This window comes from Pyxicephalus adspersus, chromosome W, assembly GCF_032062135.1.
Source record: "Pyxicephalus adspersus chromosome W, UCB_Pads_2.0, whole genome shotgun sequence".
Lineage (NCBI taxonomy): Eukaryota > Metazoa > Chordata > Amphibia > Anura > Pyxicephalidae > Pyxicephalus > Pyxicephalus adspersus.
The window spans coordinates 13637004-13705935 of NC_092870.1; the positions used below are offsets into that span (position 1 = coordinate 13637004).

The following is a 68932-nucleotide window of genomic DNA, read 5'->3' on the forward strand; positions in this document are numbered from 1 at the left end:
CCTTTATTGTCTTTTGTTCCAAGGAAATCTTCCTTGGTGTCTGAGAAATGGCCGCACTGTGCTGGGCCGGAGCTGCCCCTTCATCACCTCTCTGTGGGGTGGACTGACTGACCCCGAGTCACCCTCTGAACCCCCTGTGGGGTGGGCAAAGCTTTCTGTGCTACCCCAACACTCCTCTGACCCGACTGCACTGACTGCCCCATTACTGGGCTTTCCTGGACACAACTTCCCATCTGCTGTACAGGTTTATCCAATACATGTTCATGCTTCATACTGCTCTTCACATGACAAACATCTTTATCAGACATTTCACAGCTTTCATTCTTATCAGTACCTGGAGAATTTTTTATATGGAATCCATCAGAGTCTGCATCATGGTTAGGCCGAGAAGCCTGGGGCTTTCCTGGGGAACTTCCCCACCCAGGGCAGCCCAACCCTGGGCTAGAGCCAGACATCAGAGAGAGAGAGGAGCACAGACCAGCCTGCAGCTGCTTCCTCAGAAGCCACACCCACAATGACAGAGTCTGGAGGAGGCGGAAGCATTAGTAGGCCACAGAGTGGCACAATGACAGAGTCTGGAGGTGGCGACAGCATCAGTAGGCCACAGAGTGGCACAGTGGCACAGCAGCAGCATCAGGCGGAGACCACAGAGTGGCACAATGACAGAGTCTGGAGTTGGCGACAGCATCAAGAGGCCACCTCCAGGGGGCGTGGCCTGGCTGGCTAGCAAGATGGCCGTGTAGTTTGTGTGCTCTCTGGACGCTGATCGCAATCTACTGAATCCCAGGCTAATACTCACCCATCCATGGGCAAGCAGCGGAAGGCAAGAGTGGGGAGACTCCCCCCTACCCCTACCCCTACCCCCTACATTAGGGATCCCTCGCCGGCGTCCCCCGGGGCCTCTGGGATGGCGCCTTCTCCTTCCCCGCACATGCGGCAGCAGGGAGAACGCGAACGGGCTCCTGATCCGGATGACGGATATCTGCGCTCCACTACCCGCCCTACACCAGGCAGCACTGAGGGATCAGCCTCCCCTTGCAATCCGGGGACGCCTGCTTCAGAACCGGTGAGTCCTATAGACCATGAGGGGGGCCAATACTCACCCACGGCCTCTCCATGCGGTGACGCCATCAGGCCTGCAGATTTCCCTGACTCATCCCCAAGCAGGGACATCCCTGCAGCGTTTCTGCAACAGGATACCCCTTCTTCACGGGGCTTGTCATCAGGGGGAGCCAGGATGCCTTTGGCTAATAGACCCCCGGCAGACACTATGGAGACCTCCTTTTCAGATATGCCCTCCGCTTCCTTTGGGGATCCTGGGATGGAATATGGCACCTGGGGGCCCGGGGTCAGGACGGGCCAAAGCCAACACAATCTGAAGATGAAACATAAGCAGGTGGACTCACCTAATACCCCCTGGCATCAGTACCTCCAATCCCTACCCACCAAGGAAGACTTCCAGAAATTAGTAATGGACGTACAGGCAATCTGTCGCACTGAGATTGGGGTCCTGCGAGCTGACTTACATACTTTAGCAGGCAGAGTAGATGATTTGGATACAAATATACAACAGGCCAATGAAGATATTACGACGCTTACACACAAAACTGGGGAGCATGATCAGAAAATATGGGAACTCCAACGTCTGATAGAGGATTTAGATAATAAATCCCGTAGGAATAATATCAGAGTAAGAGGTCTACCTGAAGCCACTCGAGACTCTGACCTTAAACCAGTGTTGCAAGCTTTCTTTGCTCGGGTATTGGGACGCGCCACCCCCCGGGATGTACAAATTTACAGAGCCTTTAGAGCCTCCAAACAGCCGGGGACTGCAACCAGACCCAGGGATGTTATTTGTCAACTGATGGATGCAGACCTGAAAGATGCAATTATGTCCACTGCCAGGAACATGCGTAACCTTGAGTTTGATGGGGCTCCACTTCAACTCTACCAGGACTTATCTTGGCACACACTACAACATCGCCGCCTGCTCCAACCACTATTGACTGTCCTTAGAGACTGCCGCATTCCATACAGATGGGGTTTTCCGTTTAGCCTATCGGCACGTCATGAATGAAAATCAGCCATATTAAGATCTCCGGAAGATCTGCGGTCCTTCTGCAGAGAATTGGGGATAACCTGCCCAAAACTCCCAGGCTGGGAACGTGAGGATTCTCTGAGACCTCGCTCACCTCCGTGGCAGACTGTGGGCCCTAGGAGGAGATCCAAGAACAACCGCGGGGAATTTGTACCCCCGGGTGACCTGCCTTCTGCTCACCCATAATGCTGTAGAGGCTAGCTGTCTGAGGAAGAGCCCTTATTGTACTACAGCCTATATTTGCTATGCTGAAGTTACTTTAATTGATTTGCTTAACAGCTAAATTCACTGTGATTGCATGTTTTCTCACTCCATTATCTACTCCACAGTTGCTAACGCTGTTGACTCATTTGCCTTGTCTTGTAATTTTGCTGTACTTGCATATATGCCTTATTGTTACATTGCCTGGATATATTGCGATCCTGGGGGGGGCCCCGGATGGTCCCCAACTGTTATTGGGGCGGTCCGGGTCTCACCCTAGTGGTCTGACGCTGATTGCGGTCGGCGTTGACCGGCACCAATTTATTCTAAATGTGGTTTTTTGTTACATGTCCACTGGTCCGTTGGGATCATGGCCCCTACGGGAGGAACCGCTCATCTGCCAGGCGAATTTGTTCCCTCCCCCAATCCTCTGGGGGACAGGGACCGGCGGATGCTGATTCCTCCCTGTTCGTCGCTGGGCGAACATTAACCTATTGGCTTAATTTTCCCCTTTGCTTTTTGGTTTCGTTGGTTTTTGTTTTGGAGGTGTTTTGTACCCCCTCCCCCCTTTCCCCTATGTTGATGGTGACATGTGGTGCTCTATCTGGCTCTGGATGCTTTCCTACAGGCCCACTGGAGGATGTTTTCTTGGACAGGCAGTTATAGCTGAGACACATAGGTCTCCCCTCATTCCTAATGGCTACTAGAATATTGTCTTTTAATGTTAGGGGTTTAAATTCTAACACAAAGCGGAAACTGGCGCTGAGAGAGTTTAAGCGCTTAGCTCCAGACATAATATTCTTGCAGGAAACTCATTTTGACAATTCGGGCTCATTCAATTTTGCCTCCAGACTCTACCCTCAGGTGTACCTTGCTAATTCACCTTGCAAAAAGAAAGCCGGAGTTGCGGTTCTGCTGAAAGACTCTCTCAAATTTACGCTCTCCCGCTCTATTATTGACACTGATGGCAGATACATAATCTTGCATGGCGCAATACAGGGTGTGCCCACTACCTTGTGTAATTTATATGCTCCCAACACCAATCAGACCCACTTTCTCACTAAGGTGTTATCCCGCCTTCGAGATTTTAGTCATACCTACCTGATAGTGGGAGGTGATTTTAACTTAACCTTCTCTCCCAATAGAGACAGGCACACCTTGTTCAGCTCCCAGTCTTCGCCCCAGGTGCTCAAACAGTCTAGAATGTTTCGCCAGCTGATCAGGAAATACCAACTCTATGATAATTGGCGAATTCACCACCCCTCTGGGAGACAGTACTCCTTCTACTCTCCCCCTCATTGTACACACACCCGTATTGACTACCTTTTCACCAATCTTCCTCTCCTGAGGAACAGCATCACTGGGGAGATCCACCCAATTACTTGGTCGGATCATGCTCCCATTACACTGGACGTCACCCTTGCCCCCAGCTCGGTGAGAATCTGCCATTGGCGCCTAAATGAATAGATACTAAAACACCTGGACACTAAACTGTCACTATCTACAACTTTAAAATCCTTTTTCAGTGAAAATGAGGGTACGGTGGCACACACCTCCACACTTTGGGAGGCCCATAAAACTGTATTCAGGGGACACTGTATAGCACTGGGTTCCCGCCTTAAGAGGGACTCTAATCTACAACGCTCCCTAGTGACACAGGCCTTAAGGTCTGTAGAGGCAAAATACACGGCGAAACTGTCAATGAGCCTTCTGAGGGAACTAACCACCCTTAGATCTAAATTGCGGGCACTGGAATTGAGGAAGGTTAGCTGGTGGATGCAGCGTACCCGTCAACAGTACTATTATAAGGGAAACAAGGCAGACACACTACTAGCCCGTAAATTGCGGGATATGCAACTCCATGCCTCTCCGGGGGCAGTCAGGGATGAGAGCGGGAGGGTACGATATGACCCCTCCCACATTGCTTCTTGTTTCGAGACCTATTACTCGAAACTATACCAAACGGTTCATTGCGCCCAGACCTCTTTGGGTAGTTCTTTGAAGTCCAAAATAGACTCGTATTTGGAACAGGTGGCCCTTCCTAGACTCAAGTCGGATCACATGGAACAACTTAATAAACCCATCACAGAAGAGGAAATCACGAAAATTATTGCCCAATTACCATCCTCTAAAGCTCCTGGTCCGGATGGCTTGCCATATCTCTATTACAAAACATTTCTACCAGAGCTCTCCCCATTTTTACTGAATCTTTTCAATGATTTCTTGAAAGGCAAACCGATCCCCCCCTCCATGTTGGTCTCACACATAACGGTGATACCGAAACCAGGCAAGGACCCATTGGATTGCTCGAGCTATAGACCAATAGCTCTCCTGAACTCGGACCTAAACATTTTTACAAAAATTCTAGCCTCTAGGCTGTCCCGGTTCCTTCCCGCTCTCATCCACGGGGACCAGACGGGCTTTATCCCATATAGACATGCGAGTGACAACACCAGAAGAGTCATTAATGTCGTTGATATTATAAATAAGCGAAGTACCCCCTCTCTGATACTTAGTTTGGATGCTGAAAAAGCCTTTGATCGCCTCAGCTGGCCCTTTATGTTAGCCACATTGAATAAAATGGGCTTTGCTGGTCCCTTTGTTAAAGTGATCAAATCTTTATACGCGGCTCCATCCGCTTTGGTTAAACTGCCTCACGCTTCCTCTGCCAGGTTTACCATTAAAAATGGGACGAGACAGGGGTGCCCATTGTCCCCTCTGCTTTTTGCGTTGTGCATAGAGCCCTTGGCAGCCAGTATCCGCTCCAATCCTAGTATTTTTGGGGTGTCAGTAAAAAAGAGAACATACAAACTTTCTCTATACGCAGATGACATTCTTTTGACCTTGTCCCAGCCGTTAACCTCCCTTCCCAATTTGTGGAGAGAATTACAGGAATATGGTGAGGTTTCGGGATTTAAAATTAATTTTTCTAAAACGGAGGCGCTACCTCTTCATATCCCTCCATTGGAACTGCAGGCCTTACGGGAATCCTTTTCCTTTGCTTGGCAGGAATGTTCCCTCCGATATCTGGGGACTCACATCACTTCCACATATTCCCAATTGTACTCTCACAACTTTCCTCCGTTATTTAGAGAGATTAACAACTTTTTGAGTAAATGGAGGGGTCACCCCTTGTCGTTACTGGGTAGGATCGCCTCAATTAAGATGATGCTCCTCCCCAAACTGTTGTATCTGTTTGAGACACTACCTGTTAGGGTGCCCTCTCAGGCATTGAAAAGAGTTCAAGCAGACTTTATGCGCTTTATCTGGGCTTATAGAAGACATAGGGTGGCTAAGCATATTGTTTGTACTCCCAGAGAGGGGGGAGGCATGGGAGCACCAGATATACTTAAATACTATCTGGCGGCCCATTTGCGACATCTTCAACAATGGACATCCCCCTGCCCTCCCAGTGTTGGTGTGGAACTAGAAGAGGAGTGGATAGCCCCTATACGTCCCAATGTTATGTTGTGGAGCTCCTCCTTACTTCTTGTAAATATGGTCTAGCATCTCCAGCCTCAAGGTTGACCTCTATAATTTTCAATCCGCAAATCCCTGATAGCTTGTCTGGATCCATGTCTGGCCCTTGGAAAGACAGAGGCTTATGTCAAATCAGACATATCTTGCACCCAATTGAGCGGAGGTTGCTCTCCTTTGCTGAACTAAATGACAGAATGGAACTACCACGCTCCTCCTTTTATGCTTATCTCCAGATAAGACACTATATTTTGTCGCTCCAACCCACAGCCACCTTTCAGGCTCTTACTGCATTTGAAAAACTATGCATGGAAGGCCCCCACCCTAAAGGCACGGTTTCTACTATCTATAAACTCCTACACACTTCCACACAGGAGAACCTTATTAAGTTTAGCTATATGCTTAAATGGGAGGAGGTTTTGGGTCGGACCCTATCTACGGAAGATTGGTTGGCCATCTGGGAAGCAGCACACAAAAGTTCCATATGTACATTATACAAGGAAAATTTATATAAAATTTTACTCAGGTGGTACCATACACCGACGGTCCTCCACCGCCTGTTTCCCAATGTAGACCCCATGTGCTGGAGGTGCAGAAGCCATAGAGGCACGATTGAACACATATTCTGGTTCTGTCCCCTTATTCAGGGGTATTGGTCAAGGGTTAATGACCTAACATCGGTTGTTGTTCAGCTACCAGTACCATTAGATCCTCTATCTCATCTCTTGGGTCAGCCCATCCCAATACTACCACATGTTTCTAGAAAATTGGCAACTCATATGTTAGTTGCAGCACGCACACTGATCCCCTCCAGATGGAAGACGACCCTGCCTCCTTCCATGGAAAATCTCTACGCACGGATCCAAGAGATTCGTCTAATGGAGTATCTTACAGCACTCCTTAGAAATACAGTGGCTAAATTTGAAATGGTTTGGGAGGCATGGGATCACTACTATGCTGATCTACCCAGTTAGTGCTCCCAGCTTCTCTCTGATTTACTAATGTCACCTTACCCTCTCTTTGTTCTTTTTGCCTCCACCTTTTAAGATGTTCTCATTATATGCTATGTCTAGTAAACTGATTACTGCACTTTTGAAATTCAATAATGACTTGTTACGATGGAAAATGTTATCTCCCTTTTGTGTATCACCTTTTTTCTTTTTGTACCCCGTTAAAATCTTTCAATAAAAATACAATTTCAAAAAAAAAAAAAAGAGGCCACCTCCAGATTTTATACCTTTGAATAAAGTTCTTCATACCGCTTCTCACCAAAAGGGTGAAACAGACACAAGTCTTTATTGGGATAATTAAAAAAACAGCTTCTTTTCAGCAACCCAGGAGGTATAAACAAAACAGAAAATGGCTTACTTTAGCCTAGTTGTGTAATTGTCCATAGTCATTTAGAACGTCCCCATGATAAGGTTGAGTCCAAGACAAGTATCTCGTGAAGGTCCAATCCCCAGCCTGAGGTTCCCACAGTTCATAAAACAAACAAAATCAAATTAGCATCAGCAGCTTCCCATGTAACAGCAACACTACTTCTTAGCTTGATTTCCCACAAGCTTGTTTGCAGTCTACTTCCTGCGATTCTACTACCCCCTCCCTCTGGTACAGCTGACCCCTTATGGGATTCCCACCTTCCTGCTGGCCAGATGCAACTCCTGGTGTGTACTGAGATGGACTGAAGAGGCCCACCTAATCCTTCCCTGTAAGTCCAGAGTCCAGGTCCTGTGAAAACTAGCAAAAATACAGCAACATAGTTGCCTAGCATAAAAATATTCTCGGACTCCTTTCCCAACACACCAGTTTGGGACCAGCGCCCATATATAGGGGGAATGTACTTTCTGTAAAAAGATCCCACCCTGTGATCCTGTACAATATATACAAAATATATAGCCAGGAAGCGGGCGATGAGGCCAGCCCATTTATCTTGGGGCCACCCTTCCAGTCCTCTCAAATGTTAATAGAAAGGTTTCAACATCAACTGTGGGTGTGAATTTTTAGAGGAAACATGGCCTGGTTGCTAGAAGCAACCCTCATGGTTTCTTGCCCCCTGTTAGCTGCTGTACAGTCTCAGCCAACATCCTTGATTGTTCCTCAGTGGAATCCCATAGGGCCGCAACTTGGGCTGCTGTTGCTTCCCTAAGCACTACCATCTGTGCCTCTGTGGCTTCCTGCTGGGTAGCGAGCATGCCTGCTGGGTAGCCAGCAGACCACAGAGCGGCAAGGTGACATAGTGTGGAGATGGCAGCAGCAGCATAAGCCAACACAGGTGCTTCTGTAAGCCTTTTCATGAGCTGTAAAAAAGATTCCTCATTAGAAGATGTCCATTTGTCATTGAAAGGAGTTTTGCCAGATTTGTCAGAAACAGAGGAGTCTTTCAGTAGGTCATTAAGAGGGCGTGCTATCTTGGAATAACCTCCAATAAAGCGGCGGTAGTAGCCACAAAACCCCAGAAAGGATCTCAATTCAGTCAGAATTGTGGGAAGAGGCCAAGTCACCAACGCTTCCACTTTAGCAGGGTCAGTTGCCATCCCTTGTGCAGATACAATGCCTCTGATTCATCAAAGAAATCCGCGCTCGCTGGAAGCGCGAATGTACGCGCGACCAGCGAGCGCGGTTTCCCGCGGTATCCCGTGGTCTGGAGTCGAGTGCGCTCGTACACCTGCCTTGATAATAATAAGCAATAGGGGTCGCGAATCTGCCAATTAACACTGAAAGACAAACTTAGGAAAGCAACTGGAGGGACATTCCATAAGTGGGACCAATACCTACCAGTCGTACTAGCTGAAATAAGAATGACACCCATCCTGGTTAATAAGCTATCACCTTTTGAAATTCTAATGGGAAGACCTTTTCCCACCCCCTGGGCTAAAGACCCTTTAATTTTAATACTCGGGGATCTCCAACAAATCTAAGACCAATGTGTAGCTAAACTTATTGAAAATTGAACAGCAACTACGGAGATATCTCTTTCTTTTCCTCTCCCTACAGATCAACCGACGCACCCATTCAAGCCCGGAGACGTAGTGTTGGTCAAAGCTCTGCACAAGCACAAATCCTTGGATCCGTCCTTTGGACCTCCAGTCACCGTGCAAGCCATCACTAGAACAGCCGTGCTGACCAGTGGAGGACCCACTTGGATACACGCCACCGATCCAGCGCCAGGATGATGCTTCTTGATCCACAAGTACCAACCCGGATGCTTGTCTGCAGTTTTGGAGCCCTGATGATCAAATTCTGTCTTGTATGGGTCACAACAATTTGCCACTGTCACCCTCAAGACTTGCCCTTTGTTTGTCCCCAAACAAGCCATAACCTAAAGAATTACTCTACCCAGTCTATGCACCAGTGATTACTTAAGCATAATAATTAGACTGATTTCCAGGGTAACATATGGGAACGTATTGCCAAAGAAATATATAATGGTTCTAGTTTTTGCCTATCTGATATGCATAGTACTCAAGATATGTTAACTTCTTGTTTGATTGCTGTCTCTACTCCAATCAGCATGCTGCTTAGAGTCTTTAGCAATATCTATAATGACACTGAGGTTATTGAAAGTGATATGCGTTTATCTCATGACCCCTTTAACTTTTGTAATAACTGTCAAACCTATGACTCCCTGAAATTGTTATTATCAATATGCAAATCTAGAATCATTCAGCTTCCTCGAGTTATGTATGCTGAAGAACCTGAGACTGTTTATTTGCATGTAAAGGAACAAAGGTATGAAGTCAGGTAGCTATCGTTTGTTTAAGGATAAAAGGAAGGGAACTGAAAGAAATATAATTTTGCTGAGTTTTGAATTTAACTTGTTTTTGTGTTTTTGCTATATTTTGCAGATAATTGAGTTGTGTCTATAACTAGTTATATTCTCCTTATCAGTAGGTCAATATTTGCTCCATCCTTACCTTGAAGCTTCTTACCTTGAAACATCTTGCTCAGCAAAGTTGTTAATTAAGTTTCTTGTTACTGACTAACTACTAAGTGTCTTCCACCTTGTTGTCTGACTATATAAACTGCGATGTGATAATAAAGTTTTGAGACAGTATATAACTATATATGCTTAAGTTGCGTGTTGTGGTAATCACTGCTCCCAACGCGTTGAAAACAGAGGTCAGAATAGAGAGGGAAATATTGGTCTGGGATCAATAGGAAATCACCTTAACAGGTATATTTAAAAATACTGTTTCTTGCCTAGTTCCCTGACTTGTTAGGGACCTTTCTGCAGTTGACTGCCCCCCTTGTTGGTGCCTTGCACTTTTGTTTTCTCCTGAGCCATATTTGAAAGAACCATTCCAGTTTGCTTGTGACATTTAGTGGGTATTTTGTGTAAGTAACGCAGACATATTTTTAATATTATTGAAGTTTGGGAAAACTTTTTCTTTATACATTTTGGAATCTATATAAATTGTTGGGGAATTACATGTAATTTTAGGTCTCACTTATTTCTAAAGAAGCGGGCAATCGTCTGCAAAACACGTCTAATGCTCTTCAACTGAGACCTTTATCAAAACTGTAACTTTATGTATAAGTTTGATGTTTTTAAAGGTTGTCTTGCAATATGATTGTTTAATAAACATATGTTTTGTGGATCACTTGTATTATAAAAAGGATGTCTTAAAGTCCCCCTCCATTTTCTATTTGGTATTTGCAAAATATATTGGGACGTGGCATCAATTTTGACTGTGTATACCTGCTGTTGTAAATCTTTGCTCGAGAGCGCGCTCGGCCCCTCCCTCTCACGGTCGCGCGCTCTCGGTTCTGCAAGGTTTTGTCAGCACAGCTCGGGGGATTCAGCGCCATCATGAGCTCGACTGGCGGAGGAGAATTCGGGAACCCTCTGAGGAAGTTTAAGCTGGTGTTCTTGGGGGAGCAGAGCGGTGAGAGAGAAGAGAGGCCTCACCACATACAGGGCCTGACGGGGCCATTTTCATCACCCAGGAAGGGGGACAGGTTGGAGGTTGCCTCCAGTTGCATGTTACGGAGAGAGGGCAGTGAGGGGGGGATTCCAGGGTATTTTATTTTTTGCTTGGGGATGCAGAATACAGGGGGCTTTGAAAGGTAACCGGGCCGTGTGACCCCAGATGTTGGGGGTTGTAGTTCTACTGAAGATCCTAGATTTGAGGCTGCAGAATACAGGGGTAGTTAGGAGGCTAATGTGGCAGGCTGGGTTGCAGAATACAGAGGGAACTGTGAGGAGGGGGCAGAGCATCCTGGGATTTGTAGTTCTTGCTTAGGATTGCAGAATACAGGGAATGTGAGGAGAGTAACAGCACGTGCTGGAGGTTGTAGTTTTGTCCTGAAGATCCTTGATTACCCAGGCTGCATGGTACAGTGGTTTGTGAGGAAGGGTTCAGGTCAGTCTGGAAGTTGTATTTCTCTTCTGGATGGATCCCCCAGGTTTTAGTATGTAGGTGGGGGTGTTACTCTACTGGCCTGCCAGCAGTACAGTAACCAGTCTGCTCTGTACCAACCGTCTCCAGTATTCTTGTGGGTCTGATTTATTAAAGTTCTCCACGTCTTGAGAGAATACACTTTAATCAGTGAATTTGGGTTATCCAGCAAACCTGGAATGGATCTGGTCCAGGAGTAAAAACATTTACTAACAAATAGCTAATGACTTAGGAAACCCATTACAGGTTTGGTAGATCACCCAGCTTCACTGATGAGTGTATCCTCTCCAGCCTTGGAGAACTTTATTAAATCAGACCCAATTTGTTGTACACATCTGACATGTAAATACAATACGTGCTGTATATAATAGGGTCAGTCTGTGATGTCATGTAATATTGCAACCCGGCAAAAGACAACTCATAATACCTCTCCACTTGGTGTCCTCCCTGCACTGTGTGGTGGGGGGCTTCAGCCTATGGCAGAATCCAACACTTCAGGTGTATTGTTTGTCGGCATGCCCTCTGCCTAAGTTCTTGGCTCTACCCACCAGCTCCTTAATAGGATAGTGATATGGGGATGGCAGCAGGAAATACTACACACAGCAGGGGGGTGCAGATATCTAACACTCTCATTAGATGCAAAGCTTCCCTGTCTTTGCCTTTTTTATTCCTTGGCTCTCAGCTCTTTTAATTACAAAGACATGGCATCATATTGTGGGCATTATTATTACACAGTATTTATATAGCACCAACATATTATGCAGTGCTTTACAAAGTCAATAGTCACGTAATTAGCTGTCCCTCAATGTCTAATGTCCCTACCATAGTCATATGTCTTTAATACAGTCTAAGATCAATTTTGGGAGGAAGCCAATTAACCCAACTGCGTGGTGTTGGAATGTGGGAAGAAATCGGAGTAACCCGGAGGAAACCCACACAAACACAGGGAGAACCTGCAAACTCCATGCAGAAAGTGCCCTGGCCATGATTCAAACCTGGGATCTAGTGCTGCAAAGGCCACAGTTTTTTTTTTCCTGCAGGCTATTCACAGCACTTTTTTTGGTCCCTCTAGCCAATCACAATCTGCCTGCATTGCATGGAGAAGCAGAGAGACCCAGTGATTGTCACTGGCTGTGAAATGCAGCATATAATAAAAACAAGTTTCATTAGAATAAAATTAATTAGTTCAGCATTGTTTAGTACAAAGTTTTGGGCTATAAATACAGTATTCTCCTCAGAAATTTTTTAAGCTGGGTGGGAGAATTTGTAGGTGGATGACAGTCCCTGTATTGTGATCCAACTTTTCAGTAACTACCCAAAAACAGCCAGCCTGAAAAGTGCTGGGTGGTGCGCCTGGCTAAAAAGGGCTGGGGAGATGTAGCATGTGCTCTGTTTGGGGTGAAAGTTTCTACAAGTTTTCTCACATATTCTGCCTGTACTACTTCTAGATCCCCTTTTTCTATCACAGGGGCCTTTGGACCCCAAGGAGTGGGGAAGGGTCTTCCCATATTGTCATAGTAGGAACAATCAGCTATCCATTGGCGGCAGTAACCAATCATGCCAAGAAAGGTTAACATATCATTCTTGGTTTGTGGGCCGGGCAGACCCAGTACAGCAGTAATTCTGGCATGGCTGATTTTCCTCTCACCTTTACTGAGGACAAAGCCCAAATAATCAACACTTTCCGTACACCATTGTAATTTTGACACCTTGTGTCCACATTCACAGTCTGCCTGGCCACATATTGTCCACATATTGTAGAAGGACAGAACCATGAGGGGCAGTCCAAGGGCGCAGCCTAACTTGGAGGACAATGGAGTAGACTACCTGGGAGCTCAATAATCAGCTCATGGACAGCATTGCAGGTTGCCGGGTCAGTTGAGTTTGGGGGGCGCCTGAAAGGATCTGCTTCTAGTTCCTCGAATGCACCCCGACTTCACCAGAGAGACAGACATCAGGAGAGATACCCCAATAACACACACACACTGTATGGTCTTAGGAATATACTCTAGTCTTTATTTGACGAGATGGTCTTTTTATACAGCGGGATTGTCAGGGGGTTGTCATTATTCACATACAGCTGTTTAAGTTTTGGCCATATATAGTGTTATTTGATACATTGTAAGGCAAGGCATACATTCAAGCATACATTCAAGGAATTTAGATTTTTCGCCATCTGGTTACAATTAAACTGAGTAGACAGAAGAAATACAGTTCTTTACAGGAATATATATGGCTCAAATTAGCTTAGCTATTTTAACCCTTCAGCGCCCACTCATCTTCAACGATGAAATGCCCAGTCTTGAAACGAGATATCCAGGTTCTGACAGTGTTGTAGGAAGGACACTTCTCCCCCAGTGTTTGTGACATCTCAGTGTGAATGTCCTTGCTGATTTTCCCTGGAGAAACAAAAACTTCATGACGTCTCGTAACTCCAACAACGTGAAACTTGCTTGTGCCTCTGCCATCACAGCTTCTCACTAAAAGAAAAAACAGTTTTAAGAATCGCAAAGACCTGATATTTGTACAGTTACATACTAAGATATTAGGCTGTCATATACCCCCACACTCATTTTTCTATTTCACCTGGAAGAGGGCAAAGCTAGGAACTTTTCAGCACCTCCTCATGTAGCACAGGTTGATGATCGGAATATCAATGCCAATTTGATTTATCACTGGGTAAAAATTCAGCAGCAATCTGCTGCCGTCTTTATGTTGCTGCTTCGGTATCATTCTCTTCTGGGTTCCTGGACAGACTGAAATCTGTGGAATCTGACTGACCCATCGAGACGCCAGAGCGCCCATGCTGTTTTCTTCTGGAGGCAGATACACTGGTACTGACAGCCGAACATCAACAAAAACGCTTTGTGAAATTTTAACCAACCTGGTCAGATAACATTCTGCACACTGGAGCCCCCAGCAAAGATTTACTACATCTTCCATGCAGAACATGTCCTGCTGTGTTTGTAAGATGACGTTTTTGCATTCCTAGCAGCAGCATCCGCATGGCATGATATCGCTCTTCTTCCTCTTCCTTTCATCATTGCCACCAGTGACAACTTGCCAATCTGGGTTAGTGATGATCGTTCTGGGTTTGAATAGCTGAGGGACCTACCAAACATTGGAACGTTGGGCACGCCACAATTGTAATATTGTAGTATCATGGGGCACTTAAGTGTTTTCATCTTTACTTGTCCTTTACAAGCGTCAGACTTCAAGTTTTGCTGTCAGCTGATTCAGCAGAAATGAATTGCTGATTGGTTGTTGTTGGCGGCAACCACATATTGGGATGAAAGAAGGTGTTAAGGCAATCTCCTGCTGGTCCCAGACCAGTTATCCCTCTCTGGTGGCTTCTGTTTTCAGCGGCGCTGGGAGAGCAAGTAACAACACAACACAATTCAAGCATGTAGTTAAATCACTCTCAAAGCCTTATTATCACATCACAGTTTAAATAGTCAAACAGTGGGGGTGGAAGGCACTTAGTAGTTGGTCAATAACAACAAATACAATTAACAACTTCGCTGAGCATAGAATGTTTCAAGATAAGGGAGAGGGGAGTTTCAAGGTTAGGGGGGATACAGATGTTAGTTTTACTGATGAGTACAGCTAGTTTTGACACAACTCAATTATCTACAAAATATAGCAAAAACACAAGTACTTTACCTTTAGGCTTTAGAAAAATTGCACTCCTTACAGAAGGAAATACTTGTCTGTAATTATTCATCAATATAGTATTCATGTGATAGGTAAGTAGCCCAAATGGTAACTAGCTGTATTCTTTTTTTTTTTTTTTTTATAATCACACCAGCAGAGGAATTTTTATATTTTTCACAATGCAGAAATTTATAGGCTTATACATACATACATACGTGGTAAACCTTTGCAAATTCTACCACGCTGGGGGAAGGAGAGGAGCTTGTCTGGTTATTTACTTCTGCTTGTTGGGCTGTGCTTGAAATAAAGCAACTGATTTTGACAAGTGAGTGATCAGGCAGGTAAATATGTTTTATTGCAAAAGGGACATTGTCTGTCCCTTTCTCTAATAAAGCTCTGCCTGAACGCAAAATACTTCAGTTCTGCTTCAAAAATGTTGGTGTTGCTTTTTTTTGAACTCCTTAATGTTAAACCAGCTGTGGAATCTGTGCTACATACTACTGCCATTCCACAATTATTTTATCCCCCCCACTGTAGATCTCACCTTTTTCAATTAAATCCTCAACATGGAGTCCATTAGAACCCTTGAAATGCGTTGTCCTAAAAAAATGGACAGTGTGAACTGCTATGTGTGGGTTTATCACAGTCTTGGCTGTCTTCTTCACATTTCACATTTTTTTTTACAGAGTGCAGTGTATGGTATGGATTGGTAATTGTTGTAGTGTTGCAGCTGGCCCTAAATATTTTTGGAAACAAATGATTCATAAATAGGAGGAACAGGGAAAGAGGGTTTTTTTTGACAGCTTATATACAAGATACTTCGGTCCATACAGGCACCGGAACGTTGCAGAGGTACTGCGGGCTGTTCCCCGCGTGAAGTGCCGGTTTTGTATAAGAATATCCCGGAGGTGAATGGGAGCCGGCAGTGTGTGTGCAGCTATTCCATGAGGTGCCGAAGCCGGAAGTCCCCTTATCCTACATTTTAACCTCCCTAGCGGTCTAATTCCGTTCAAATTTCCATTCAAAAAAGCGGTACAATTTTTTGCATGGAAATGTATTTTTCATTGTAGGCTATAATTCTTAAGCATAAATCACCAATATTTAATACATTTATTAATAAACTTTAAATAACAAAACACAAAAATCTGTTAAAAAAATATTTAAACATATAATGTAAGTGTACAGTAGCATGTATAATTTATAATATATATTTGACAATTTCTTTGTATTGGACTCGATACAGCTATTTTGTATTGAATCCAATACCAAATGATTTGAATTTCCCGCCGATCTTCCCGCCGGCACTGACGCGTCACCGGATCATTGCTGCATTCGCCGGCTGGTGATCGAGGAGGAAGGACGTGTCCCCAGAATGACAGGGAACGACAGCGACAACTTTTTTTTTTTTTTTTTTAGTTTAAAGCTACCTCGAGTGTGACTCGGGATTACCGCTATTTGCAGGTAAAATCCACCCTGAGTCACACTCGGGAATATCGCTAGTGGGGGGTTAATATACCTACAGCTCCCCTTTCAGGAGAAATTTGAGTTCATAGAACATAGGCCAACATGTATATGTAAATTTTAGTGGGGGTGGGGCACAAGAGTTCCCCACCTATCCTACTTTTCACTACTCTTAAAGAAAAGTTGGGGTTAACAGAAGGTAAGTGGCCAGCTATGTGTGACGGGAGCACGGTATGAAAGGTAAAGTTTTTATATCTTGTGATGGTGCCATAGTGATGTAAGTTTAGGAGGTTACAGTTAAATTTTTCTTTTCTTAAAGAGAAAATGGTGTTCAAAGAGAATAAGGGGATAGCTGTTTGACATGGTAGCATGATATAATGGGTGTTACGGTTCTGCAAGGCAGGATGGTGGACCCTCCTTGTCACCAGCTCAGTTAGCAGAGGCGTGTGCGTGCCACAGAGTCTACGCTGCTGCCTGGTCTTCACCAGAGCCTCTAGTGGTGAGGATGACAAGTAGGAATCAGGCGAGTTGCAGGAACTTGAGACAGAGAGTAGTCGGACAAGCCAATGGTCAGGGCAGGCAGTGATCAGGAATAGTCCAGATCAAGCCAGGTCGGTACACGAAGGAACAGGAGACTGGAACTGGAACACCTGGAAGCAGAGCCAAAGGAACTCCCTGTTCAGGCAACTTCCTGTTGCCAGTCACTTCCTTTTAAAGGGAAGGTCAGGTGATAGATGGAAGCCATGTGGCCTGCTAGCATCCTATCCTATCACCAGAGGCTGTGCTGTAGACGAGAGGTCACATGACCTGGATCAGGAAGGGTGCTGAAGAGGTGATCCCTGAGCAGAGCTGGTGCTGGCAGCAGGGCAGTGCAAGGTGGGTATCACTAAATGGGGCACAGATGCCCTGGTCCTGCGAGGGTCTGTGACAATGGTTATAACATTTTAATGAGGGGGGGGGGGGGGGCAAAAGGGGTTCCCTACTGTCTCCTACATTTCCAGTTGCCAATATCCCTCTGTTCCAGAGAAATTAGGGTTCACAAGCAGGAGGTAAGTGGACAGCAATACTTTGTATTTAAAAATGTATACCTATGTATTTATACATGATGGTAATGACAGCTGTGGACACAGCTCTCCTGCTGCTGGGATCACCTCACAGTACAAGGTGGGCGGGGAGCACCCACAGCTGCTTGCTAGGTCTATAGTACACGCCCACTCCCAGTGAGCTAACACTGCTGGCATGCTCCCTCTGCACGAGCATGCTTCCTCTGCTGGTAGCATGATCTCATGATAAGATACATAGAGGATGTGCGTGCCCCACCCCCTGCAAGACAATGAGCAGAGGGCCAGTTTTAGAAGCTCTGTAGGTTAGGCACCCTTGATCTAGAGAAATGCTTCTAATATAGAAAGAGAAAGATGGATCCTGGTAGGTCATATAGACAGACCGGATCTGTGTTGTATTGTGAAGTCCTTAACCACCTGAGCGTTACACTGATTTCTAGATTTCTGTTCCAAAAGCGTCACAGGTTTTCATGAATTTTTTTTTTTTAAATTGTAGACCTGTAACTTACAGAAATATGTCCGAATAGGGTTCTAGTAGATATCATTAGCACAGCGGGACCAGGTAAGTGGGGATTTTAGTGTAGGCGAAAAAATACGGGCTTAACCAAAAGAGCAAAAATATTTAGTGCGAGAAATTACGGGCTTAGCGGTTAGGGGGTTAAAGTCTCTTGCACACTATTTTGCTTTGTTTATGATGTATTTTGAATATAAGCAGCCAAAAAAACCCTCTTTCTCTGTTCCTCTTTTTATGAATTATTTGTTTTCCTGTCTTCTTCCCATGTTTCTTCTCAGGAGCCAAACAGTTGCCCTCTGCCATTTCAAGTTCTGCATTATTCACCATCCAAAGATACTCTGGATAGAAAGTTCAAATGCCCTGATGATCTGGCACTCCAGTAATAATTTCTACTTTTAGGCCCGATTTCATATTGTTGTGCTGAGGCACTGTGTGGTAATGTGTTCAAATAACCTTGGTGCCAGCATGAATGGCACCACAACACATGGTAGGAGGCCCAGTTATTTGAGCATACAAATACCTTACCGTAAAGTTGCACTTGTGCAAGTGTATAGCCGTGAACCCAGCCTAAGAATTTATTCAGCTTTTCCCTGTAGGACGGTAAGCAGGAGTGCACCTATGATTGTCTGCTGATGCCCCATTTAGCTTCAAAATGGTGTCTGTTTTTTAGAAAATTAATTTCTTTGTGCATTGCACAGACTGTTCTCCAAAGTGGTAATTAGAATTTGAGTTGTTGTCAAATCCCAAAGGTTTTCAAGTAAGCTAATTATTTCATGATCTTTTTCAGCAAGGCCAGAAGGTCAAAGGGTGAGTAAGGTGAGCAGTCATCTAGCTGTACAGGGATGAAATAACATTTCCTTCCAGTATGGAAGGGACTGGCGAATCCCACAACCTGACGTGTACTATTTACTGACTGTAAAGGGCACCTGTCATTATGGAGGGCTGTCCTGTTGCTGAGTCACTGACCCAGAACAAATCGGCATATCACCTAACTCTTGTGTGTCCCTCAGCCTTAAAGGGACTTAAAGAAGTGAAGCCAGCAGGATGAGAATATTTTGACAGAAGTCTGCAATGGTTTCCTGGAACTACAATGGTTTGGGCTCACTTTTAATTTTGTCCTTAATGTAATTTGATGCAGAGCATCCCATCCCCCTGCAAAATCCTGCAGCTCTGATCTGCTTATTGGGGTGAGCTTGCACAAGAGTAGAGTCCATCCATGTTCCCATGTAAGACCATTGTGCAAACCTGTGTGGCTCATATTTCATGGATTTCAGTGAAAGCTCATTCAGCCCATTGATGGTTGGAGTGCAGGATTAGGATGATTTTGAGAGCATGGTATTAGGCTATACAGCAAATATCTTTTTGTTACTGTATTACATGCTCAACACATTGATTGCGGTGGTGGGGCTTTGGGCTTAGTAGTTGTTAATCTATCTAAAACCCATCTGCAGTAATTTTTCATTTTTGGAATGTGTTGTATTGCTGTTTCTCTCCAAATTGGGAGTGATTTCCTCACTTTGTGTGGTCACCAGGGCAGAGGTAATGTAAAATATTCCCAAAGGGGACACTGAGGCAGTAAGGGCACAGAAGAGGTTATAACCCTTTCCCACTCTTACCAAACCACAGTTAATGTCCCGTTTAAATATTTAAGGGTTTAAATAAACTATATGGCCAATGGTCTGTGGACGTATGACTTGTATACCTATGTGAGCTTGGTTGTACATGCTTAAACTTGAATATATATATATATATATATATTTTTTTTTTTTTTGCTCTATGCAGTTGGCAAAACTTCTCTCATCACCCGTTTCATGTATGACAGCTTTGACAACACCTACCAGGTGAGCATCTAAAACTTGAACTTTTAATATCCTTAATGCTCCTTTATTGTTTAATCTCCTAGGCAGTTCATTTCTGTCCGGATTTATGTAAAAAAGCAGTACATTGTTTTTCATGAAAATTCATTTTAGAGTATAATATAATAGTATAAGTATAATGAAGTTTAAAACACAAAATCATGTCAAAACAATAAATTAAAAAAAAAAAATTTAATAAAATTTGACAGGATTTTGTGTTTCAAACTTTATTATACTCATACTATTATATTATACTTTAAAATACATTTTCATGAAAGACAATATACTGCTTTTAGACATATAAATCCGGTGTATTGCATTCAATACAGTTATTTTGAATTGAATGCAATACAAAATATTTTGAGTTTCCCGCCGCGCTGACGTCACCGGTAACTCCCAGGGAACGTCAGCGCACTTGCTGGGGAACAGATCGAAGAAGAGGACACGGCCAGAGGATGGCAGGACCCTGGAGGACGCCAATGGCACCAGGTAAGTGTTTTTACTTTAACTACCTCGTGTGGCTCTGTGTTACCGCTTTCAGCAGGTTTTTTTTACCCCGAGTCAAACTCGGGCTTACCGCTGAGGAGGTTAAAGAAATTACTGTATTGTGAGGATTAGATGAAAAATGATGTTCTTCGTCAGTACTTTATTCAGCTACCCATGACCGCATGTTCTGCTTTTCTTTAGGCTACGATTGGCATTGATTTCCTTTCGAAGACTATGTACCTGGAGGATCGCACAGTGAGTCTACAAATTTTGTGTTTTGTGAAATTTGTTTGGCCTGATTTAAATAAATTAGCCTATGTTTTTGTGAAAAGGGGATTATTTTGGTATTCTATGGTTGATTACATCCAAGAATGGTAATTCATTTCAGCTGTGAATAGTGTCATTCAGTGAAGCAGCAATGACTGTTTATAATCAGGATACAATTTTCAAGCCACTTATGTTTGACACACCACTTCTCACTTTGTTATAATTACTTGCTTGTGGAGGAAGCGTTAAGTGTTAGGTGTAGAACAAAAGAATACTTGCCTCAATCCTGGCACATCTGCTCTTGCACATAAAGTGTTTTTTTTTTATGCAATGCAGAGGGTAGTCGCATGACCAACAACCAACCAAGCTGAGCAGCTTTATGGTGTACCGGTCATATGACAGGGATGTAGCCTGCAAGAATGAGAAATCACTATTTCTTTGCTTAAAACCTTCCCTATAATAATAATAATACAGTGTTTATATAGTACCAACATATTACACAGCGCTGTACATTAAACAGGGATTGCAAATGACAGACAGATACAGACAGCGACACAGGAGAAGGAGAGGACCCTGCCCTGAAGAGCTTACAATCTAAAGCTGCGTACACACTTCCAATTTTTATCGTTGGTAGACGAACGATCCTGCACTACATCTGCGAACGATCGTATGGCACCGATCCTGTACCTACAGATAACGACACGATCGTTCAAAGATATTGTACACATGTTAGATGCGATCGTTTGAACGATACAGGAAGTGACGTGCACCACAGGAAGTGAGCGAACGTTCGTTCACCGCGCATGCTCAGACCATGGGGGGGAAGTATCACATAATAGGAGGGGGGGGGGGTATATGGAATGGTGAGTGAGTCATGAGGGTTTAAGAGACTGAAGCTTGACCAGATGCAGATAAGTTTGAAAAGATGGTTTTTGAGTCCTCTTTGAAATGTGTAGAAAGTAGGAGCAAGCTGAATAGGATGAGGAAGACCATTCCAGAGAGTCGGGGCAGCTCTAGAAAAGTGTTGTGTGTCTTGCTAGCCTAAACAATGCAGTTTGTGGAGGTTACCTTATCTATTTCTCTATAGTGTTTTGAAATTGTATATTTTTGGCCACCCCTTGGATTATAATATAACACAAGTTTGTAAGAGGTAATAATTATGTATTCATTAAAATTATTCATACATAATTACAAATAGTCAATTGATGCATCCCAGGCCCATTGTAGTGTCATGGGATTAGGATGTCCATACTATACATTAACAACTATTTTTATATGTATTTATAATATATTTGTAACTGTCAGTCTTTTTTTACCCGACGCGTTTTGCCTGTATTAGCTTCTTCAGGGGTATCCTTTGGACTTAAATGGTTCTGAGTAAATTAATTAGGTACATTTTAGTGGAGGGGGGGTGGTTTCCCAAGAAAGGTTCCTAGTTCAAATAGTGTTAATTAATGCCAAGCCTTATTAGGTATGATTTAAAGAGCAGGATGAGAAAGTGAGCAGGCTTTCACTGGCAATGTTTTTAGAGAATTTATTAACACAAGGATTGGGTCCTATTTCCAACATCGGCCAACTGTGCTACTATAAACTTCAGAAAGGCTTAAAAGTATACAGGTGAGAACTATAACAAAGAAATGTGATAAATTTCAGTCAGAATCTCAAGTTGTTTATGCGTTTCGCCCATAGTGCTTCCTTAGGGGGGGGGGGGGGATAGATGAGATAATAGTCTAAATTAGTGAACAAAAGGAATATATATCATACACTATTACAAAACATATGTATAAGAAAGGTAATCTTTACAATTTTTGACAATAAGTATATAACATGAATGGATAAAGATAATATTTACTTATTTATTATTTATTATTTTATTATTTATTACTTATTATTTATGAGCACAAAAAAAATGTACTTACACTCAATACAAGTAAAGACCGCTCCAAGAGGATAAAAGCATCTGTGTAGCCTGGCAATGCCTATCCGCCATTGCCAGGGGAAGTAGATGCCAGGCATCGCTGAAGGGCGCAGGACTCCCTGGCAATTCCACCCCTTGTGTGGCTCGGGGTTACCACTTTTAGCACTGAAAATTAACCCTGAGCCACACTCGGGAATACCGCCAGGGAGGTTAAGTGATATAGTACAATGGTCATATATGCACATAGTAATACATTAATCCATCTGCTATTATTAAACAATCTATGTGTCAATGAAGATAACCAAATATTAAAGCGTTATATGTCATTCCATCAATACAACAGTCGTGGTTGAAGTTATTGTTACATCTGGTTCGAGTTACTTCTTCAACAAAAAGTACAACCTTGTATATATGAGAATGTAGGTAGGAAAATATATAATTTACTTACTTTGATTTAGTTTTTATTTAGCATTAAGGAAAGCAAGGTTCGCAGGACACTATGGCTAAACTGTGCCTAATCAGGAGCAAAAAATATATGAATGATTTCAGTGTGTATTTTAAGGAGCTTTCTTCTGAGGTATAAAACAAGAAAAGTTGTATACGTCACTTACATGCGTAGGTGGTGTACGAAAAGGTGGCTATAATAGTTTTTTTTCATATATTTCTACCAATCGATATAGGTAATCGTCCCAAATAGGATAATTTTCCATCAGGTACCAAATATCCTTTAGGGTTCACATGTAAAGGAAAATGTATGTGTTCCATTTATCACTTCTTGTGATCACTTATAATGAGAGCGGGAAAGATGGTATATTTTTTAATTATATAGTTTCCGACACTAGGAGTATTTCAGGAGGTGATTGAAATCTGTTTAAATTAATTCTTACTCGGGAAATGAGGCGTTGAAGTAGTTATATGCAAAAGGGGCTCCTGTCTAAGTGAGAGAACCCGCCAAATATAGTAGAGTAGGACCGCGTCTGAAAGTCCATATATACACGTGGGGACCCAGGAGAGCTGTACGTGCATCTATCCTGGAACCGAATGAATGGGACTTCCCGTGGCGTAAGAGGGGCTGCCTACTGCACTTGGGGAGAGCTGGCAGGCAGCCAGTGCCTCAGAGTACGAGTGGGGATACGCTAAACAAATCGTAGTATACGGGGAAGAAATAAGGGTAGTGCAGAGGGCACTAATGAATGTGCCTCCCGCTGGCAGCCGTGGCGACAGTTTGTCCCCCGCAAATCGTGCTGATGGCAGGAGGACATCCTAAAGGACTGATGTGCTAAAGGATTCATAAGTGGAGTCTACCCTTGGAATAAAATCGCTGTTTGTAGGACTTTAGTAGAATAAAGGGAGTTATCACCCATATGATCTGAAAAGTGTTCTAGGGTAGGAGTTAACATTAGAATATGCATATAGTGGTATCAGTAAAAGGTGATAATTGAGAACGTGGAACAGTCTGTTAATATTATATTTACATAGTCTACAATGTAGCATATTACGTAAAACAATGTCATATGATATATATGTATATAAAATGTATATTTGTGAAAAACATTCTCATAATACATGATAGTAATAAATATAAACATTGTACTCCTTTGTTGGATTGTAGAAACTAATAAATAGGTATTAATATCTCTCCGGTCAATATTAATACTGTTTACACAAACAATAGATCTCCTCCTGCGTCCCACATAAACAAGGTCACTTCTATCAAAAATAGGGATATATTCCAATGGGTTTCATAAATCTAAAATAATCCAATAGAATTGGCCAATATTTTGTAAATATTTCCATAATTTCCTTTTGTTCTTTTGGGAATTTTATCATTCTAATATCTGATATACTTTTTTCTGACCGAAGAGCTTTACAGGCTCATTCATGCCTACTATTTCAAGCCTGCTGTAGTATCTGCACTTAACCACCGGTTGACGCAGATGAAGGGAAATGCTTCCCTGGAAGGAATAGGCTGGAACGCAAGGAAGTAGGCATTGTTAGCGTCCCACATGTTTCCGCTTTCTTGACCGAAAACTGTCATCAAGCAGCGCTCCACATCGGACGCAGGAGGAGATTTATAATGAAAGGCATGTAAGAGATCCCAGTGTACTCCCAGCAACATACTGTGATTGTATGAGAAAATTATCCTGTTGGTCACTTCTTGAAGGTAGAAAGAATTGATATTATTTTTTATATATCTTATGGAATTTGTGAAGTATCATGAGACCAATCTTGGTGCCTTTTGGTTGGGGGAAATACATTGTAGTCTTCATGAAGGGAAAATAAGTTAAGTGGGGTAGATTGAAAGTGGATGTTTGGATTTTGCAATAAGGACTGATAAGTGTAGTAGATTAATATTAGGAATTTTGGAATGAGTGAGACGTGGTTAGAATGTGAAGTAGCCTCCCTAGCGGTCTAATTCAGTCTAAATTTCCACGCAAAAAGCAGTATAATTTTTTTTGCATGGAAATTTATTTTTCATTTTAGGCTATATAATTTATAATTCTTAGACATAACTCACCAATATTTAATAAATGTAAGAATAAACTTTAAATAACAAAACAAAAAAATCTGTTAAAAAAACAATAAAAAAAGATTTAAACATATATAATAAACCTATAAAGTGTACAGTAGCATATATATATATATATATATATATATATATATATATATATATATGTGTTCTATAAATATTTCTTTGTATTGGACTATTGAATACAGCTATTTTTTGCTCACTGTTTGGCTTGTGAAACAAGTGGATATTTATTAAAAGTGGAGTTGGAAAAAACAGGCGTTAAATCCATATAGTAACCACAAACTGTAAGTAAACGTTTAAACTCCTTGTAAAATAAAATTGTAATTGGGAAAATGAGTGGTAGCAAGGTGGAAAGTTTGGTTCCGTGCCTGTCTGTAACATGTATGCACAAATAGAGTAACAGCTCCTAGGTGAATACCGCTGTGACAAATGTGAGCAAGTTGCCTTTCTGGTATCTCGTATTGGAGAGCTGGAGAAGCGCATTGCAACACTGAAATCACTGGATCATCCTGAGAGGGGTCTCCTGCTCCATGAGCGGGCAGGTAATGGCTTAGAAGTGGGGGGTGAAGAGGTTAGTCAGGATGAACATGTGGGCATTTGGGTTAATGTAACTAGAGGGAGTGGTAGGGGCCCCCAGAAAAGAAAGGCCAGCCCTGGGTTTGAGCACCCCAACATGTTTGCAAAGTTATGTGAAGATGTGCAGGTGGCAGACCCAGTGATGGTAACTCTAGATGTTACTGCTACCCCCAACAGCCAGGAGAGCAGCACATCTAGTAGTGGTGGAGAGGGAAACGCAGGAAGGAAAAGACAATTGGTAGTCATAGGGGATTCTATGATCAGAAGAACGGATAGAATAGCTTGTCGCCGGGATCCCTTCAACCGAATGGTTTGCTGTCTCCCTGGTGCCAGGGTTTGCCATGCGGTGGACCGAGTGGACAAATTACTGGGAGGGGCTGGGCATGACCCAGCTGTCTTGGTCCATGTTGGAACCAATGACAATATAGATCAAAGATGGAGGATCCTTAAAAATCGGTTTAGGGAACTTGGTTTCAAGCTGAAGAAAAGGACCTCCAAGGCTATGTTCTCTGGAATATTGCCTGTGCCATACGCAACACAGGAAAGGCAGAGGGAGCTTAGGCATTTTTTTTTTTTTTTTGTAGGCTCTGTGTAGACGAAGGAAAATGGCAGAGCTCAAGTCCAAATTCATAATAGCAATGCCACTGCCTTAAATTAGTCACAATGGCTCAGAATTAATATGATTGAGAAACAGCTGGGAAAAATTAAGGTCGACAAAGCACCAGGACCTGATGGATTACAAAGCCATTATTTCTAAGTTTTAGAGACTCTTTAGTCACTGGCAAGGTACCAATGGATTGACGTAAGGCCAATGTGGTTCTTATCTTCAAAAAGGGAGCAAAGTCATTACTAGGTAACTATAGACCGGCTAGTTTAACGTCCATGGTTGGAAAGGTTCTAGAGCGTTTGATAAAGAACCACATAGAGGAGTTTCTGCTAGAAAATAATATTATAAGTGATAGTCCGCATGGCTTCAAGAAAGACAGAAGTTGTCAAACAAATTTACACTCTTTTTTTATGAAGAAGTAAACGGGAGTGGAGTAGCAGTTGATATCGTGTACTTGGACTTTGCTAAAGCATTTGACATTGTACCCCACAGACGGTTAATATGCAAGTTAGGGTTGATAGGTTTAGAAAAGTCAATCTGTAAATGGATAGAGAACTGGCTTAAAGATCTCATCCAGAGAGTTGTAATTAATGATTCATACTCTGAATGGTTCTTGTAATAAAAGAGGAATAGACTGCAGAGATGGAGACATAATCCTGCCCCTGTACAAAGCATTGGTCAGACCTCATCTGGAATATGCAGTCCAGGTTTGGGCACCAGTTCACAAGGACCAGGACATGTGAAATTGGAGAGAGTGCAGAGAAGGGCAACTAAACTAATAAAAGGAATGGAGGAGCTCCGCTAAGAGGAGAGATTAGCTGAACTGAATCTATTCTCCCTTGAGAGAAGTTTCCAGTCACGCCACTGCGCCTATTATCAGTTAGATGCGATGCACCATGCAGGATTTCTGCTTGGTGCATCACATCTAACTGGTGATGCGATCAGCAATAGTAAATTCTGGGGGTGATGCCAGCGGCGATTTCCCCCTGGCATCACCCCTGGAATTTACTAAAGCTGCTTGCATCACGCGGAGAATGTGACGCTCGCAGCCTCTGGGTGATGCGAGCAGCATCGTTGGTGGATTCAGGGGGGTGAGCAGGGCGGCAACATCCTCATCGCATCACCCAGGAAGATATGACATCTTCTGGGTCATGCGGTGGAGTGATAGATTCTGGGGGCGGGAAATTTAAAAGCAGATTACTATGTTATCTGCTTTTTAATTATATTAAATGTGTATTTATACAAAAGTATAAATACACATTTTAGTGCACCAAGCATCATTGCCCAGTGCCCTGATTTATATTTTGCCCACTATTAGCCCTGACCTTGATCTGACCTTTTAATGATTTATAAATCTCTTCCTGAATGTATTATTACATCACTTTGTCTTTGACCTTGATTGTTCCCGACTGATTGCTGGAGACCACATGGCATCCAAAAGGCATCTCGCCAGCGCAAGCACTGTTTTGGAGGAATTTGAAAGCAGCCATAGCAATTTGGAGGAAATTCACCAGGAAATTTGTCATCAAACAGCGGAAGTGAACTGAGCAATGATTCTGGTCCTGAGGTCAGTGCTGTGCGCACATGGTGTCCTATTGACCTTGATGTGGACCAGGCAGCACCGCCAAGATTTCCATTTACCGGCGCACACCTGGGATGAAAATTGAGGCTGAATGTGATGACCCCCTGGCATACCTGAGGTGGTTTTTGACCGATGAAGTTATCGAAAAAATTGTTGCAGAGACAAACAGGCTAAATTTTTTTTATGCAAACATGCTGCTCTGTGTTTGCTAACTTTTTGACATTTTTGAAATTTTTTGCTATTTTTTTTTTTTTTATGCAAATATGTATGTTGCTTTGTGTTTGTCAACATATTACTTGCAACCTTCACCACACTATAAAAGAACATATCCAAAAATACCTTTTTAAATTTTTTTTTTTTTTATGCAGGTACGCTGGACAACAACAAGGTGCTCCACACCTGAGGTTTGCAAGAAGCAGAAAGTGGGAACCTGTGACCAAGGATGACATTTGGCTGTTTTTGGGCTTGGTGATCCTGCAGGGAGTTGTGGGCAAACCACTGTTGTGGTCTATTATTTCAATATTTTTTAACATTATGATTTATAATTATTTATTATATCATAATTTATGATTATAATAAATATAATTATGATACCCAGAAGTTAATCCTAAGAATTACAGGCCCACAATATAAACAAAAATGTCTATGCAAAATAAAAAATAGGATCACTTTTTGTAAAAAACTGACAGAATTAAAACGCTAGGGGGGTTAAAGTAAAAATAACAGTGACTGTTGATCCAGGGAACATCCGATTGCCTCATGCAATCAGGAAGGATTCTTTTTTCCCTATTGAACCAAATTGTACCAGGGTTTTTTTTTGCCTTCCTCTGGACCAACTATAACTATGCCTTATAGGGTTTTATATCTGGGATATGATTATTTCTCTAGTGGTTGAGCTTGATGGACTTATGTCTTTTTTTCAACCTAACCTACTATGTAAAAGTTACCCAAGTGTGACTCGGGAATACCGCTTTTTGCCTAGAAAATCCACCCCGAGTCACACTCGGAAATACCGTTACAGGGGTCAAAGACCAGAGAAGAAAAAAGGAAAAACAGATACTAGGTCAAAGGTGACATTTTATTAGTTATTTGTGGAAAGATATTTAAGGAGCAAGTTTAGTAATGAAAGCATTTATAATCACATGACAAGTGTTTATTTTCTCCCAATATGGATGGTAAATATTATAAATTCAATTTTTCTCTTTAGGATATAAATTATTGTCCCTCTATTTTTGATAGAAGTGACCTAAAGAATTGTAAGACCAAACAGAATTATGGTGTTTTCTTTGCCTGCACTGCACAGATGTGGTGGGAGTAAAATACGATGAACAAACTTTTTCTCTGGACTAAAGATATAGGTTTCAAACAGGGGTGAACTGATATATCAGAACTCTAATTTGTGAATCTAAAGTAAGTGTGGGCATGTTGAAGAGTCAACAATTAAAGGAGGAATGTAAGATGTAATATGGATGAAAAAAAAATATATTATATATATATATATTAGTGACACTAAGGCAGGATTGGAGGTGGAAGCGAGTAATATTTGCCCAAGATTCCTCTTTTGTGTGAAGTAGCAGGTAGTAGTACTAGTGGAAGAGTGGGGATATAACATAGAGCCAGGAGCTCAGTCAGTAGCTTGGCTTGGAGAGACACAGACAGGGGTTTGTGTCAGTGCAGCTCTGTTTGGGGACACAGACAGGGGTCTGTGGGAGTTGAGCTCTGCTCTGTTTGGAGACACAGACGGGTCTGTGTGGGTTCAGCTTGGTTGGAGACGCAGACTCCAACCCTTTTATGTCCACCCTTTTATGTAAAGTGAAAATCCTGAGTTTAGGTACGCTTTAAGTCCAAAGGATACCCCTGAAGAAGCCAATACAGGCGAAATGTGTTGGGTGGAAAGACTGACACAGTTACGAATATATGTAGTTGTTAATGTATAGTATGGATATCCTACTCCCATGACACTATAATGGGCATGGGATACATCAATTTACTATTTGTAATTATCTATGAATAATTTTAAAGAATTCATAATTATTACCACAAGCCATCAAACCCCTTCTGTCCTCTTTCTTTACAAACTTGTTAAAGCCTAAACAATTGCTTTCCTGAATTTAGTTTTAATACAGTCCTTGATCATAACATCATGGCCTTATCATTTAACTTAGTAATGTCCGGTGTTGGGCAAGTATGAAATACAATTTTTAATAAAGAGTAACTATGTGTTACATGGTGAGCTTCCGCTATAATCGGAAAGCATGTACTTGAATACCTACTGATTTATGGCATATATTTACACGTGAGCCGTAATGACCCCGCAATAATGACAGGTCCAGAACTTTTCATTTCACTGGATCCTTGGCGTCTTCTTCGCTGCTGGCTTTATGGCAACCTTCTGTAAAAAATGTTGATCCTCTTTAGCTATTGGATGGCCACTGATGATGTAACTACTGTACATGAGCAGGAGTTACTTTGTCTTTGGCAGCTGTCTCTGTGTGTGGAATTGCCACACACAGAGCCAATCTCTACACAACACATGCGCTGTACAGTGTTGAGCTTAAAGCAGACCTAAACTCACCATTTTTACTTTACATAAAAGGGTAGACAACCTTTATATGTAAAGTAAAAATGTATTTATTTTTTTTTAAAAGGCTGCAGCATCGCCCCTTTTAAGTCTTGATTACAGCAGCCACACATCAGGGGAGGCTCTTGGCTGCTCCTTCTGCACATGCATTTTTTCCAGTAAGGGGAAAGAGATGGCAATCTCACGCATGCGCAGGGTGATTGGCTCTTTTTTTTTCCCCTTGCAGTGGGCTACATGCAGTGCATGAAAACCGAAGATGGTGGCGCCTGGCGCTTTCTTCACCCTGAGATGTATGTCGACAAGGGATCTGTGGGATTACCTTTTGTTTTCTGAGTTTAGGTCCCCTTTGCAGCCATGCACAAAACCAAAAGTGTTGAGGGTTGAAAAGAAATGACCATCATCAAATAAAGAACTGGCATTCTACTGCATGTTTAATATATCAATCAAGACTGTGCTGTTTTTTTTTATGTAATATTAAATGAAAATGTTATGAAATATTTCCTATTAGATCTGATGTCTTAAAAGTTGCTCTTATGTGGCAAAAAATGCCCGTCTGATTTATTTTTGTTTTCCTTTTACAGAAAGTGACACTACACAAATAACAATGAAATTTGTGATAAGAATGCTAAATAAACAAAAACTAAGTAAGCTAAGTACACTCCAAAAACACCCTGTGAATGAAGGGTAAAAAGAGTTGATAGAGCAAGGTTGTCCTAAAACTGTGTGCTGCTTTTGGCTCTGTGTATCTTTTCTGCCCACCTGTTTGTGTTTCTCTTTGTGTATTCCTGTCTTTCTTTTTGTGTTCTTTCTCCATGTTCCCTCCTCACCAAATTTTTTTTTCTTTTCTGCTCTCTTCGGTGTGTTACTAGCAGGTGCGGCTGCAGCTTTGGGACACTGCTGGACAGGAACGCTTTCGCAGTTTGATCCCCAGCTATATACGGGATTCCACTATAGCAGTGGTGGTGTATGACATCACGAGTGAGTTCCCTCTTTATTTTCCATCATAGCCATGTGATTTGAACTGAAAGAGGAGATTAATGGTTTATTGTAAACTGAACACTTGGATCCTCATCAGTTAGTGAAAATTGGTGGTGCCCGAATTGGGTGCTGCAGGTAGGGACTCCACTAGCTGATAATGCCCCATTGTTGTATTACCACAGATGCTTGCAGTAAGGAACTGCTTCTGGACATTAGCTTTTAGGGTAATACGAGTAACAAGGCTTCCTCGCCTTGTTTTTCACTGTACTGGTTGATGGTTTGCATGGGGGATCTGTATGCATGCAGACTGGTATCAGGGCTGCATGGAGCATGTGGGCTTTAAATGTACATTGCCTGAACCGAGGTCTTGGATGGGGAATCTGTATGTATGTGGGCTGAAATAAATGATTTCTAATAAAGCACATTTTTCTTATTTTGTACAGATCTTAATTCCTTCCAGCAAACATCCAAATGGATAGATGACATGAGGACAGAGAGGGGAAGTGATGTCATCATTATGCTGGTGGGCAATAAGATGGATCTGCCAGATAAGAGGTAATAATACTGCTGTGCAGTTAGAGGAATTAGGCTAGTGACCCCCACGGAAATCTTTGTTCTTTACATTTGAAGTCACACTAACACATGACAACCACTCTGCAATCTCATTTCATCCTTTACACATTTTTACATAGTACTCACAAACACTTCAGGTTAAGAAAATGGTATGTTGATCCTAAAAATATTTGTTCAAATTTTAAATGATAGTTTCTCTCTCTAGATGAAATTTATTCATAAAATATGTGGGTACAAAATATAATCTTTGCTTGATTAATAAATTTGACAGGTACTGTGGAAACTTGAATATTAGCCTTTCAAATAGCCCTCCCAACCTTATTCATTTTTTAATTGTATTTTTATTAAATATATATCAAATATAAAAAGATATATGACATATAAACAAAGTACAAATAATTTACAGACCGGTATGTAAGTTAAAGGTGCAAAGTGACATTTTAACTAGGTACAACTAATAGAGTCAGCCTTTCTTTTAGTGTGTGTAGCAACAGTGTAAAGGGGTGTGAGTAAGGTCGTATCTGAATGCATGCTTTGGCTTTCAGATCCCTGAGTGTGTGGCTGTCAGCGGAAACCTCCTAATAAGAAAGTGTCGGGCTCTGGGAATGGATTAATAGGAACCACTGGGAATGGGGGAGGGTAGGGGGTAGGGCAGGGAGAGTTACTGGTGACCAGGTTGCCTAAGTGTGATACGAAGTTATTACCCTAGAGCTTGCGAGTAAAAAATATCTCAATCCTCCCATGTGCGTTAAAACTTTTCTGTGTTGTTCCAACCTTATTGTTACATAATTCCTGAAAAATATGATTAAATGAAGGTAAATCTGAGTCAACAGAAGTCGGCCGAAGGATCACTATTACTCGTTTCGCAGTATCATAACAATGCTTTTCCAAGGGGAATGGAAGCGTACGTCAATATAGTAAATATTTCTCAGAATTACACTCTTAAGCAATGCAGGAAGTGTCAAAGTGGGTTAAAAACCTTTTTTTTTTTTTTTTTTTATATATAAAAGGAGTGGGGGAGATGCCCCTCAGCGATAGAGACAAAACAGGAGCACAGAGCCTCTTGGGATACATACGTCATTCATCCCAGGAGGCTCCTGTTTGCTCCTTCTGTGCATGCGCAGAAGTAACTTTTTTTTCAATGGGGTAAAAAGAAAATACTGTTCTCACACATGTTCAGTAAGATCGGCACTTTTTTTTTCAGCTACTGCAGGCTACTTGATCACCTGATCTCGTGTCTGCACAGTGTGAGATCGGGTGACATAGCGGTAGAAGGGCAGAGAAGGTGGCAGAGCCTGACATTTCCTCCACACTGGGATGAAGAGAGATTCCAGGACTATGCAGGAGCTGATCTCCTCCAGAGGGATCGACGGATCTGCAAAAGTAAGGCTTAGTCTACACGGACTGTTTCCCCAGCGTTTAACCTGAGGCTTTTAAGGTCCTTGTTTGAAATCCCAATACATTACAATAGTTTAATCTACACCAGGACGTTTCCTTGAGGCACGTTTATGACATTTATCTGAAATGTTGCTTGCAACGTTAAAAAAATTAAAACTCTGGAAAATGCCCAAAAACATGGATAAACGCTTCCATTGATTTTAATGTGACGTTTTCACGCACTTTAAAACGCTAATAATAGTGCATAAAAACGCATATAAACGCAATAGGAACGTTTACATGTGTTTTTAAAAAAGTAGACACAGTCTAAAGGTGTTTTTATTTTTTTATTTATTTTTTTTTTTTTTTAGTTCTGCTTTAAGGCGGCAGTTTCTCCAAACTAAGATAACAAAGGTCAAGACAGCCTTTGCAGTATTCTACCCCAAATTTTTTAAGGTGGGTGGGAAGGAGCTGTAGGCAGCTGGTGGTCCCTGTATTGTGATCTAACTTTTCAATACAAACCCAAACACCGAAAAGTAGACACTCGGCTCAAAAATGCTGGGGAGAACACTGCATTGAAATTATTGGTAACCATTGGCAAGTCTTCAGGAGCCTGCTTCCCCAAAGTAAGCAGCCAATCCAAAGCATCCTCTCATCCTTCTGTGTAAACTTATAAAAGGTGAAAGGTTTTTCTTTGAACATCATTTCTCTTTGTATTGCTTACTTGGACCAATAAAACCCCTTATCTCAGTCTGCTCCCCTCACTGATTGGGCTACAAGGCTGTAAGTTTAAAGAAAAGTGAAAGGCTGTAGAAAGAGCAATTGACATATCTCATGACAGGTTCACTTTAAGAAAATACAAGCAGCATGCTCTTTGGTCCACTGTTGGCATATAATGCATGATTATTCATATTAATAATAAACAGGATTTATATAGCGCCAACATATTATGCAGCGCTGTACATTAAATAGGGGTTGCAAATGACAGACGAATACAGACAGTGACACATGAGGAGGAGAGGACCCTGCCCCGAAGAGCTTACAATCTAGGAGGTTGGGAGGAAGTAACACACAATAGGAGAGGAGATATGTAGTGATGGTTTAAAAGACTGAAGAAGGACTTCTGGTTCCAGCACCTCATGGAGTAGCGGCTGAGGGGAGAGGCTCCCTTCCACCCAGGTCTGTTCCTGCTTATTTTACCCGTTCCACGCCTGTATTCGCAGGATTCGGTGCCTGTTAACCTCTGTGACGCCTCCGGATGGACAAATACCTGGAACGCATGCAGCCAGACTGTCCTCCCTCGCAGAAAGCAACGCCAGGCAAAGATCGCGCCATGATGTCCAAGATGGCCGACGCAGCCTCTTCACAAGGGCAGGATACTACTACTGGAGGTGAGAGGGTGAGAGCGAGGAGAACTCACGTATGGCAGATGCAGTGGCCCTTCTGCTGTGACCGGCGATACAGGAGGCAATCGACAACGCAATTGGTAAAAGGCATTAAATCTCTTAGGCAGGAACTCGGGGGTCATTCCTTGAAGACAAGCTTACAGCTTTTGGAGAAGACCTACAGCAAGCCCAGAGTACTATATTCAATATGAATAAACGCATTGAATATCTCACTGACAACATGAACTTGAGAACTATAACGGAAGAAATAATCTTTGCATAATCGCTGTGCCTGAAAAATATACACCAGGGCAATTACATGAACTATGTTCAGTGACTATCCCTTCTCAACTGGGGATTTATCACCCATTTACAGTAGACAGAGCACACCATTTGGGACAGAAAACACAGAAAAATAATAATCCCCAAACCGTGATAGATACAGGGATTACACTGATAGACTGGCTATTCTGCAAGCATACAGGAGTAGCCGCGAACTACCATTAGAGGGGGGCTAACCTACTGATCTTCGCTGATTATTCTGCGGAAGTATCCAGGAAGGAGAAACTATTTCAGGCAACTTGTTCAGCTCTTTATCAAAAGCAAATTAGATTGCGCTTGGCGTATCCGGCACCACTCCATATTTTCAAATTTAAGGGCTCCCATTATGGCTTTACCAACCCCAAGGAAGCTGACTCATTTTTGCAGAATTGATCATCCTCCCCTGAACCAGAGCAATCGGCACCATCTGAGGTACTAATGGAATCCCAAGATAACAGGGCTCCAGAATAGCCTAAATCTGTGGCGTCAACTGGTTCTTTAAAGAAAGTGGATTGCGAAGCATAGATAAAAGTTTCCTTGCATGTTTTACTTATTTTTTTAATGGTTTTGGAACTATAGTTATTTCTGTTTTTTACAGCCGTGGAATGTACTTCCTGGGTGTGGGTCCACACCAAGTACTGTTTAATTTGTTTTGTTTCCATGATGAAAAAAGGAAGCTACCTACAATCAATTTTTTTTTTTTTTTTTTTTTTTTGTCCAATTATTGTCTTTCCTTTACCGATCTCGAACCATTTCTTTCCAACGCCCTGAAATGTGGATATATAAGCAATCTACCAATGACTTGCGAAACGGATAGTTTACAAATGAATGTCCTATGGTGGATGCTTAAATTTTGTCCCTGGAACATCCATCTGATTGGTTGCAGTGCACAGGCTAGTATGCATAAAGAGACAGCTGTAATGTTGATTGAACTGCTGTGGTTGACTAAATACTTTGTATTATTATGGTTAGGATAATAACCTGGAATGTGAAGGGTCTTAGATCCCCGAACAAAAGGATGTTCGTGCTGCATTGCATTACTGCAGGAAACCTGTTTGTCGAAAGCTGATTATTTTAGATTGCGCAAACAGTGGGTTGGCAAGGTACTGGGCTCTCTAGCAGCGGGTAGGAAGGCTGGTGTGCCTATTTTGTTGAATAAACATTTGACATGCGAGGTTCTAACCTCCACCAATGATCAAAGAATAGCAAATGTTCTTAAGTTTCCAGATAAAGAACTGTCAATTTTTAATATCTATGCCACTAACTTTCCTTCGGGAGCATGTTTTCAAGAGGTGACAAACTGGATTGCACAGGATCCCGCGGTGTATAAATTAATAGGTGGTGATTTACACGTCTAAGGATAGGATCCCTGGCCCCAGATCTCAATTGGGAAACTCCCTGCATGTCTCTCAGCATCCGCAGAGACCTCTATGTATTGACACCTTACTCACTGATTTTACGCAGGCTATGCATCTAACAGATTGTTGGCTCTATCAATATCCGTTCGAAAGGCATTACACCTTTTTCTCAAATGCACACGGTTCCCAATCTAGAATAGATTACATAATCTGTACTGATTCCTTGTTAAATCTGGTTGGCAAATCTGAGATCTCTACAATGGCCAGATCATGCACTGGTAATTGTGTCTCTCCGTGAGACGCAGCCACTAGGAGACTCTTGGTTATGGAGATTCCCATCCTAACTCGGTAAGGACTCCACATTCCAGGCGGAACTTAAATCCGCTTGGGCTACGTTCACAGCCCCAAACGGGGAACATAAAGACAACCCAATTCTCTTGGGAAACTGGAAAGGCGTATATGAGGGGGGCATATAATGTCCTATGTGCACTCGTGCAAAGCTAAAACTTGTTTGGCATACATGGAAGCTCTTCAGGAGTTGAAACGCGCACAGGATTGTTTATCAGATAATCCTTCTGTGCCAAATAGAGATGCCTGGCTGATTGCTAAATCAAGGTTTGATGCCTGGTCGGAAAAATATGAGGCAATTATTAAGAAACACATGGACTTAAAATTCCACAAATATGGAAATAAAGCAGGTAAATTATTGGCCAACTTAGTAAGTCCAAAATATAAGGCGGCTCATATTTCCTCCATGTACACTACCTCGGGGAGCTAACAACTGACCCTAAGACCATTAACGCGGTGCTTGAAAAGTTTTATGGTGATCTTTTTAAAACAAATTTAACTACACCTTCACAGGCCTCAGTGCTTTGCACAAGTACCTATTCCCTCATTAATAAATGAACAGATGGAAATCCTAAATGCATCCATTACCAAACAGGAGTTGAGGGGAGCCATATCTTCCTTGGCTAATGATAAAGAGCCGGGACCGGATGGTCTCACGGCACAATACAATAAGATCCTCAAAGAGGACATCAAATAGGATTTAGGAAATGTGTACAGCACAATGTGGGATTCTGGGATTTACCTCCCTTCTGGAAAGGAGTCCCAAACAAAGATTCTACCAAAGCCAGGAAAAGACCCTAGACAGCCAGCCTCATACCACACGATATCTTTGATCAATATTGATGCTAAATTGCTCTCTTCCATAATGGCTAACAGATTGATGCAATTTTTGCTGGGTCTTATCTCTCCTTCTCAAGTAGGATTTATTCGTGGCAGATCGGCGGTAACCAATATTCGCAAAGTTTTAACGGTCCTCGAATATGCTAAACATCCCACCTATGATCTGGCTATAATAGGTATCGATGCCGAGAAAGCTTTCCATAATGTACATATTCCTTGGCTGTTTCAGGCTCTCAGAAGAGTTGGGGTTCAGGGACCGCTCTATTATCTGCTGTCGGCTATGTACTCGGACCCCCAGGCTAGAAATAGTACCACAGGTTTTTTGTCTAGTCCAATTACTCTGGCACGGGGTACCAGACTAGGCTGCCCTCTGTCCCCGCTTTTATTCAATATAGCAATTGAACCCCTAATCCGCTACATTAACTCCAGCAACTTGTTTCATGGAATTGAGCTTCATAATGTCACCCTTAAAGCCGCATTTTTTGCGGATGACATTCTGCTATTTATATCCAACCCAAAACAGGATATCCCAGCAGCGCAGATGGTACTTACTTAATTTGGAGAAGTGGCCGGTCTTAAAATAAGTTTCAATAAAAGTGAGATCCTTCTGTTGAATAACATCAGGAATAGAGGGTGGTTGAGTACCTCACCTTTTTCGGTCGTTCAAGACCATATTACTTATCTAGGAATCTTAATTGGGAAATTACCAACATCCTTGTATAAATTAAACTTTACCCTGGTTTTGTGGAAGATGGAAAGAGAATTGGAGATGTGGGCAAACCTGCCCCTTTCCTTAATGGGAAGGTGTCATATAATTAAGATGGTTACATTCCCAAAATTATTATTATATCCCCTCCAACTGATACCAATGCTCCTGAAACATGCTGATATTCAGACAATGTACAAGTCCTTTTCTAAATTTCTATGGCAAGGCAAAAGGTCTAGAATATCCCTCACAAAGCTGTTTTTACCTGTCATGCAAGGTGGAGTCAATTTTCCCAATCTTAGACTCCATAATTTGGCATGTACCCTTCGTCATGTAATAGATTGGATAAAGGATACTTTGTTTTATTCAAACACTGCGTTGGAACGGGCACTGGCTCACCCATGGAGTTTGATGGCCCTCCTACACTGTAGGCCCTCCCAATTACCTCTATCATTGAAATATAATGTGTTGATTCAGGACACCATAACTCACCTGGCGTGAAATTAAAAGGAAATTAAATCTCCCCTGCTCCATATCAAAGTATCTACCGTTACTAGGGCATACTTTATTTCCACAAGGTTTGGAACACCAGGTGGTACCGCCCATGGGCGGTTAAAGGCATGAATACGGTTAATGATTTTTACAATGAGTCTTCCAAGACCCATTAACCTACCGTCCCTGAGACATCATTTCAAGCTGAATGCAGAGAAGGCACATCCTTTATTTTATTTAAAATTTTTGAATTTCTGCAGATAATGTGTATCAGGCCCTGCAATGGTAATTGATAGAAATAGATTTGACAATTTAGTTGCCACAATGCCACCGTCCATAACATCTTTATATCTACGCTTATAAGCCATATAAAGCCATTAGAGGATTCCAATGTGCGCGCATGGCAGAGAGACTTTGATGTAATAGATTTACTGGACAAACTAGTACAGGGATATCTAGATACCCGAAAGGCAACACCCAATGAACACTAGAGAGAAAAATTCTTCACAGGGCACATAAAATATATAAAACCCATGATGTCACTTTCTCTCAAAAACTGGGAAAGGAAACCCAATGTCAGAAATGTGGTTTTTCACTGATTACGCTTAAACATTGTTACTGGGATTGTACACTGGTAAAAAATATTTCTGGGAAAATGTCACTAAATATGTATATGCGGTCACAAAAGTGGAGATATTACATGAGCCGCTGCTATGTTTGGGTGTTGGGTAGCGTACACAACGTCTATGCTAAAAGGGACACGTCGGTGGATTTCCTTGTGTCTTCTGGCAGCTAGGTGGGCGATTATGCTGCAATGAATACATACTCAACCACCTGCTATAGACATGGTTCTCAATTCTTTGAGAACACTATTTTATAGGGACATGCTGGAAGCAGTTGATTCAGATGATAAAGCCATAACAAAATTTTTCCATGGATGGTTTGATTATATGGACTTCACTCTAGATCCATCTGAGCCTACCCAAATATTGCACAAACAACGCTACTCCACATGGCATAACCTCCGCTTTCCATGATCAAGCATGGCCTTTTAAGTACTACAATATGTGGGTCTTGCCGAACGTTCCGGCAAGGCAAGAAGTTATATCTCAGTGGATATATTATTTTATTCTATTTCATAACTTTCTGTGTAACTAAGATCGGTTCAACCCCCCCCCCCCCCCCCCCCCCCCCCCCCCCCTTTGTTTTTTATTTTTTATTTTAAGTACCATAAGTATTCTGGTACTTTTTCTGTTATCTATGCAACGTAAAATAAACATGAAAATTTACAAAAATGAGAAAAGAAATGGAAACTGGAGGAAGGTAATACTATATGAATAGCAACGTTTAATATCCTAATAATTTTACCTGTGGTATGGAATATTGTTTTGTTTTTATTGTGGGCAGGAATACAAGCATTTTCTATATTGTTTAGTGGTTGTTTATGCAGATGCTATATGTTTTTTTATGTCTACCTGTTTTTACAAATAAAGTTTAAGAAAAAAAAGACTGAAGAAGATGGGTAGGCAAGTTTGAAAAAATGGGTTTTGAGTGCTCTTTTAAATGAGCAGAAAGTAGGAGCAAGCCGAAAAGGACGGGAAGACCATTCCAGAGAGTTTGGGCAGCTCTAGAAAAATCTTGGAGCCGTGCGTGTGATGAGGCTTATGAGTGAGGAAGTCAGTAGTAGGTAATTGGAGAGCGGCTAGGGGAGTATTTTTTTTTCCAGGTCTGAAAGATAAGTAGAACAAGAACTCTCGAGGGATTTGAAGGCAAAGCTCTGGAGCTTCAATTTGATTCGAAGGTGAAATGGAAGCCAATGAAGAGAACTACAAAGGGATGCAGCAGAAGAAGAGTAGTGGGAAGGATGGATGAGTCTGGCTGCAGCATTCATGATAGATTGTAGAGGAGTGAGTCCGGTTAGCAGAATACCAGACAGGAGGATGTTCCAGTAGTCCAGATGAGAGATAAGAGCATGTACAAGGGGTTTGGTGGTCTCTGGGGACAGGTAGTGGTAGATTTTGGAGATGTTGCATAGGTGAACGTGACCTGGAAATGTTCTGAATATGGGGGGTAAATGAGAGGTCAGAATCAAAGGTGAAGCCAAGACAACGTGCTTGAGGGGAGGGACAAATAACAGTGTTGTTAACAGTTAGGAATATGTCAGGGGGTGATTTGGAATTTAAGGGGAGAGAAGGTGATGAGTTCTCTTTTATCCAGGTTGAGTTTCAGAAATCTGTCACATCCATGATGAGATGGCTGACCGGCAGCATGAAACCTTATCCAGGACTGAAGGAGACAAGTCAGGAGTGGACAGATAGATTTGTGTCATTAGCATACAGATGGTACTGTAAGCCAAAGGAGGATATAAGACTACTGAGAGAGGTGTACAGGAAAAAGAGAAACCCGTCCAAGGACTGACCCTTGGAGAACACCCAACAGGGAGGAGAGTAGAGGAGGAGTAATTACCATTGAAAGAAACTTGACAGGAACAGTCAGACAGATGGGAAGAAAACCAAGATAGAGCAGTGTCACTGATACCAATGGAGCGCATGATTTGTATTAAAAGAGTGTGATCAACAGTGTCAAAAGCAGAGGAAAGATCAAGAAGGAGTGAAAAGTTGCCTTGAGACTTAGCTCTGATGAGGTCATTGGCCAACTTTAGTAAGGGCTGTTTCGGTGGAATAGGCAGCTCAAAAGCCAGACTGGAGAGGGTCAAGGAGAGAGTTGCTCAGGTAATCGGTGAGTCTTTTGTAGACAAGGCGCTCAAGAAATTTGGAAACATGGGAGAAGGGAGATAGGATGGTAGCTAAAAGGTATGGAGGGTTTTTTTCAAGATAGGGAGAAAAATGGCATGTTTGAAAGCAGAGGGGTAGATACCAGTAAAAAGGGCAAAGGTTGAAGAGTTCGGTTAGAACGGGGGCCAGGGTGGAGGAATGGGCACGGAGTAGATCAGAGGGAATTGGGTCAAGCGGACAGGTAGTAGATAGAGAGGATGAGAGAAGAGAGGAGACTTCATCCTCAATAACAGTGCTGAGGGAGGTGATGATCTACAGGTGGAAGGGGTGGATATGGTTGGAGTGGCCCAATGAGCAGACATGTCTGATTTTGTCAATTCTATCTCTCAAGTAGGTGGCAATGTCTTTGGGCAGAGAAGGTTGTTGTGGGTGAGGGGGGTGGGCAGGTGTGGGGTTTAGGAGGCAGTCAATTGAGGGAGAAGAGGCTGCGTGGGTTGGAAGCTTGGGAGGAAATGACAGCAGAGAAATAATTTTGCTTGGTGACCGTGAGTTCAGTGTTAAAGTGTTGTAGTCTGGCTTTGTAGTTCATGAAGTCAGCGCTGAGGCCAAATTTTCTCTACTTGTGCTCAGCTGCACAGTCTTTTGTAGATGTTTGGTGTGATTGTTGTGCCAGGGTTGGGGGATTAGCAGGACGGGGGTAGCAGAAGGTGGTAGGGGCAACTTTATCAAGAGCCGGCGAAAGAGTCTGGTTGAATCGAGTGGCAGCTTTATCCGGGGATGTGATTTTAGGGAGGGTGGGGGTTAGGGACGTAAGGCAGTTTGAGAATAGGTTGTGATCAAGGTTACGGATATCTCTCTGCCATTGACCAAGTCTGGGATGGGGCAAGGGAGGGCAATGGTTTGATAGGTTGAAGGTGATGAGGTTTTGACCAGAAAGGGGAAATGGCGAGTTGTCAAGGAGGGTCAGGTTGCATAGTTTGGGAAAATACCAGGTCAAACGTGTGTCCGGCGATGTGTGTGGAGCCGTTTGTTTTGTGTGAATCCAAAGGAGAGGAGGTATAGGAGAGCAGTGTGGCTGAGGAAGGATGATTGGGCTCATCCACTGCAACGATAAAGTGACCGAGGATGAGGCAGGTCATGGGAAAGAATGTGTGGTGGCCAAGATAGGGGGTGGGGGTCATTCCATAGACTGCCAGAGAAAGGGGGTAAGAACTTATGGGCAGGGTGAATAGGGATGAGATTAGGAGGAGGGGAGTATCTTGCTGGAATAGAGGGGGGGGGGGGACCAGGGTTGGGTGAGATGTCACCAGAAAGTAGCAGTAGAGAAAAAAGGCACAGGAGAGTGAAGGAGCAGAGAGACAATGGTCCTGATTCATCAATGAAATGCGCGTACGCTCGCGCCAACATACGAGCCAGTTTTCCGCGGTCCGGAGCCGAGTGCTAGTACATGCGCCTTCACTTGCTAGCCGGATTCCTGTCTTGATAATAGCAATGAGCAATAGGGGTCGCGAATCTGCCAATTAAGGCGATTAGATTTCAGCTGCGCGATTAAGTAGGATCTGTTAAGCTCAATGGTGAGATCATATATATAATAATTTTTTTAGTAATATTAACTATAGTAATTACAATTATATTTTGATATATACATACACACACATATACATATATATCTATAAGAAGCAAACAAGAACGTGCTTGTGATTTTTGTGGGAAAATCTAGTCCGATGGCAAAGCTAAGGCTTCACGCGCGGAAAGTCGCAAGATTTACCCGCAGGCGGCTCCTCCGATCAGGCATCATAAGCCTTTAGATAGGCGCCTATGTAGAGGAGCTGAACTCCGTTAACTCTTGCCCAACAGGAAAGAAATAAATGATTTTAAAATGCTTTTTCTTAGCGCATATAGATGTTTTAAACATTTGAACAGCGCAAATATTTTTTTTTTTAGGGCTAAGGATAATATGTGTGCCATTAGAATGCTTTTTTAGGGGAGCAGTGACTTTTAATGCAAACTTGCCAGTGTAAAACTGCCGGGGATGCGCGGCTCCAGCAGCGAGCTGATTTAGTAGGTGAATCGCGCATACGAATGCGCGACTGAGCCTTCGATTTTGCTTAGTGAATCAGGGCCAATGAGTTACCAGACTGGGGAGGAGAGAGAATAGAGCCAGCAAAGAGAGTGCAGAGTGAATAATACATTTTAACAGATAATTGAGAACCATATGAGTACATTAACCTCCCCAGCGGTAACCCCGAGTGTGACTTGGGGTAGAAAAAAGATGCTGCAAGCAGTAACCCACACTCGGGGTAGGTAAACCTATGGCAAAAGTTAGTAAATACAACCTTACCTGATCCGCCGGCGTCGTCCTCCACGATGGCCGTCTTCTTTCTCTGCACTCGTTGAGTCACCGGGGAGTTCCGTTCGGGGCGGAAAATTCAAATCTCTTTGTATTGCATTCAATACAAAATAACTGTATTTAATGCAATACGGTGGATTTATATGTGTAAAAAGCAGTACTTTGCTTTTCATGAACATTTATTTTACAGTATATTATAGTATGAGTATAATATTTATTTAAAAAAAGTTTTAAAAAATTTACCTTTTTTTTTTTTTATTTCATTTATTATTTTGACATGATTTTGTGTTTCAAACTTTATTATACTCATACTATTCTATTATACTGTAAAATAAATTCCCATGAAAAACAATGTACCGCTTTTAGACATAAAAATCCAGACAGAAATGAACGACTCAGGAGGTTAAACAATGTGGCAAACCGTCCATGAGAGCAGGTCCTGTAATATGGGTTGTAGTAAGGCTTATAAAGCGTATTGAGTTCCAGGGGTGGGATAGGATGAGTCCGTCACAGAGATAGCTTGGTGAAATAGCAGTTCAGAATGGCAGCAGTAGGGGTTGTGTTGGAGTCAAGGTGGATAAATCAGTCCAAAGGCAAGAGATGGGAGTTGCAGAGTGTAATTGTATGTTGTCTGTTCCAATTCCTGCTTCAATTGCCTGGATTAATTCCTATTGCACTTATAATTTGGTACGTGACCAGGGTCCCCGCGCGACCTTGCCTGTTTAAATAGAAATGCTTTGGCCCTGAATATGGATGGACTGATGGAAGTAACAAGGAATGTGGGATATCAGTTAAACCTGGGTAGGGAGGGGTTAGTAGAGCAATAAATATCAGTGTGCTGGAACAAAGGGATAGTGAACAGATAAATAAATCTATGGGGAGATTTAAGTTGGTGCAATAAGTTCACCTACAATGCGAGACGTACCATACACCATCAGATGATTGTAGGGGGAAACAATTGGATACACAGGGATGAATTTTGGCAGGCAGAATACCATACACAATCACGATGATGATATTCTATTACGGAGTATTCATAAACTACTTGAATGTTGACCTGATCTTTCTAACTCTTTTTAAAGCTATAGGTTTTCATTGAACAGAACATTTTAAGTTTTAGTCTTTGTATCCTCAGGGAGTCATATTTTATCAGACCTTTAACGTGTTACTGATCAGCCCGCAAGTGAGGCTTTTCTGCTGTTGCACCCACCCTAGTGCAAAGCTCCTGGTTGTCGAACATCCTCATTTTAGTTTCAGTATTGTTTTTTAAATTTTACTTTTATACATAAAAAGAAAAAAAAAAACAGGTCTTACAAAAAACACTCATAATATTAACATACAGTATTACAATATTACACTTCAAATCATACAGATATACAGATTAAGCCCATCTACAACCACTTGATGTCCTTTTAAAATTTTGCCCCACCAGAGTTTACTTTATACATACCTCAGAGAAAAGAAAGAAGAAAAATAAATTAGTGAATGTAACCTTCTTATAATAATACATTATTTCTATATTGAAAGTGAGCATCTCTATAATATTCCTAACCCCTTCCATTGTGAAAATATTGGGTTACAAAAAAAAACAAACAAAAACCCTTCTTCTATTATAGTGTAAAATACTTCCAATGTGAAAATAGTGATTGTTACCTAAATAAAAGAAAAGAAAAGGAACCCCCTCTGTTATTCCATTGTGAGATTGTGAACGTCGTGATAGTGTAAATATAACAATAGTAAGTGTATATTACAATGTTTTGTTGCTATAATAGCTGAGAAAAAAAATGAGTTTTATCGCCTCTGAGATATGTTATGACCTAATTAATATTAATCAGGTTCCATCATTACTTATGATTCCGAGAAACTATCCTCGTTTTTCACCTCCTTGTATATAACTAATAGGCTTTTACCTTCTGTTAATATATTCTTTTCCCAAACCTTAACCCAACCTAATCCCAACCCCTTATCACTATTCGTCTCTATTTCTATCCTTATTTTCAATTCTTTAACAGTCATATGGATAAAAAGTCACGGTCCCATCCCATAGGCAAATAATATTATTCTATCCATGGTGCCCAAATCTTCTGATATTTAGGCATTGAATTAAGTATTGCCCTCATCTTCTCATTTACCGGAAACCACATCGTTTTTTGCTTAACAAGTTCTGCTTTAGTTTTAGCTGATTTCCAAGCTTTTGCGAATACTATTTTAGGCCGGCGTAAATAAATGACAGGAATTTAAATTGCAAATTAGTACAGCTTGTTTGTTTAAGGTTTAACAATGCTTTTTTGGATTTTTGAAAAAGGATTTTCCCATCAATGTATATGCTATCTGGTATATTCTTGTCCAATACCTTTTAATCTTGGGACAATCCCACCAAGTATGATATTAAGGTGCCTGCTGTATTACATCCTCTAAAGCAGTTCTTTGTATATGCCAGTGTCATTCTTGCCAAATGCTTCAGGACCATGTACCATTTCATCATGAGTTTATAATTGTCCTCCAAAGCCTGGGAATTTATATTAAAATGTGGAACCATATCCCCCATATTTTTTCCCATTCATCTTGGTCCTGATTACAACCCAAATCCTCCTCCCATCATGTTACATAAATAGGTTTACCTTTTCGTATATTTAGTAACTAATTCATCATATAAAGCTGATAACACCCCCTTGGCTTGTAACGTACACATATCTCATTAAATACACTTAAGGTTCTAATACCACAATTACTTCTCAATTTAGATTGAAGATTTAGATTGATTGTTAAATCTTTAAATATCTAAATATTTTATTAGTGGGTACATCATGCTTGTCTCTTAATATCCCATAGGGGATGATACTATTTGCATCCATAAAATGACAAATTCTATACATAATACTTACATATTATGTAGATTAGATAGTTGCGGTACCGCTCGTCCCCCTCTAGTTTTCTGGCGGTATAAGACCTGTTAAGAAATTCTAGGTTTCCTTGAGCCCTAAATAAATGCTGACATTTTATGTCGCAAATTATTTAATATCTTATGAGGAATTTTTATTTGTAAAACCATTACCGGACATAAAAATTTAGGCAACCGTGTCATTTTTATCGCGGCAATCCTCCCCAACCATGATATCTCATATCTTTCCCATGACTCAAGCAACATCACTAAGTGTCTTTGAAGATCTGGTATAATAGCAGCATACAATTTATTATAAGTGGAAGTGATATGAACTCCCAAATAACATAACCTCCACTCTTCCCATTTAAATGGGAATGAATTCTGCAATAGGTTCCCCATATCATTAGTTAATGTAATATTTAATGCTTTACTATTTGAGCTATTCACCTTCAAACTAGTGAATTTCTAAAACTGCGTCATTGGAGAAAATACATTCAGCATGGACACTAGCGAATTTGTGATACATAGTAAAACATCATCTGCGAATAGACGAAGTTTATGGTGGTAATCTCCTGTGTTTATCCCGCTTATATCCTGATGGTTACGAATGGCTTGAGCCACTGGTTCTATTGTCAGAGCAAATAATAATGGCGACGGCGGACAACCTTGCCTAATGCCTCTGCCTATACAGAAATAAGGAGAACGGTCGCCCATATATTGAATATAAGCCCTCGGTGCCATATATAAAGATGAGACCCAAGAACGAAAATGGAGGGCCAAATTCCCAATACTCCAGTAAACGCATTACATTTGGGCAAAGTACTGGATTAAAAACAGTGTTGGTAATTTAAATTTACGGGCAAAATACGATAAATGCATCATCCTATGAATGTTATCTCCTGCCTGCCTCTGTGATAAGAATCCCGTTTGATCTGATGAAATCAAAAATTATATTCCCTGATTCAATCGTGACGCCAATACCATTGCTAATAATTTGGCATCAAGATTGAGTAGGAAAATAGGCCTATAGTTGGACCATATAGTAGTATCAGTATCTGGTTTCGGTAACATACATACCGTTGCCTCCAGCATACTAGGGTCCAAACAATCCCCCTCCAGTACCCTATTAAATATGTGTCAAATAGGGTAAGATTAGTTCATCCGCAAATTTCTTATAGTAATTTGCTGTGAATCCATCCAGTCCGTTTATTTGGTTTCAGTTGTTTTATTGCTTGCCTTATCTCCTGTGGTGAAATAATCGCTTCCAAGCCTTCTTTTAATGAAGCTGGTATTTCAGGCAGAGCCAGCTTAGAAAAAAACTATTCTGAAGAAATTTATATTCTTGTTCTATTTGTGTAATTTGTTAAGCAATTTGGATAAAATGGCCTCTTATTACTGTCTGTTTTAACGGAGTAATAGAATCACCACATAAAATTAATAGACCCTGTGCTTGCAAGTATAACAGCTGAAACGGGTAAAAAATGGTACCTGGTTCTCATTAGGTGCATAGTAATTTGCTATCGTCACCCTAGTTTCATTAAGGCAACCAACAAAAATAGGAAATCTGCCTTCAGGATCCACAACCTGCGATTCCTTTACAAACGGAATATCTTTCCTAAAACCTATAAAAAAAAAGAAGTTAAGAATAAAAAAAAAAAAAAAAAAAAAAAAAAAAAAAAAAAGAGGAAAAAGGGGCCCTTTCTGCCCCTCTGGAGGTGGGGGTGGGGGGGGGGGGCTGGTTCGAAACTTCCATCCCTCCAAAAGTGCAAAAGACACATACCCCACCCTCAACCATAAGATGGCTGTCTCTTAACATTCCACATAATCCTCATTTTTTGAATTTGTGGGTAAGGTATAATAATTGGTTAGGCAAAAACTTTACCCCTATATATTTCACCAGGCTCTTTTCCCCCTAAGATTTTAATGTTGGTGGTCTTCTCTGGGGTAAACTGAGTGCGCAGTAACAACTACCCCGGGATTAGGGCTTCTGCAATAATTGTACTTCATCTCTGTGGCGCTCAATCTCCTCCTAACCTTCCAACACAGTTGTTACATCATCCATGTGTCCTTTCAGCTGGACTACACGCTGACCCAATTCCTGTATCTCTTTTGAAAAATGGTCAGCAATTTTTTTTGTTGTTAAATCCAGAGCTGTTTGCAGCATGCTTTGGAATTTTGTCAGTAATCTTTCAGACTCGCTAGTGAGGCTTTGTGTAGGTAAGAGGGGTGAACCACATGCAGATGGGTCACTTAAATCACGTTCACTCACACTCTCTCCTTCACTCTCACCCAGCCGCTGGAGCCACCTTTCCTGCATGCCTGTGGTCTCGTTTAATTTTGCCTCGTCCCGACATTTGACAAGCCGCCTATGCACCAGCAGTTCTCCCGCTGCAGACCCGTCCTCTCCTGCACTCACTCGTGCCATGTAACAGTCCGGCGTTCCTGGTGAGTCACAAAGGTGAACTAGCGTCCTGACATTCATCTCCGCGGTTGCACCTCAGTTTCTCCTTGCACTCCTCACAGGCCAAACATTCTCATTGCCTACCATTGACTGTACATATATAGGCCTGTGGCGAAAGGTAGGTGTGGGGGGGTGGGTTAGTGAACTTTTGAACTTGATTGTTTTCGGCTGCCTGTCCTGCATTTATTTTTATTTTGTTATCTTCTGCTTATACATCATACATTTTGTTAATAGAAATATATAAATATATATACACACACACACAATGTATGCAATAAAATATCATTCAGCACCAACAGAGCTCCTAGCCTGCTTGCATTGTTTCCATTCAGTTAATGTACGTTATTTTCTTTACAAGCTATTATTTTTTTTTCCATGTTTCTTTTGGTTTGCTGTACTTTTTTATTTGGTTTTGTTCCATTGCTGTAGACAGGTTTTTGTTCAGAGGGCCAGAGGCAACATGGGGACTGCATGTCCATATTGAGACAAGTGGATGTGTTCTCACACAGGTACGTTGTAGTCGTCCTCTCCATAGACCACGGCTGCTAATCATTCAATAACTTTTTCCTTGTCTAATATTAGATGCTAAAAGATTGCCAATTTTTTTCTGCTATACAAACCTTCTCTGTGTCCCGATTTTTGGCTTTTTAAAGTTTGTCTGGGCAACTAAATTCCCCTTAAATTCTGGCAGATCCCCAGGTAGTTGTGTCGTACCTGATACATTTTTTGAAAAATAAATCCCGGGAAATGTGGATGTTTTGCAAAGAGAGGGTATAAGAGTTTTTTTTTGTCTAGGCATACATCAAGGGGAACTAACATTGAGTGATGTACATATCTTCCTGTATCCCTTTGCTTAAGATGAATGAAACGTAGGAGGGATTTGAATTTTTAATCTTTACATCTACATAACGTTTCTATCTGTGTTCACCATAATTTAAATAGACAAATCACCACTGAGGAGGGAGAGCAGAGAGCCAAGGAGCTTAGTGTGATGTTCGTTGAAACTAGTGCCAAGATCGGCTACAATGTCAAGCAGGTAGGTTTTCCTACTTAATCTGACACAAATTCTAAAAATGTAACATTCCATACTTGATCTGCATTTGTTTTATTCTTCCAGCTCTTCCGCCGTGTTGCTGCTGCTTTACCTGGCATGGACAGCACACCTGGGAAGAGTAAGGAGGAGAGTATCCTTTGTTCATTAGTAAAGTTCTGACATGAGCCAGACATGCGGCTCAGTTTGGCTCAGCCATGAAAAAAAATGCTTTGCTTATAGGGCAAAGAATTAAGTTTTCTCTAACACTGCTATCCACAAGCAGCATAGGTTATCTCCCTTCACTCTTTCCCTTCCTTGTTCAATCCCAGCCAGAAGGATATGCCTGGTACTACAGATATAGAGGAACATGTGACAATGCAGGGCCAATTTGTGAAGTCCCTTTTTTTTTTTTGTCACCACCTAATGAAACTTTACCTCCCCCTGTGGTAACCTCTGTGGTCCATCTGCCAGGGGTCAGATAACATACTTTAAATTCACTACTTTTTTTTACCCTGCACTGTGGCAGGTACATAAGCTATGGGATAGGGGTTGCTTTTTGAGAGAGGGAGGGTAAACTGCCAAAGAACCTTCTGGTCCAGTTTGCCTCACAGATCCAGCCAGCTTATGTGCTGCCACAGATAGCATGGCTGAGCGGGTAAAGAATAAGTTTATTTCCTTCCTCGGTGCCGCTGAGGACGATTAGTCCTTGGGGCCCTTCTTGCCCATGTGCTGTCCTCTACTGTGCCACAGTGGGAAAGGATAAACCTGGGCGGGAGAGGAGCACACATCTCACCCGGTTTGCATGAAGCCACGCCCCCACCAGATAGGGGTTTATTGCCGACAGATCTTTGGCATTCCATAGACCATAGGGAAGAGGGGCTTGGTGGGGGGGCGGACCAGCAAGTAGCAGTAGAGAAAAGACTGTTGATTTTACATAGTACTGTGTCCGCTGCCAGAACCCTCTATAAAATGTACTTTTCCTTTAACCCTGTCCCCTTCAGTGATTGATATCAAGTTGGAGAAGGCCCCTGAGCAGCCAGTGACTGAAAGCAGCTGCTCCTGCTAACACCTCCGGATTTTCCACTGTCTGCACTGGAGATCCCACTGCCATCCAAATGCATCAAAAGGAAATCAAAGTGTCTATTTATTCTCCGATTCCCAGTGTGTGGATGCAGTGTGCGCCCCATCATCTTACAGGGGGAACCCCTGGGAAAAATCCACAGCCCGTCTCATCTCACTTAAACTGCATGGTGTTGTGTACGGTTGGAGAATGAGATTTTTATGTATGTAAAGTTTTTATTTTTTGCACTTTGGGCTCCAGTACCGGGACCCTCTTAATTCTTTCAATGTGACAAAACATTAATGGAAAAATTTGTGCCAACATGTTCTTGTTTGTTGTGGTGAATGAGCCAGGATGCAGCGATGAGACTGCAAGCACCACACCACCTTCCGTCCACCACAGATAGTTACATAGTTGGTTAGGTTGAAAAAAGACAATCAAGTTCAACCACTAGGGAAATAAACATATCCCAGATATAAAATCCTATAAGACATAGTTGGTCCAGAGGAAGGCAAAAAAAAAACCCTGGTACAATTTGCTTCAACGGGAAAAAAATTCCTTCCTGATTCCATGAGGCAATCGGATGTTCCCTGGATCAACAGTCACTGTTATTTTTTAAAACCTTAATACCCAGTTACATTCTGTGCTTCTAGAAAATATCCAGCTTTTTCTTAAAGCAATCTATAGTAGTTGCTGAAACTACTTCCTGAGGGAGCCGATTCCACATTATCACAGACCTTACAGTGAAGAATCCCTTCCTTATCCGGAGCTTAAACTTCTTTTCCTCCAGACGCAAAGAGTGCCCTCTTGTTCTTTATAATGATCCCAAAGTGAATATTGGGGAAGAGAGTTCTCTATATGGACTGTTTATATATTTTTACAGGGTGACTATATCCCCCCCTAAACATCTCTTCTCAAGGGAGAATAGATTCAGTTCAGCTAATCTCTCCTCATAGCGGAGCTCCTCCATTCCTTTTATTAATTTAGTTGCCCTTCTCTGCACTCTGCCCAATTCCACTTGATTCTTCATGTCCTTTTTGTGAACTGGTGCCCAAAACTGGGCTGCATATTCCAGATGTGGTTTGACCAATGCTTTGGATAATGTCTCCATCTCTGCAGTCTATTCCTCTTTTATTACAAGAAAGCACTTTGCTAGCTTTAGATATTGCAGCTTGGCATTGCATGCTGTTATTAAGTCTATGATCTACCAGAACCCCCAGATCCTTTTCCATTTCTGACTCCCCCAAATGTATTCCCCCTAACAGTATAGTATGTAGCATGCATGTTGTTAGCTCCCAAGTGCATAATTTTACATTTATCTATATTAAATGTCATTTGCCACTTGGCTGCCCAATCAAATAGTACATCCAGGTCTGCTTGTAGATTATAGACATCCTGTATGGAATTAATTCCATTACATAGTTTGGTGTCTTCTGCGAACACAGAAATGGTACTTTTATTCCCAAACTCTGTCATTTATGAAGATGTTAAACAGTAGGGGGTCACAACACTGAACCCTGGGGTACAACACTAATAACCTTAGACCATTTAGAGTATGAATCAATAATTACAACTCTCTGGATGCGATCTTTAGGCCAGTTCTCTACTCATTTACAGATTGACTTTTCTAAACCTATTGACCCTAACTTGCTTTTTAAACCGTCTGTGGCGTACAGTGTCGAATGCTTTAGCAAAGTCCAAGTACACTATATCAACTGCTATTCCACTGTCTACCTGTTTACTTCCTCATAAAAAGAGAGTAAATTTGTATGACAACTTCTGTCTTTCTTGATGCCATGCTGACTATCACTATCATATTATTTTCTAGCAGAAACTCCTCTATGTAGCTCTTTATCAAACTCTCCAAGACCTTTCCAACTATGCCCGTTAATCTAAAGGGTCTGTAGTTACCTGGTAATGACTTTGCTCCCTTTTTGAAGGTAGGAACCACATTAGCCTTACACCAATCCATCGGTACCTTGCCAGTGACTAAAGAGTCTCTAAAAATTAGAAATAATGGCTTTTAAATAACTGAGCTCAGCTCTTTGAGGACACGTGGATGTAATCCATCAGGTCCTGGTGCTTTGTCAACCTTAATTTTTCCCAGCTGTTTCTCAATCATCTCAATTCTGAGCCATTGTGATTCATTTAAAGCAGTGACATTGTTATTATGAATTTGGACTTGAGCTCTGCCATTTTCCTTTGTGTACACCGAGCTAAAAAAAAGTGTTTAGTAAATCTGCCTTGTCTTTATTTCCAGTTACCAACCTAGTGATATCCTTTAAGGGGCCTACATGCTCAGATCTGAACTTTTTGCTATTAATATGTTTGAAAATTTTTGGGGGGTTTGCCTTACTTTCGTTTTGCAATCTGTCTTTCATTTTGAAGTTTTGCACATTTTATCTCCTTTTTACATCTTTGGTTATATTCTTTATAGGTTTCAAATGATGAAAGTGATCCTTCATTTTTATATTTTTGGAATGCTCTTTTCTTGTTCCTTATGGCTTTTTTTAACATCAGCTGTGTGCCACACAAACTTATTACCCATTGGAATATATTTTTCAGTGTGCTTTTGTAGAACAGACTTGAAACATTCCCATTTCTGTTCTGTGTTCTTTGAGGACAATATTGTCTCCCAGTCCAAGTCACAGAGAGCCGTCCTTAATAATGGAAAATTTGCTTTCTTAAAATGAAATGTTTTTATCTTTCCTGTTTTTGCTTCCTGTTTCCAGCTTACATTAAATGAAATCATATTATGGTCACTGCTACCCAGATTCTCTTTTATTTGCACATGTGTTATAAGCTCTGCATTGTTAGAAAGAACTAGGTCCAGCAGAGTATCATTTCTAGCTGGGGCTTCTATAAACTGTACCATAAAATTATCTTGTATTAAATTCACACATTTCCCCCTTTTGCTGTTCCTGTATTGTCATTACTCCAGTCAGTGTCAGGGTAGTTGGAATCTCCCATGATTAAAACATTTCCACTTTTTGCTGCTTTTTCCATCTGTACTAGTAGTTGATTTCCTATTTCTTCCTTAGCACTGGGGGGCGCTATAGCAGACTCCAATCATTGTGTGTTATTCACCCCCACATTCACCTCCACTCATAATGCCTCAACCTCATCGCTTGTTCCATCCACAATTTCTTCTCTCACATTCCCTTTTAGATCACTTCTCACATACAGACACCACCACCCTTCCGTGTGACTCTGTCTTTACGAAAGAGAGTATACCTGGGAATATTGACAGCCCAGTCATGCGAAGAGCAAAGTCAGGATTCAGCAATACTAACTAAGTCATAATTCTCCTCACTCATTAATGCTTCCAACTCCCCTATCTTGTTTGCCAAATTTCTAGCATTGGTGAACAGGCTCCTTATTTTGTTTTTTCAGTATAACTAGTACTGCACAATCCAATGTTTGTTTGTAACATGGGAAGCCCCTTACAATTATCTATATTCCTCTCCCCAACTGTCTCCAATCCACCCTCCACTAGTGTCTGACCCCTGACTTACCTTTCTGCCACCTTATTTGACTCTCCCACCCCCCTCTGTCCTAGTTTATCTATCCCTCCACCATTTCCCTAAATCTTGCCCCTAGCACAGCAGACCCCCTTTCATTTAGGTGCAAACCATATTTTCCATACAGGTTGTACCCAAATGAAAAAAACAGCCCAGTGCTCTATGAACCCAAACCCTTCCCTTCTACACCAGGACTTAGGCGATGCGTTTAGCTGCCTAAGTTCCCTCTGCTTTTCCTGTGTTGCGTATGGCACAGGCAATATTCCAGAGAATATGGCCTTCGAGGTCCTTTTCTTCAGCTTGAAACCTAGTTCCCTAAACTGATTTTTAAGGATCCTCTATCTTCAATTTATGTTGTCATTGGTTCCCACATGGACCAAGACAGCTGGGTCCTGTCCAGCCCCTCCCAGTAGTTTGTCCACTCGGTCCACCACATTCCGAACCCTGGCACCAGGGAGACAGCAAACCATTCGGTTGAAGGGATCCGGGCAACAAACTATTCTATCAGTCCTGCTTATGATGGAATCCCCTATGACTACCAATTGTCTTTTCCTTCCTGCGTTTCCCTCCCCACCACTACTAGATGTGCTGCTCTCCGGCTGTTAGGGGTAGCAGTAACATCTAGAGTTGCCACCACTGGGTCTGCCACCTGCACATCTTCACATAACTTTGCAAACATGTTGGGGTGCTCAAACACAGGGCTGGCCTGCCTTTTCTGGGGCCCCTACCACTCCCTCTAGTTACATTTACCCAACTCCCTACATGCTCATTCTGACTAACCTCTCCACCTTCCACATCTAAGCCATTACCTGACTGCTCAGTGAGCAGGAGACCCCTCTCAAGGTGATCCAGTGATTTCAATGTTGCAATGCGCTTCTCCAGCTCTCCAATGCGAGATACCAGAAAGGCGACTTGCTCACATTTGTTACAGCGGTATTCACCTGGGAGCTGTTACTCTATTTGTGCATACATGTTACAGACAGGCACTGAACCAAACTTTCCACCTTGCTACCACTCATTTTCCCAGTTACAATTTTTGTTTACAAGGAGTTATAAACATTTACTTACAGTTTGTGGTTACTATAAGTTTTTGACTCCTGTTTTTTCTAACTTCACTTGATTAAAAGTCCACTTGTTTCACAAGCCAAACAGTGAGCAAAAATCTTGTCAATACAGTAGTAGTCTCTCCAGAAATGTTATCTAGGTGAGAAGAAATTGTAGGTGGGTGGCAGGTCCTGTACCCAACTCATCAGTAACCATCCAAAAACAGCCGGGTGGCTACTGAAAGGTTCCAGGTGGTGTGCCCGGCTTAAAGGAGCTGGGTAGAACACTGCTACAGGTACTTGAAAGTTTTTTACCCAGTTAACAAATTTGAGTGTTTTTTTTTTCAGATTCACAAATGTTTTTTTCTTCAGTCTACTTAATTCTCTTTGTTTTAGGTAAACTTTTTAATCAAAATTATTTTTGTATCCGATTTCTAACTTCTAAATACCTGTGGAAAAGCTATCCTTAGTTATTGTTTGCTCTATGAACAGTGGTAATACTGTGGATCTGCTTTATTAGAAAGGACCACTTAACTGCTCAATTGCAGAATTTTAAATCAGAAGTCTTGTAGCTGATGGGTGCTATATTTAGTCCCAGGGTCCTTTTGTAGTCACTAATGCAAATGTAATTCTTTAAAGCAGCCAGGCACTTTTATATTTGCTTAGTGTAAAAAAGCCTGTCCTCCTGCCAGCATTCTGCAGAGAAGGACCCCTCCTTGGCGTGGAAGCAATGGTCTCTTTGCAATGTGGCCATATTAAAAAGTAAGTAAGGTTTGGTAAAACATCTGTCAGCAAATCTCACCTGCCTCAAAAAAAAAAAAAAAAAAAATAACTTTCCTCATTCCCTCGGTAAAAGCTCCTTTCCACAACAACCCTCCTCCAAAGAAAAAATCCCCCCAACATTCATCTTCGTAATAAATAATTTCTACTTTTCCCCTAAGCAGAAATCCCCAACACCTGAAAAATCTATAATATAATAATATTATTAAGATCCCCATCTCTCCAGCCCTTTCCAATCCTCAAATGCTACTGCTCCAATCTGAGGTTGGATAGGGAGAGTGGGATACCTTGCTGCTATGTGGGTGTCCTAGTTGGTTTGCGTTCTACCCATCAGAGGAGCACAGTGGTCCTGTTGCTGTGACTGGTCACAACGGTTGATCTATACTTAAAGTGTATTTTGTAAAAGGCGTTCGAGATGAAGGTGGGGGGGTCTGATTTACATTTAGGTAGCCACACGTGACGACAGCGTGTCCACTTCTAGTTATGGACTCTAGAGAACCCTGATGTACCTGATATGACAACATCTGAAGTGGATCAGACTACAAAAATTACTTTGTTTTTATGGGTAACCTAAATTATTTGCTTGCACATGTTTGTAATGAATTCTGCCTCTTCCTGCACCCCAATATTGTGTCTGGTCTCAGAGCATTCAGTGTTTCTGGTCGCATAATTATGTCTGACAAATCACCCAATGGCTGTACAGGCTACTAAAAACAAGTTCTCAACTCTCTCGCGCTGTTCTTCGTTCAGTTGTCATTCAGCCTCTTCACTTTATTAATCTGTTCCACAAACACAGAGCGAACAGTTTTGTTATCTGAGCTGTAAGCATGTTTTTCTTTGAACGTTGTGTTGCTGGTTCCTCTTTGTGCTGCATCCTGGTCACGTCGCCGTTTTCCTTTATTTTTGTGCACAGGGATGGTCCAGAAGCCTGAGCCTCCGGTTTGTCAGGTGTATCGTTTATTGCAAATCTCTGGATTGTACAAAAACAAAAAAACAACTTAAATAATGACTTGTAAAATATTGATAGTTCTAAAGTGAAAATGTCCTTTGCCCTTAAATACATATCTGCCCCATATTACTACTTCATGACTGTAATACAATAGGTGTGATAGGTAGTGATAAGTATTTACTATCTGAACACAGCTGTCACTCAATAAAATATTCACTTGTCAACGGGCTCTCAATAAAATATTCACCTGTCAACGAGCTCTCTCCTAGTCTGACTTTCATTGTCCTGTGTGGACGTGTATGTGTAAGTGAAAATTGCATCTGCCCCATGGACGGAAGACCCTGTACAGTTTTGTCAATAGAATACTTGTGCGCACAGGGCATTAATATTGTATGGGCAACATTTTGGTAAAGGTGTCCTCTATTAAACTGCACAAACAGAATATGCAGACCCATGGCCATTATTGTGAGTACAACCTCCATTGACCTCAACTTTACTATAAAGGCTTTCTGAATGTTTTGGCCCAATGTTTCTTCCTGTGACACCATATAAGCTTGGGCATCCAGTTTTGAAACCATGGGCATCAATATCGAGCCCATATTTAACGGCCTATATTATAGCCCATGGGACAACCCCCATGAGCTAAAGTATGGGGTTGCCCCCCTATACCATCCTCCACTTTTCTAGGATGAGAAGACCTGGCTCACTATTCCAATTCATCACAAAAGGTGTTCAGTAGGGTTGGTGTCGGGGCTCTGTGCAGGGCACTCGAGTTCGACACCGAACTACCCCCCCCCCCCCCCCCATATGTCTTTATGGAGCTGGCTTTGTACTCCGGGGCATAGTCATGGTGGAACAGAAAAGGGTCTTCACCAAACTGTGACCACAAGGCTGAAAGCGCACAATTGTCCACAATGCTTTTGTATGGAGGAGTGTTAACCTAATCATTCACGCGACACCTCAACCTCATAATTTGGAGTGTGTCCTCTTACTGTTGGCCATACAGTAGATGTGTCTGATACAAATGTGATATGGCTAGACCATGAGTGATTTGTGTGGATAAGGAGTGATTAATAAACATTTTAAACAATCCTAAAATGGCACAAGATGCTGCAACAGGCTGATGTAAGCTTGTAAGCCAGTAGTAAAAGTTAATCTTATTCTTATGGTGACTTGATCTAGCAGAGAGTAGCTGCTGACAGTGGAGTTTGGTGTAAACTGTCAGAGATATCAGAAGGGAGGAGTGAAGAGTCAGAACTGTGTGACTAGGTCAAATGTCACAGCATGTCTACAGCTGAAGCATGTACTCAAAGTGGATTTTACGTGTATCAAATAGATATTGGTAATGCTAAAGATGACGGGCTTGTGGTTCAGCTTTATTGGATAGCTGCAAAACAACCTCGAGGGCACAAAAGTCTCATCCCCCTTGATATTGGCAATCTGACTATCTGTCGGGGTGTCGAGAGCGGTTTCCGACTGCATAAAAGGGAGAGGGTAGATGAAAGCAAATTAGACCACTCTTGGAAGAAGGCGTACTGTCCACGAACCTTGCCCAGCTGATCCCTCTGGTTATCCTGAGTGATAAAGCGGTGTCTCTCAGCCCAAAGTGTTACCAGATGTTGCACCTGGTGATGTATTATCTAATTTGTATGTTTGATCATTATCTTGTTGTTAATAATTCAATTACAGGAAGAGGGCTTATAGGGGCTGTGAAGGAAAGGTGCTCCCTGCAGCACAAATTCTCTCTCTCTGATGCCCCAGCTCCCTGCATGTCCTTATTCTTACTCCCAAACCTTCCGCCACTTTGTGTTAACCTGGCTTTTATCCTTTGTGTGGAGATAGTATGTAGTCTCTCTGGCACATTAAAGGATTGACCTCTCACCTTCCAGGCTGCATGCTGGACAGAGTGTAGACAGTAGCTGAGGCTGATAGCAGAGGCTGGGTGTCCACTAACTCCGAGGATACAGCTGAACAGATACTGTGAATACTGCTGGAATCTGTAGTGTGTTCCATGTCTAAATCTGCTAAGGACTGCTGGGATTTGTGATGCTTCTATGGCTGCTGAGAACTTTTGGGACTTGTAGTTCTCTCTCCATGCTGGATGTTGCTGAAGAGCCAAGGGACTTGTGCCAGTGAACCCAACAGAGCTTCGGGATTGCCTGGCTGCTGGTATTGCTGGAATTGTTAGTTATCTTGGCGTCGGCTTAGCGGGAGGTGCTCCCGAAACCTTGTGTGTATTTCTGGACCTGTTACCTGATTGTATACTTTCAGTTTGCCCTATTTCTTTCATGTGTGTATATCTAAGACCCTATAATAAACTTATTGCCTGTTGATCCCCGTGATTGGTCCCTGTGTGCTTTCTCTCTGCACTCTTAGTTTGTCACAGGGGCATTGTGTGAAACAGCAACAGTGAGTATTGTTCTCATGCATGTACTTTTCATAGTGGTTTTATTTTGCATTATAATCATTTGGGAACATTGTATGTAATATATGTGGTGTGTTCTGCAATAAATTTTTCTGTTAGCTTTATAGCTTTTGTTTTCACAGATCACGGGATCGGTATCTGGTGTAGATAAACCAGATACAGTTTGGGGTCCCTGGGCCCAGTCCCAGTGAGCGTCACTGACAGCTGGCGATAACAAATTTGGTCTAAGCGGCAGGATTCTGCTCAAAGTTAAGGAACTGGCAGGAAGCAGTCCTTGCTCACATTTTGGTAAGCAGCTCTGTGCGCGTGCCCAGAGTGCACCAAGCACTGTGACCATTGTGTGAGCAGAATACCTTGTAAAAAAAAAAAATAATAAAATTATTGAACTGTGTGAACATGTTCAAGCAGAAAGAGATAACAGGAAAACCTAATACTGTAATTCCTGGATGGGAGGATTCCCCCATAACATTTTAACGCTGGAATGGAATAAGGGGGGAAGGTTTGTGAACAATGGGAGCATCTTGTGGCAGAAGCTAATCAATACAGATTGTAACCTGTCTCCAGAAACTGCCCTTCAAAAGAGATGAGTTGGACAATATAGATAGAAGAGGGTCAGTTTTGCTAGCTGAGAAAGCCTCTGTGTATGTGTAGCAGCATTCAAAAATAGATGTAGAAAAGGAAAGTTAACACCAAGAAGGTACATTCGGTAATCACAGAAGTGGTGGAAGACTGGAACCCTGACAGGTGCGATGGAGACATATGGGACTCCCCTGATGAGAACCCACCTCCATACTCCTAGGCAAAGGCCCTGCCAATAAATAGGAGGACAGAAAGGAGGGGACATTATGTATAAGATTTCACTCAACAGGAAGGCACAGATATCAATGACCGGTGCAGGCAACGACCAGGAGAAATTCATATCACCTGACTGGTGCACCTGTCTGAGAATGGAGCAGATAGTATTTACGTTGACCGAGGAGATGTTCATTAATTCTATTCCCTCACCCACGATAATATCATCCAGGACACCTTCCGGACCATGAAATTGCAGGGTCTGGGTGACTGGGAAAAGCCGGCTCCCTATTGCCTAAATTCCTCCTTTGCAGAAGACAAGGGTGGGAAAGAAAACATGAAAAACATGTTTACCAGACCGGTGTTCTTTGGGAGAAAATAGACTGGCAGGAGACAGCAGTGTTATGGCAGATGTATAAACAGAAAAAAACGGGCAGCTGCCAGGCCCATTTGGAGGAGAGTTATATGAACAGTTTGTTATATGAACCCTTATGAACAGTTCTCTGACCGGCCCCATACATGGGATAATCAAGGAGGTCAGTTTGATGAGACTTACCCCAGAAAAGACATTAAGAAAGCTTTGGCCAATAATAGGGGATCTGACACATATTACCCGATGGGACCGCCAAAGTCAGGGCCAAGGGAGGAATGCTCGCCAGGAAAACTGCATAAGCTGGATGACAAGCATCCTTTCTATGTGACCAATAGTAAACAGGTCAAACCCAGTACAAAATAATGGAGATGAAAGGCGCTATGTAAAATTAGAAATTCATTGGAAAAATAAAAATGTCCAGACTGCAAGAGCATTCGTTTATACCGGGGCGAAGGCAACCTTGATTTATGGTAACCCACGGCATTACACGGGCCGACGAGTGACCATACCAGGACTGGGCGGTAAAACTACCGAAGCAGTACAAACTCAGGAGTAGAGCCTGGGCCTTTGAATTGGCTAAAGAAGAAATCCAACAGGCAGTAGATTTGTTGCCTATGAAGGACAATGAGGAAATGTAACTACATAATATGTAAATGGAAAAAAGTATGGAAAGCAGTGACATTTAACCCTGCCAAACAACAGGTCCTGGAAATCTCCAGAGAAGGTAAGAGCAATCAATTTGCAGAATTACACGCTGTTGTTCAAGCTCTAAGACATGAACAAGGAAGGGTTTGCCATGTCTATACGGACTCGTGGTTGGTGGCTAACAGCCTCACTATTTGGATGATGTTATGGGAAAAAACACAACTGGTGGATACATGGGAAGGAACTGTGGAAGGATGTCATTAATTTACTTACAGATACTGCCCTCACAATTTTTCATGTAGATGCACATTACTAAAGACTCATTGGAATGTTTAATTCTCAAGCAGACCAGGTTGCTAAAGCGTTTTCGGCAGTGGTGGAGGCAGAAACACTCAAAGAATGGCTCTGAGCTACCACCCAGTGGGCCCACCAGAAAAGTGGTCTCTTGGGGGGAAAAGGCCACCCACAATTGGGCAGCTTCAAGAGGAATTCCACTCACCATTTATTTAATTAAAACTGTGATTATGCAGTGTCCGATATGCCAGCGGAGAACAGTCCCAGGACCAATACCTGCACATATCGCCAGAGGTAAGCTACTCAATGGAGCACAATAAAGACATTACAGGTAATTATCCAATACTTTGGGACCCCCTTACAAATTCAGACAGATAATGGAAGCCATTTTAAAGGGGAACAGGTACAACCGTTCGTCCGGCTTTGTAAATGTTGAACGGATCTTTCACATTCCCTACTATCCCCAAGCAGCAGGATCAGTGGGAAAGGATAAATGCCCTGCTGAAGGTAAAAGCTGAGGAAACTAGGAAATGGTGAGTATGGGCAATGGAAAGACCATCTACGGGAAGCTCTTCAGTTATTAAACAATAGACATATAGGGGAGACGGAAACTCCCCTCATGAGAATGCTTACCCCGAATTTACAGGTAAGTACAGAGACAGTGGGATCTCATACCATACCGAGCTTCACCTGGACCAGTAGGACCTAATCTCAGCACCACCAAGGTGCGTAAAGTACCCTCGGGACAGATGCAGAAAGTAAATATGGGAATCGGGTTCAGAATTCCAGCATCCTATTTTGGGAAATTGACAGTAGATGCAGGCCTGGCACTGAAAGGAGATTCAGTGCTCGTGGGATATTGAATCCTGACTCCCCAGGAGAAATTCAGGTACAATTCAGCTAACCAACCAACCAAGGAAACACGGAAGTGCTGTTACAGCCAGGCAACATAGTGGCTCAGCTTTTGATTGTGCCAGTGCTGACGCCTAAACTAATGGAAACTGCAGCTCCAACACCGGGCGTTCAGCAACAAAAAGCTTAAGAGAAGAGGGACGTCAACATAGGGGCCAAAGTGTGGGTCCAAAATCACAATGGACCTTCACATGAGGCAGAGGTTATAGCTTTGTGGAAGGACAACACAGCTCTAGTCGTCAGGCCTGGACAAGAATGGTGGGAATATGTTCCCCAGCACAGGTGATATTTGAGAGAATAATACTGTTCTTATTACAGATGAGGGTAGTTGTCTGTGTCGGATTTGTACTGTGTGGTCGCCCTTTGGTTGCATCAGAGACTTTAGCTGGTCAAGATGAGCGGTCGGACTATTGAATGGGTAGCCGCAGGAGGAACTACCAACTTCACCCAAGACAGCTATACCTTTTTGGCCAGTTAAATCTGTTTTTATGCCCTACTGACAGTCAGTCATCTCCACTGATGTAATATACATGTAACATGTAATATACAAATAACCTGGGCGAGGCCAGCTTTGGACAAATGTAAGCTTGAAATGCTGTAATTTACCACTGGAAGATTTTGAGACGGCCATACACTTGTGCAATAAAAATAAAACTCCAGACTTAAGTCTGCTGTTAAGTCTATTTTCAGACTGGAGGGTCAAGAATTGGAGACTTCAGGTATTGTTTTGTGCAAATAATACCCCTATATCTGCAAATGAAAGCAAGATAGAGTTGTATAGGTGGAATTTTATTTTTTTCCTGAGAATTAACTCCTTTTCTGGATCAAGGACAAATTAAGAGGGGGCCTCTACTTGTGAAGATGTTCGAACACAAGTAAGGAGATTTAAAGTCCATTTTATTGTAACTTTTTCAAGGACTAATTGTATTTGTGCAGGTTTTTCATCCCATTCAGGGAATCGCCAGTAGCACGCCTGGTATGATACTCTGTTGGGAGGGATGGGTACTACTACAGGACTATTAAATTCTGTGGACATTGAAGTGTTAGCTAAGAAACCGAGTAATGCAGGAGCTAATTTAAATAATAATATTACTTTACAAGCCCAATGGATGCCCACTCCTGAATTGAGTTCAGGAATCAAAAGTGATGTGCTGCAGTTGTTTAATGTGTTTTAGCACAATAAAATAATTCCTTTAAAATTTTGGGTAGTGATTGTTCTCCTATTGTGTTACCCACCTTCTTGATTGTAAGCTCTTCGGTGCAGGGTCTTCTCCTCCTCCTGTGTCACTGTATTTGTCTGTCATTTGCAACCCCTATTTAATGTACAGCGCTGTGTAATATGTTGGCGCTATATAAATCCTGTTTTGCTAATGATAATAATATTATTTAGAATGTAAAGGTGTTATTGAAATGTATAATACAACTTCTAGAGAATAAATGTAGTACAACTAGAGAAATAGGAAAAAGAGAGAGGCTCTTGTGGCAAAATGTTTGAACAGATAAAAACAATGGTACTTTAACCACCTGGGCAGTTACCCCGAGCCTAGTTCAGGGTAAGAAAACTTGCTGAAAGCATTTACCCTGAACCAGGTTCGGGGTAGCTAAAAATAGAAACAAGCGTTACAGTGCAATCTGATTGTCATACAACATTGTATGACAATCGGATTACAACTGAAAAAAACCACTTACCTTGTCCCCGCAGCTCCTCCGGAGATGTCTTCTCTCTTCTGTCTTCACCCGGCGTGTGCAGAGACGATCTCCTGGGTTTCCCGGTGGAGGCGGGGTGGGAAATTTAAATAATTTTGTATTGGATTCAATACAAAAAAGCTGTATTGAGTGCTACTGTACACATTACATTATACACTATTAAATTTAATACATTTTAGACATAGTTCAGTGAGTTATGCCTAAGAATTTTAGCCTACAATGTAAAATAAATTTCCATGCAAAAATGTAACACTTTTTGCATGGAAATACGGAGAGAATTAGAGCGCTCTGCGTTCGAGTACGCATCTCTCGGCGATTCCTGATGATGTTGTGGCGGGAAATTCAAATACTTTGTATTGGATTTAATACAAAGTCCTGTATCCAATCCAATACAAAATAATAGAAAATATATTTATGTGGTTTTGTCTATAGGTATGTGACGCTGGACGGTTGGACATTAGGGAGGTGTTTTAGAAAAATATATTACTATACAGTATACCGAATTATCGCATTTTCAGTATTTTTCATTTATTTATGTATTCTTTCTGAGCAGGGACAGCGGTGGATGCACGTGCTGATGAAGATGCGGTGGCCATTTTGGAAGGGGTGGCCTTGATTTTATCCTTCTTACCCATTGATTCCTGGCTTGCAGAAACAGAAGAACGCTCCAGGAATCGATCCATCCAAGTCTCTGCTAGGCTGGAGAGCGGCTGCACACAGGAGGGGGGCGGGTGTGCTGTGTCTCACATGCAGCTGGCTTGCGAGGCGCCGGAACCGGAAGTCTCTGAAACGCTGATTTCTATATAAATGACATATTCTTACAATTATTGTAAAACCCAACAAGAGTTATTGGGCTCTTAAAACCTGATTTAAACATGATCTGAGGCCCAAGTTCAATTGTCATACACTGTCATAGAATTGTGAGGATTAGCCTCCTTTCCTAACGCTTTTTGCACTTTTGGCTTCCTCAGGGGATATGGAGACTCACAATAATAAAAGATATTGGTAGAACAGGGATGACCTGAGAGGGATAATTTTATCAAAGTTAAGAAATGATTAATTTTTCTTTACGTTGACCCCACTGTCCTTTGGTTGTTGGCTCTTTAAATTAGGTGGGTAATCATGGAGGTGCTTATGATGAAAGTTTGATCAGAATTATTCTTTTTCCGGGACTGTAAGAATTTTCATATATTGTTAATCATGGTATTTTGCCTGATGATGAATTACCTGTTAACTTTTTTTGTGTGTTGTGGGTTAATGAATTTCCCGGAAGGAAGAAAAGACAACCATATAGGGATTAGAAGTTATTGGAGGAAAATTAGCTATACCATTAACCGTTGGTGGTGCACAGGGAAGAGCAGGATGTCTGCAGTCAGCAAACTTTCATCATAAGCACCTCCATGATTACCCACCTAATTTAAAGAGCTAACAACCAAAGGACAGTGGGGTCAACGTAAAGAAAAGTATCCACTACGTAACAATGAGGCTTGACTAAACATAGGATTTAACGTGTATACTGATTTCCTTAGCTAGTAGTTCTTCTCTCTGATTACCTCGAGAATTAATTTGTAAGTTTATTGTATTGCCCTTCGTAATTAGGGAGCCTGGCCAGGAACAATATTGGTCCCCAAAAATCAACGGGATGTATATTGATGACAAAAATAGAACACATAATTTAGATTTGTGTTCTCAAGGTTATAATGGCAAAGTTTGGAAATTGAGATCAAGTGAATGAACCGTGTTTGTTGCAGAGTTCTGTGAATATATGTAAGTGGATCATAATGCCTTTGTCCTACAAAATGTTTGTAGAGATCAATCCTCAATCGCTCTGTGCAGTAACACCAGAAACCATGGTTTCTGGTTTAACCACTCCCTTTAGTGGTTTTCTTGACACTGTGACCCACTTCATTTGGAACAGGGCTTTATTTTTGCTTTGGGCTGAAGACATTTTTAATGTAACACAAGCATGGCTTACAGCTTATGTCCGTATCATATCATAAAGCGCATTAAATATATACTACCATAGTTTCTAAGAAAATTGTTAAAGTAGGTTCAGAAATAGAGCAGAGTTTGACTCATCATTAGTGGGATGTGTTTAGCTGCTGGTTACCTTCAGGTACGAGATTAGCTTGTTTATCCAGTGCTTGTATTTGTTGTTTATCACTCTGGAACTGTTGTATGACTTACCACCTGTGTCGTCTTACCCGGGTAAGTGTCCAGTTCCTGTATTGTTCGAAGTGCCCCAATTAATCAGCGGTTAAATGTGATTCAAATGTGACATGGCTGGACCATGAGTGAAAAATGGACATTTCAAACAATCCTACAATGGCACAAAATGCTGCAACAGGGTGATGTAAGCTTGTTGTAAGCTAGTAGTTAAAGCTAATCTCATTCTTATGGTGACTTGATCTAGTATGGAGTAGTCTGCTGACAGTGGAGTTTGTAAACTGTCAGATTGTCACGGGGTGTGGAGGTGAGAGAAACACCTGAATGAAAACAGAAGGATAAAGACAAGGGACTAGGCCTCAAAGCCTAGGGAGAGGGAAACTGTCACCACCTACGGACACCCTAACCTAGCCCTGACTCCTGTCAGTATGATTAGACCCTGAAGGTGGGAATACTCACACCGGATTCTAGGCCCTAGTAACCCTGAATTGCCCTTGGAGTAGTGGCAGGGTTTGAGACTACTGGTTCCGTCCCAGATGAACGAACCAGCATCTCCCTGAGGCCTAGTAAACAACAAGCACAAGAGAACAACAAAACACCAAGAACAGTACAACTTATCTTAAATAGGAAATGGAGGAGCAGGAACTCTGGAGAGGACAACACACCAGCTCTTCCACATCCCAGTAGTGAATATCAACCGCACAGCATGAAGTGTGAGGCCAGACTAAATGGAGGAGCAGTAATGACCACCAGCTGCACCTGATACAAGGGGAGTGGTCATTACAAACAACAACACAGAAACAAGGAAAAACAAAGAGACTGTCAGATCTTCTAACCTCAGTCACAGGAGGGACCGTGACACAGATACTCAGAAGGGAGGGGTAAAGAGTCAGAAGGAAGAACTGTGTGATTAGGTCAGAGGTCACAGCATGTCCAGAACTGCAGCATGTACATTAAGTGGATTTTATGTGTAACAAATTGATATAAGTAATGCTAAAGATATATAATGTCTGAGATGTTAATAAAGGCCGACGCCCATGTTAAGACAGGTGACGGGCTTGTGGTGCAGTTATATTGGATAGCTGACACAAAAGTGTATAGTCATCTCCCTCAATATTGGCCGATAACAATCAACCATCTGTTGGACCGTCGAGAGTGGTTTCTCACTGCACCCAATTCTGTCTGCATAAAAGGAAGAGGGTAGAGGGAGGCAAATAAGACCACTCTTGGAAGTAAACATACTGTCCACGAACCTTGCCCAGCTGATCCCCCTGGGTATCTTGACTGATAAAGTGGTCCCTATCAACCCAAAGTGTTACCGGATGTTGCACCTGGTGATGTATTTTCTTTTTTGTATATTTGATGATTAGCTTGTATCTTTTTGTGTTATTATTAGTTCAATTACATGGAGGGGGCCCATTGGGACGTTGTGTGAAACCGCAACAGTGAATATTGTTCTCAAGCATGTAATTTTCATAGTGGATTTATTCTGCATGATAATCATATGAGGCCATTGTGTGTATTATATGTGCTGTGTGCTGCAATAAATGTTCTTGTTAACCTAATAGCTTTTGTTTTCTCTCACTGCAAGTGCATGTAACGCAGATCACGGGATAGGTATCTAATGTAGAAAAAAACAGATATGGTGTTGTCAGTTTGGGAGTCCCAGTGAGTGTCTCTGACACCTAGCAATACAATGGCACTGATTTATCAAGCGAATGCGCATGAGCGTGCTTGATGTTTTTTTTGGTAAGTGCTAACATTTTATGTTACATTATACTAATTCAGAAAATTGGTCCATTTATAGTTTTATGTGTTGCAGTTGTTGTTTTGATACTTTTTTGTTTGGTTGCAACACTGCAAACTAATTCACATATATAATAATTAGCACTTTATAATATGTCATCTCACAATAGTATAAATGTTAAAGAAAAAAATGTTCCTAAGCATTTTGGTTTTGATTCAAATTTCATTATAGTTTGGCTTTAGAGAAATAAAATATTTGAAAAAATTATTATTATTATGTTATAATACATGTATCAACGAACATTTAGTGATTTCACTTGTGTGTGTATGTCAAAACAGATTTAAATGTATATAAATACATATGCATTTTTATTTTTACTATTTAACTGGACTGGTTTGCGGGGGGG

General features: G+C 41.8%; 1 protein-coding gene across 7 annotated transcripts; it reads left to right on the forward strand.

Moving 5' to 3' along the window:
* The first annotated feature begins 8519 nt into the window (after window positions 1-8519).
* On the forward strand, window positions 8520-57722 carry LOC140342884 (ras-related protein Rab-6A-like). Of its 7 annotated transcripts, XR_011923194.1 has the most exons (9): window positions 8521-10662; window positions 19648-19706; window positions 20409-20462; window positions 31141-31249; window positions 31693-31804; window positions 33027-33205; window positions 49509-49588; window positions 50022-50115; window positions 50197-50263. XR_011923194.1 is itself a non-coding variant. In XM_072429253.1 (8 exons), the coding sequence occupies exons 1-8, from the start codon at window positions 10587-10589 to the stop codon at window positions 51176-51178; spliced, it is 636 nt and encodes a 211-aa protein (XP_072285354.1). In that variant the 5' UTR covers window positions 8523-10586; the 3' UTR covers window positions 51179-57722. The 7 variants fall into 7 exon arrangements, 6 of the variants coding, with proteins under 6 accessions (XP_072285352.1, XP_072285353.1, XP_072285357.1 ...); XM_072429253.1 differs by lacking the exons at window positions 33027-33205; window positions 49509-49588 and adding an exon at window positions 51114-57722 and having other exon boundaries at window positions 8523-10662; XM_072429255.1 differs by lacking the exons at window positions 33027-33205; window positions 49509-49588 and adding an exon at window positions 51114-57722 and having other exon boundaries at window positions 8523-10662; window positions 31144-31249.
* Window positions 57723-68932: the final 11210 nt, after the last annotated feature.

Excerpts from the sequence above, each read along its gene's own strand:
- LOC140342884 (XM_072429251.1), top strand. The coding sequence starts at position 10,587 with ATGAGCTCGACTGGCGGAGGAGAATTCGGGAACCCTCTGAGGAAGTTT. Across the intron at positions 10,663-19,647 it reads GTTCTTGGGGGAGCAGAGCG|TTGGCAAAACTTCTCTCATC; the intron begins GTGAGAGAGAAG and ends TGCTCTATGCAG. Across the intron at positions 31,805-33,026 it reads ATGGATCTGCCAGATAAGAG|CTACTGCAGGCTACTTGATC; the intron begins GTAATAATACTG and ends TTTTTTTTTCAG.